We start from the raw sequence: 51,618 nt of genomic DNA on the forward strand, positions 1-51,618 counted from the left end.
AATTTTGACCTTTGACCACAATTACCTTGATCTCAGTGATTGATCTTTGGTAAATTGTATCCCGTCTGTGAAATTGTAGAACCTACCTACATATGTGTGCCAAGTTTGGTGGACATCAGAGTGAAAAAAAATCAAACCATATTTTGACCTTTGACTACAATTATCTGGACCTTTTCTCAAATAAACCCTTTAAGGGCAGTTGTGTGGTTGACCGTCATCCAGACCAGATATCAGTTTTGGTGGAAATTGGCCAGAGTATGGGAACAGAAAGACAAATGTTTCCTAAATTATAGTACAATATGATATGGTTAAGTTGAAGTGGTTTGAGGACTTTCTACTGACCCAAATCTGCTTTTAAAAGCTGATTTTATCCTCATTAAATAATCACAAAATGCCATATTTGAGTCAAATTGGTGCTGATTGCTGGGATAGGCTCGACCCCCCTACGACCCAACCCCCCGACCTCTAATGCAATAAGCAGGATATTAATGAATGGATGAACAGTCTGGATGACAAGTTTCATGCAAAACATATTAAAGGGGTCATGTTACCCTTTCGATTAGTGCTGGGTGATAGATAATATGATTATGATAATGTACCACAATAAAATTCCTATCAATAGTGATGTGCTTTGGATATTTATATTAAATATGGGCCGACAGCAATTATACAGCACAAATAAACATGAGAACAATGCAGGTTTTAGTTTGCACATCAAAGTGCACGATCATTTCCCAGTGCAGTGTGTTGTTTGATGTAGAAAGCGCTGGAAATGGCAGAAACAAAAGACACAGCTGACCTGGGTAGAGGCATGAAACATGACTGTGAATGTGAACTCACGTCATCCTCTGAAGCTGAGGAAATTGTTGATAAAAAGTTTTAAGACATGTATGGTCCCTTGTGTGAAGAAAGACTGGCACAAATTTCCAAACTGAAGTTGCTGTCAAATTGCACGCAATGAGAAAGAAATATACCGCTCATCCTGATCTTTCACAATAAAAGCCAGAGACAGGCACTACTGCGACAACAACAGTAATAAGAATAAAACAACAACAACAATTTATTTGGGTAGCACTTCTAAACCTTATACACAAAGTGATTCTGAAAATAAAATGCAAAAAAGATAAATGTTTAACAATTGAATCCTCTAGTTTCTTCAGCTTTCAGTCATGGGACACTTTTCAAAGTGGCAACATTATTAGATTATATAGTTTGATTGTGATTTTTTTTTTTTGCTGTATCTTATCTTAATCTTTTTAAAAACAATCACAAATATACAAGGTCATTAAAAAATACTCTTTCTGTGCACACCCCCTTTCTGATCAAGGGGAGTGAGATTAATGTAGGGAGCAAAGAGGAATAGACTTTTGTGTCATATGTCACAGAAGCGTAGAACAAGGCGTTTCACACATATGGCAGAGTAGTTTCAGGGTAGTTTCTACATGCACATACACAGAATTGTAAATTTTAGTTTATTTCATATGAAAACCCAAACATGTTTATTTATACTTGCATCGTATCTGTGTGATATTTGTTCAGGTAAATTTAATATTTGTTACATTATCAATTGTTGTAATCATACAGTGCACTGAATGAGATGTCTCTTTTGGTATTAGAACACCCTAAGATTCGCCTGCCTCGTGAACTGAGAACAAAGTACATCAGAAGAGTGGGAGACAAGATCAACCTGACTATCCCATTCCAGGTTTGAAAGAAACTTCAACAAAAGCTTGACTGTTTTCCCCTACATTGATAAAACAGATTTTGTAACAAAATTCCATCCAGCTATTAATCCCCCGCCACACACACACACACACACACACACACACCAATATAAAATATATTTATCAATAATTATGCAATTCTCAAACTGAAAATAGCGAGCTGGGAGTTGACCACTGTAATCATGTTAACAGTAGCTGAAGCAAAGCCAAATTAATCATATATCATTGCATTTAGTCATTGTGTTAAAAAAATTAATTAAAAAAAACATTACTGTATTTATCAACTTTTTACTACCACTCATTTAAAGAAAATTACTGTAAAATCAACTGCAAGTCAACTCAGTGTATTTAAGTTGGGTTGTTAAGAAAAAATAAGTAACTGGAAATGGTGATTTATTTATTGATTGATTAACTCATTAGTGTGACTGTAACTAAGTAGATTTTCTCCTGTAGTGTATCTATGTACCTTACAAATTAGATGTAGCTTACTTGAGCTTCACTTGATTATTTTTCCTCTTCTTCTTTTCAAGCCACTTTCTACACAGGAGTGATGTGTGGCAGAAGGGTATCTTTAAGAGTGAAAGGGAAAGTTTACAAGATGGCAGTGAGACTAGTTATGTTGTATGGTATAGGGGTGATGGTGTTAGCAAAAAGACAGGAGCCAGAGCTGGAGGTGGCAGCGCTGAAGATGCTGTGATTTTCTTTGTTAGTGATGATGATGGACAGGATTAGCAATGAACATGTCAGAGGGACCGTGCGAGTTGGGTGTCTTGGACTGGTGAGACTGAGATGGTTTGGACGTATGCAGAGCTGAGATCCAGGGTATACAGAGGACAGGATGGAAACAGATGATCTGCTGTGGCAACCCCTAAGAGGAGCAGCTAAAAGTAGAAGGAACAGACATTGATCTGACAACTTTAGTTACAAGTTACTTCACAAATTTAGTTTTACAACAAGTCTACAGACTAGGTAGACGTATACTACAATCTTCTCCTGTATGAATATTTAGGTTTTAGGAGCTAACTCATATAATATTATGTAGTAACTATATTTCTTGTATATGTTGTTTACCACCCTGATTGTGTAAATGTCACTTATATACATACTGTCTATATTCTTGAGCTGCTTAGGTGGGTAGGGAGAGTTCCCATGGAATAAAAAGGCTTTTCAACCTTTCATCCCTGGTTCTCAAGACCAGGCACCTAAGTGGCTCTGCTCTTCTTTTTTTAGATATTTAGATATACTTTAGTATACACTATTAGAGTTCTATCTTAGAATGGTAATGTATAATAGAAGATATACCTTACTGAATTTTCATGTGCATCCATTTGGTGAACTAAGCTACTACGTTGCATTATTTTCGAACACTTAAAAATGGGGGTGGGGGGGTACTTTTGTCACGTTAATCATTTTGGAGCTTTACATCTAACATTCTATAAGATCTTTACCCCATCTCTGGCACTCTGAGTAACAGATCTGGTTTTTATCTTACAAAGGGTAAACCGCGTCCTGTTGCCACCTGGTACAAAGATGGTCAGCCCATTGACCCCAAAGTGGTCAACGTCCGTAACTCCAATGTGGACAGCATCTTGTTCATCCGCTCCGCAGAGAGAGAGCACTCTGGAAAATATGAGCTGGTTCTACAGATTGAGAACATGGAGGACAGGGCTACCATCGAAATAAGGATTGTTGGTAATGTTTTCAGTACCTTGTCAAGTCAATACCGATTGTCTCATATGTTGTAGTTGTTGGCTTTGTTTTCCCATTGTATTATTTATATCATATATGTATATTATATAATGGCTGAGTGGATCCTTGTCATTTGATTGGTGTTGTATGTCATATGACATGGATTAGTCGTCCATTTACCGTGAAAATTTGTTTCCATATGTTTTGTACCATTCCACGCTGCAAACCCCACTCATGCACTACTAGGGGGGCAGCGTTTAGCTAAACATAGCAGTGTTTTTTTGTTTTTGCTGACGGGCAACGATTGAACGAGTTAATTGACGATGCTAATTCTTCTAACACACACACACATACACAAAAAAATCCACTACACCATAAGCTGTCTGGAGGCATGAAGAGGTTGAAAACCTGGTCAAATTTCTGACGCGATTTTTCGCTGGACTGAAGAAGTACACGTAATCCTTTTTTTTTTTTTTTGAAGTATCACGGACTACATCGTCATAATTATTTTTGAACTGTTTTTCCAAGTTGACCGAGAACAATTCTTGACTCCTATTTAAAGTTTGTGTTGGACTGTTGATGTCAAAGCATCAGTGATGCATCAAAATGTAAGTCCCTTTTCTGATGTTTATAAATTAATATAATATTAAATGACAAGGCTCGATTTTAGCCTTTAAATAAAACAAATAATAAATGTTTTTTTTAATTCAGTGAAAGATGGAATGTTCCATCTTTCACCTCATAAAATATTGATACCATTGAACTCATAAACATTCATTATTTGTATTTTATATATATATATATATATATATTATATATATATATATATATATATATAATGAGTTCATTATTTGTATTATATATAATATATTATATATATATATATAATGAGTTCATTATTTGTATTTTATATATATATATATATATATATATATATATATATGTACACGTGGTGTGTCCATAAAGTAATGGTCCTTTTTATTTTTTTTTAAACTATATGGATTTCATTCATATGTTTTACGTCAGACATGCTTGAACCCTTGTGCGCATGCGTGAGTTTTCCACGCCTGTCGGTGATGTCATTCGCCTGTGAGCACGCCTTGTGGAAGGAGTGGTCCCGCCCTCGTCGGATTTTCATTGTCTGGAAATGGCGGAATGAAAAGGACTTTTTTTCCATCAGAATTTTTTCAGAAGCTGTTAGAGACTGGCACCTGGAAACCATTCGAAAAAGTTATCTGGCTTTTGGTGAAAATTTTACGGGCTTTACAGAGAATAAGGACTTTAACTACAGCTTTAAGGACCCTTTAAGGACAGTCGGTGCGCCGCGCTCCGAGCTGCGACGTCGCGGCACAAACCACTGGATCATTTCTAAGCTGATGGCTCTGTGGATACGAGACCGTCGTGTGCTCTTTCTCTGGTTATCACAAGAGCTGGACATCAGCCATTTTCCGGCAGATTTCACTTTTAACAAGAGATTTTGTCATGGAAAGCTGCGCGGAGGCTTCGCGCGTCACGACCGATTCGCTGATGAAGCGAGACAAAGGAACACCTCCGTTTCGGAGTGTTAGAGGACAAGTTTGGACATGTCCAGCTCTCCACAAGTTCTTATACTCACCTCGACTGGTAAGCACTGAAAGCCGAGATAGACAGCCGCGGGACGCAGCCGCCGTGATGCTCCGCCACAGGAAAAACACCTCTGTTGAAAGCCTTAAGGACAAGTTGGAACATGTCCTGCCTGTTAAACAATTTCTCATATACTCACTCCACTGAAAGCCATCAAAAGCCGCCTGGATTTTACAAATGGTTATCAACACGGAGGTGTTTTTCCTGTGCCATTAAAAAAATCTCCTTTAACAGTGGAATATCCGGATAAAATGCTGAAACCGACTTCTTCTGAAACTTCTCTGTTCTCTCACGACGTCCTGGATCAATAGAGCCTGAAATGTGGAGGTTTTCAGCTTGAACAGGCTGATGACGCCGCCTGAGAGCGCTGCACGACGTCTCGCACCGTGAAAAGTCCTTAAAGCGACAGAATCACCTCAAAATCTCTCATCAGCCGTTAAAATTTTCACTGAAAACCAGCTTAATTTTTCGAACCGTGTCCACTTCGATGTGTCTCACAGGTTTAGAAAAAATTTTAATCAAACAACGCGCCAGTCTCTCAGCAACTTCTCAAAGGAATTCCGACGAGGGGCTGGATGACTCCTCCCACAAGGAGTGCTCACAGGCGAATGACGTCACCGACAGGCGTGGAAAAACTCACGCATGCGCACGAGGGTTCAAGCATGTCTGATGTAAAAACATATGAATGAAATCCATATAGTTTTTGAAAAAATAAAAAGGACCGTTACTTTATTGACAGCCCTCGTATATATTGTTGACAGAAACCTGTTTAATACTATTGAAAAAAAATGTGCACAAAGTGTCACCATAATTACAGTTCAGTCCTGAAGCATTGGCAGAGAATGTTATGGCTTTCATAACTAAAAAATTAGATGCTTTGTTCAGCAGTTTTTAACAAATAAAAACCTCTGAAGTAAAAACTACTACTATGTAGTAACAGCCAAACAGTAACATGAACATATAATAATGTTAATGTTATATCTTTCGTTCATTTCGTAAATTCAGAGAAGCCTGGGCCCCCTGTGAACATGAGGGTGGTCGATGTCTGGGGCTTCAATGCCGCACTGGAGTGGGAGTCCCCTAGAGATGATGGAAACTGCGAAATTACTGGTTACACCATCCAGAAGGCCGACATGAAGACCAAGGTAAGAATGGTTTTCATCATACCCTCTACTCCGCTAAAACATCCGGTGCAGCCTCGTTGCTCTTGAGACTGAACGTATTACGTGTCTGTTATTCTCCAGGAATGGTTCACGGTTTACGAGCACAACAGACGTACACACTGCACAGCCACAGACCTGATCATGGGCAACGAATACATGTTCCGCGTGTACAGTGAGAACTTCTGTGGGCTGAGCGAGGAGCCACGCATGTGCAAGAATACAGCTGTCATCGCTAAGACAGGTGTGAGCGTATATACACAGGTGTAGGTCTGGAAGGGTTTTACTGTGTGTGGTTATTGTCTGGGACTCTTTTCCAACAGCAGTGCGCAACCACTGGCCATCTACTGTAGTGGAGACGTCAACTGAAATGATGCTTACCTGAAATTTGACTAAGTCCTCTTCCGCCTCCCTAGGTCTGGTTCAAAAACAACACTCCTACAGGGAGAAGGAAATAACCTGTGTGCCCAAGTTTACCCAACCACTTGTAGACAGATCCGTAGTGGCCGGTTACAGCACCGCCATCAGCTGTGCCGTCAGAGGATTTCCCAAGGTACACGTGCATGTTCAAATGCTGATGGACACTAGCAGCACAGTCCTTTGTAACATTGCCAACCATGTTTAATTACTGTTGTTCGCTTTCCACATCTCTTCATCTCAGCCTAAGATCACGTGGATGAAGAACAGGATGATCATTGGAGAGGATCCCAAGTATTTGATGCAGAACAACCAAGGAGTGCTGACCCTTAACATTCGCAAGCCCAGCACCTTTGATGGGGGGAAGTACTCCTGCATGGCTGTCAATGAGTTGGGGAAGGATGAAGTGGAGTGCACTCTGAATGTCCGCAGTAAGTACGGAATGGTGTACACCAAAGCATGTTGGGAGACTGTGAAAAGTGGGGTGGATCATGGATTAGATTAGAGATTAAATTTGATTAGCTCAAACTTTATTAATTCCTTGGGAAGACTCCCTCTGGGAAACTGAGGTTCCAAGAGCATTCACACATAGGGCGAATTTGGTCGATTTGCGCATAAAGTGCACATGAAGCAGGAATCATATGCAAAACGTGTAAAATTGTAGCTGCTTCTAACGCATCATGCACTGTTGCTGTTGCTACAACTATTTGTGCACACCAGCAGCTGAAAGACAGAGTGTGCGCTGTGCGAGCCCATTGATCCCTCTCGCGGCAGGGTCGGCCAAATTCCAGGTGACACACACGAACATCTAACACCGCTCGCATGGCACTTAGAAAATGTGTAGTCATTCGTACTATTAACAGGACAAGAGTCAGTAGACAGTCACTGTCATGCTGGCAGTGAAATTTGTCTAAGTGCCCCACGAGTGTGGCTTTGGTCTGTGCGCTGAACTGACAGGAGGTGTGGCCGCCGACAGAAGTGGCCGTGGAGATCTGTCGATCTGGACATCCCAGCTGGACAACACATACTGTGTTTGGACTTACATGAACTAACAGCTGCCCACTGTGATGCGTGTGTGTCTGCTTGCTGTCATCACATGGACATAAATGAAAACATATATCACTGTGGCGATGGGCTGCAGCGAGCGAGTGTGCACACGCTGCAGCCCACTGACAGGCTACCCCCAGGTTGAAATTGACCGTCACATCATAACGCAGTGGGCGATCTGAATGTCACATGACCCACGTGAGCTCTGTCCCACATGACGCTGTGTAAGTCCTGCGGCGCGCCCTCCACAAGACATGCCTGTTGAGCAGGACACGCTCGCGGGGGGCTGGGCTCTGTCTCATTCATGTCATTTTATGACTGTACGTCAGAGACCATGGGTCATCTACAGAGGAACAGATGGATCATATTTGTATTGCCTGCTTAATAAATGTGGTATTTTTATATGAGTTGTGGTTTTATTATTTTTTTAATACGTCCATGTCCTTTCTGATATCAGGCAGTTTCCCGCAGTTTACACAGGACAGTGACGGTAGCTCATGTGGTAAAGGTTCTGACTAGAAAGCAGAGCTTTTGGAAGGCACAACTTGATTCCCGTGGGTGGCATGTAATTTTTATTTTAATTTTTTTTTTCACAGCAGCTGCTGTGAAAAGCTGCTGTATTCCTGTGTGCCTGCAACCATCGCAGCATGTGTTTTTTTTTATTTTTTCTTCACAGCAGCTGTGCGACAGCTGCTGGCACTGTGTTCCCACGTGCAAGAACCTTTGCACCAGCATCATGCATGCCGGCGCAATGTTTCATGGTTCGCTCATATGAGCTCTACCGCCGGTGAATTGCCCTGGAGTTATGTATTCACAATATGTGTGAAGGGGCCCTAAATATGGTTGGGTTGAAATACAATCTGTGATTTTCTGTTTTGTTTGTTTTATGCTTTTGCTTTCTTTTTTGATCACTTGAAGGACAAGTGCACTTCTTGATGGTAACTGCTCTTGAAATTACAAAGCATTTGACAGCCTCCTAGACTGTTCACAGCTGACCATATAATTTAAGGGAGTTCTCATAAATGTAATCAACTGTTCTGGGGTGGCCCACTTTTTATTTGGGGCCCTAGACAATTGCCTAGTTTGCCAAACCTGTTGGACCACCCCTGCCCAGGGTAGATCCATTGTCTGGTGGATGCAGTGACATGTGGTATTGGTGCCTGCTCCCAGACCCAACCCGAACTGTGACTGTGAACAGGATAGCTTTCTTTTACGTTATTCTTATGTTAAAACCTCTTTCGTTCTCTCTTCTGTCATCCCACAGTTCCCACAGCCCCGAGCAAAGAGTAAAACAAGTGAGAAGCCAAGCAGCAGACTGTGTGAAATGATATGAACCAAATCCTAATGAACAGTGAATGTATCGCCAACCTTGTCAGCAAGGAATGAAATAAAGCTTTGTGACACCTGCTATCAAAAATCCTTTATTCTGGATATTTTATATCTCTGTTTAAACTGTTCGCATATCCAGGTCCATATAGCGTTTGAGTATTCATATATTTGTAAAAAATGTAAAAATAAAAAAAAAAATACATGGCACTTATTAAACACAAGAGGCACATTTAATTACTGGTGCATTTGCAGGTCTACACCTCCCTGGAGTAGTGTGCTTTCCTACTACGGATTACTACTCCTATATTAACCAACAGCGCCACTGCAGGAGACCCACAGCCACTGCAAGAGCTGTTACGACACCTGAGGAGAAAATAACAGAATGAAAATATTCCAGCCTGACACAATTAGAGGAAAAACGCAAACACTGTAAGAGTTGTACATTTTCTCTACCTGTACTTGACCACTTTGTTCTGAGCCCACACTCGGCCTCCCAGTCGTCCACCATCAATCCCGCAGCAGCTCAGTGAACACGGACAAAGGGCATGGGTTCAGCCCTTTGCATCCCGGCACCGGGTTGGGGAACGGGTCACGCCAGGAGTCGTTCCGATAGTACATTTCCAGTGAATAGGATCTGGGGAATTATTAGGGTGAACACAATGAGATGACACACATTTTGTAGTAAGTGTTACATAAACCACATTTGTCTCATCATGTGCTTATCTCAACATTTCATTGTGGATTGCAGCCAGATTTTTGTTTTACCGTGAAAAGGATTTAACTGGCTCAGTGTGGCTTTACAGCGCCGGGGACGCAATTACTCAAAATGTGGTGTATTTTGTCCATCTGACCTACATACAGGCAATTATGCAAAGAGAGAGGGAAAGAAAAAAAAGAATATTAAATAACGCCGGAGGCGTTACCCGTCATACTCTTGGTAGAACTCAAAGAGTTGGCAGGCAGCGTAAGGAGGAAGAAAGCCGTTGTAGACATCCAGAGCTGCCTGCAGGGTGATCAGAGTGGAGTCGTGCTAGAACAAGAACACACTTTTTTAGATACAAATTACACATGCATACTTGCATCCACACACTCAAAAACAGATGCAATGGATGAACTCAATTCAATTATGTGCAGGATTCCATCTAATAATATATGTAGTCTGAGTAGTACACTCAAAAAACTGACTCATTGGATTTGATTCCATCTAATAAATATATGTAGTCCCAACTAAACTAAATTATCTTGAATGGATGTGTTTATTTGAGTGGGTCTACATATATTTATTAGATGGAAATCCTGCACATAACTGAATTGAGTTCATCTAAGGACCCATTTGTTTGAGTGATACACTCAAAAAATGACTCACTGGATTTGATTCCATCTAATAAATATATGTAGTCCCAACTCAAATAAAACCCCATCCATACAAGAAATGTAATTTAATTAAGTGGGACTACATATATTTATGAGATGGAAATCCTGCACATAACTGAATTGAGTTATCCAGTGAGTTATTTGTTGAGTGATACACTCAAAAAACTGACTCATTGGATTTGATTCCATCTAATAAATATATGTAGTCCCAACTAAATTAAATTACATTCTTGCATGGATGTGTTTATTTGAGTTGGGTCTTCATATATTTATTATATGTAAATCCTGCACATAATTGAATTAAGTTCATCCAAAGAGCCATTTGTTTGAATGATACACTCAAAAAACTGACTCACTGGATTTGATTCCATCTAATAAATATATGTAATCCTAACTAAACTAAATTATCTTGCATGGATGGTTTTATTTGAGTTGGGTCTACATATATTTATTAGATGGAAATCCTGCACATAATTGAATTGAGTTCATCCAATGAGTCATTTGTTTGGTGATAAACGCAAAAAAATGACTCATTGGATTTGATTCCATCTAAAAATATATATAGTCCCAACTAAATTAAATTACATTATCTTGCATGGCTGTCTTTTATTTGAGTTGGGTCTACATATATTTATTAGATGGAAATCCTGCACATAATTGAGTTCATCCAGTGAGTTATTTGTTTGAGTGATACACTCAAAAAACTGACTCATTGGATTTGATTCCATCTAATAATATATGTAGTCCCAACTAAATTAAATTACATTTCTTGCATGGATGTGTTTATTTGAGTTGGGTCTTCATATATTTATTATATGTAAATCCTGCACATAATTGAATTGAGTTCATCCAAAGAGCCATTTGTTTGAATGATACACTCAAAAAACCGACTCACTGGATTTGATTCCATCTAATAAATATATGTAATCCTAACTAAACTAAATTATCTTGCATTCAATGAGTCATTTGTTTGAGTGATAAACGCAAAAAATTTGACTCATTGGATTTGATTCCATCTAAAAATATATATAGTCCCAACTAAATTAAATTACATTATCTTGCATGGCTGTCTTTTATTTGAGTTGGGTCTACATATATTTATTATATGTAAATCCTGCACATAATTGAATTGAGTTCATCCAAAGAGCCATTTGTTTGAATGATACACTCAAAAAACTGACTCACTGGATTTGATTCCATCTAATAAATATATGTAATCTCAACTAAACTAAATTATCTTGCATGGATGTGTTTTATTTGAGTTGGGTCTACATATATTTATTAGATGGAAATCCTGCACATAATTGAATTCAGTTCATCCAATGAGTCATTTGTTGAGTTATACATGCAAAAAGTTGACTCATTGGATTTGATTCCATCTAAAAATATATATAGTCCCAACTAAATTAAATTACATTATCTTGCATGGATGTCTTTTATTTGAGTTGGGTCTACATATATTGATTAGATGGAAATCCTGCACATAATTGAATTGAGTTCATCCAAAGATCCATTTATGAGTGCATTGTCAAACATTACAAAAAAACTAAAAACATACAGCCGAGTACATGATGAACTTGAGTGTGCTGCCTTGCTCCACAGCCTTGGAGAAATTCTTCACGATGGCATTCAGTAGCACCCCTGGCAAATTAGCATAGTGTCAACGATGCAAATGAAATTTACTCAGACATCACCACAATCCCCTTGACCTTATTGAACATCTCGTCTTAGCCCTGTAATTATCGTTGTCCTATTAGTTAATATGTGCTAATATGCTTTTGTGAGGCCTGACCCAGCACTTTACACCGGCTCAGTCGAGGTAAAGTGCAGCGGCAACATTAGATATTCACAGACCTTTTATTCTCATAACATTTTTCAAACAACAGCGACTGAAATGAATTGCTCCTAATGTGAATCCTCACCTCCCGAGAGTCTGGCCTTCTCCTTCCGCTTGTGACTCAGGATGCTGTACGTAACCTCGAAGGATGCAATTTTCTTCAGAGTGTCCAGAACGCGTTGGGTAGCCCAGTGCGGGAGAGTCAAGTTATGGATCCTCTACACCAGGAAAACAACATTCATTATCGGCCCCCCGCGCTAATACTCATATTACACAACGCGCGAAGCACAACGAATGGGTTTAAATATCTGTATTTCATCATTTGTATTGCACGGGGTATTTTTAGTGGCGCTCTGAAGATAACAGATGCTCAATTTGTAAGTGTGAATGAGTGTATTCAACTTAGCCCAGAATCCACCCATCTCATAATGCTTTAATTATCATTTCAATATGTGGTTGTATTCATGTGATACTGTTGGTATAATATTATACTCCAGTGTTTCTACCCCTTCTAGTTTTCCGCAGATATGTTGAGGAAAGCAGGTCTGTGTCTTCCCTCTTTGTTTGACTCTTTATGTTGAGCACACAGCGTCCTGAAGCATTTATAAACTACACAATGCAGATAGTACAAAGGCGCCGCTTATTCAGCCGCTGGAAGGCGCTGGCTCAGCAACGTTATTTAGCTGTCGGGCGCAATTATTGGTTGATTATCTTCAGAGTCCCATTAAGTCGCTGTTGTAAAACTCCAGCTCGTTTTGAACCGCTGCAAACCTCTTTCATTGGACTTTCCTATTGGTTGATTTCAAATTCCAAAGGGAAAATGAGAGTTCACAGGGGTTGTACTAAGGCAGCCATCCCCAAGCTTAAAGCTACAGCGTGTACGAATTAGGGTTAGTTATTTCTAGAAATGGAATATAGCATTCATAGGTATTTGTTAATTAGTGTATAATTTACCTGCAACAATGAATCAGTGGGTTTTCATAAGCTTAGAATGAGCCCTTCATAGCTACATAGGAGGGGGCCTGCTCATGGATGCCATGTTGCACCGCCATGTTTATACAGTAGCCCAAAATGGACATATTGATGCCGTCTATCATAATTTTAAAGTGGGTCGGAAAGACTGAAGAAAATAAGAGGAATCAATGGTTGCTCCCCGATAAACTGACTATTGGTTGCTAGGCTAGTGACATGGGCACAATTTGGTGGGGGATAGGGGGACATGCCCCCCCACACCTTTTCAACCGGGGGAGACAGAACCTGCTATGTCTCCCCCCACCTTCTGACATATAATGTGTGTACTTGAAACATGCTATGCCACGTCTTATGGCAAACCATGTCAGTCTTATGTGCAAAACCATGTCAGAATAGTATCTTGTTTCTGCAGTTTGTATTTTTAGCAGCATTGACTTGTTACAACACCTGTTTCTTGTTTGTCACATTTGGAATTTCTGGGACTGCATTTGCCCACATTTGAAGCCAAAAATAGTTGCCTCTAGGGACTAGTGTCTACACATAAGTATCAGTGGACCATATGCTAATGTACCTAAATTCATGGAAAGTTAGAAAAGGAAATCAGAAAAGCTATCTGGGGCCTCAGAAAACCCATCTGCAATTATTGCTTGATCTCCAAAATCAGTCTATGCAAACGAAATTATGTTCAGTATGAGTGTTGTCATTAGTGCCACTTCGAAATTAAATTCATGATAAGTAATTTATCCTAATGTATGAGCTGTTGTTTTTTCAAACTTATGCAAAAACAAATCTTGAGAAAAAAAATACAGTATGCAATAGTTAATAATTATTAAGAGCCTGTTCTTTCATATTTATGAATACATTTTACCACATTGCAGTTGTTTTTTTTTAAAGAAAACTCAACCTATCATTCTTTTTGAGTTCTACACATGTGGTGATACCTTATTTACACCAGGATGTTAATAAAATCAATGCTGGCTATTCTCACAATAACGTACGTACTTATATCCACAGTTTCAAATAGTATAAGTCAATGGTGTTCCACTTTATGGTCTTATGAAAACCTTAAAATTACTGTTCTGGATGGTCAGATGCATTCTGAGCTTATCTAGAAACCGTTGGCCTCGCACTTTGTCCCTCCCCAATTTCTAGTTCTAAATTGCGCCCTTGGCTAGTGAGCATATTTGGGAACTCTCATTTTTACCTGAGGCCATAAAATATAGCCATCGGGTACTGCGAAGAACTTAAGCGTCCGTCCGCCTATCCGTCTGTCTGTGCTCAGCATAACCTCCTGTCCTATTACTGCCACAGTCTTCAAATTCACAAGGAACATTTTTTTGGGACACAACCTTGGACAAGTTCAAAGATGGCTAACCTGGATGTATTTTAAGAAGTTAAAAAGTCGCATTCTGTTCCTGTTTTTATAGTATGATCTCATGGATGTTAGTGTGGTGACATCACGTCCTGGTGTTGCTAGCTGCTAACTTCGCTTCATTTTTGGACTAAATGTAACACCTTTATCATATATATGTAAAAGCTACTGATAAATAAACACTTGTAAAACTGGAGATGCTGTTTTTGTAACCTGGTAACACCTGTGGAGTGATTTACAAGACATTTAGCAGATGTTAGCGTGATAACATCCCTTCCTGGTCTAGCTACCTGCTAACTACTTCATTTGTGTTTAAATATCACCTTTTTGTCAAATATATGTAAAGCTAGCAAAAAATAAACACTTATAAAACTGGAAACTCTGTTTTTGTAACCTGATAACACCTCTGGAGTGTTTTAGAAGACATTTTACAGACGTTAGCATGGATGCTAACTTCCACTAACTCAAAGCGAACTTCCACTCTTGTTTAAAGCTCATAAATGTAAATATTATAGCGATAAATATTCACTTTCAATCAGAAGAACACAGTTATTTAAACCACTTCTCAAATGTAAAGTTATTAAAAGAGAAAGGTAGTGGATTCCACATACAATAATCAATTTTCATCCAAAAACTGAATGTTGACACAAAAATTGCTGTAGTTTCTTTTACAAGATTGCAGATAATACATAATACTAATAATAATAATATAATAATAATAATAATAATAATAATAATAATAATAATAATAATAATAATAATAGCTTAAATTTCTAAAGTACTTTTCGGGGAACCCTCGTATTGTAAACCACAAGCTTGCTGTCTCTTGTAGTCTTTTTACCATCTCTTTGAAGTCAACATCTCACTTTATCTAGCTAGAACTGACGTTTACCTGACATTAGTTGACCAATGTTGTCATTGTATAATTTGCATTCTGGGCTTAATAAATAGTTTGCAATATATTTAATATTTTTGTTTTTTCAAATTTTGTAAGCACTGTTGCATTAAAAGTGGACCATACCTGACATGTAAAGTATCGTAGACCTCCATATTTTTTTTCCCAACCAGTTTGGAAGGGGCGTAGCCGGTGTGTGGTTAGAAACTTCCTCCACCAAACTGCTGCATGGTGAAGAAATAATGAAAGTGATGTCAGCAAACAACGGAATTTGAATGAATCCAAATGTTTTTTTTTATCCCACAATGTTATGACTAAAATTAAAAATAGGACCCTTTAGCTCCAGTATAATGTGTGCTGATTAGATTTTTGTGCACTGACGTTTTAAACCTAGGTCACAAGAAATTTAGTATAAAAGATGATGTAATGGCACCGTCCTATCCTGATTTAAATTTGCAGGTTCTTTGCTTCCAGCAGAGGGTGATAAAAATTCAGTCCAGGAGGCCCTTTTTCTGCTGGTGTACACCGCTTTAAGAGGCAGCACATGGGACTCGGTTTAATTAAAACCTTTTCATTGTAATTCTTAATCTAATTCCACTGAAACCGTTAATTAGTGTCTCTGAGAATGTGTGAGAAATTGCGCTGTGCAGCTTTTGTGCCAGAGTCACCGTGCCTGAGAAAATCACTGAGGACATGATGTCTATGGCATAAGTGACACATCCGTGAGGTGACGATAACGTCGGCACCGACAGCTGTGGAGTGTATGAGTTCACCGCTTTATACATATGTACGGTTCTCAAAGTTAACTCGGTTACAAATCACTGCAGTGATAAATAGAAGAAAAAAGACAGAAAGTTGAGGGCAAAGCTGATTTTGCGTCATAAACGTTTAGGAAAATGTTTTCAGTGTTAACCGGGGCATGAGTCACGTTAAAGTGATGGTATGACTTTAACACAACTGGACTGTGAACGCATCATTGAACAGATGCTGAGGATGAGTAAGAGGACAGTAATTAATAATATAGGACACTGTGTCGCTGCACCTGCCACACTACGGACAACCACCTAAGTAGACCACTGGTCCATCCAGGCCATTTATCTGCAGCAGCCAGGTGAAACATGGGTGTCCCCTTGGCTTTCTTCAGCCAATGGGGTCCTCAACACTGAGATACGTGTGCTGGATCCTTCCCAGAGAATGTGCCACATGGCCAAAATGTCAGGCAGCACATGAGAGCACAGTGACTTAGTGGTTAGCACTGTCACAGGTTCGAGTCCCACCTGTGGCCTTTCTGTGTGGAGTTTGCATGTTGTCCACCATGTTTACGTGGGTTTCCTCCGGGTGCTCCGGTTTCCTCCCACATTTAAAGACATGCAGGTTAGGTGGATTGGAAGCTTTACAATTGTCCAGGTCTCCTTGCAAAAGAGATCTCAATTTCAACACGACTAACCTGGGTAAATAAAGATTTGATTAAATTGCAACCCTACAGTAAGAGAGGAAGCGCAAGGACCTGAAAGACCTGGACCTTTATTCTCCTGCAAAGACATTAGAAATGTCCACAAATGACTCTATCCAGTGACATCATGAGGCCTTCCCAGATATCTCCTAATCTCAAAGGCAGAGGACCCAGAAACATGAAAACAGTCAAGTCCAGGAAGTCCTCGACAGGCTGGATGTTAGAAGCCTGCGGGAAGATCTATTTTTGATCTCCAGATCTTTAGAAGATGTCTTACAGAGGTATGCCTGCATCCAGGGCTGTTATATCATAATTTTAATCATACCTGCAGTAATAAAATCCATTATTTTATTCTATGAAACACACCATGGTTGGGGGGGGAGGGGGGTAGTCCAAAAGTGGGAATGTCATGCCTTCACAATTTGCGTTCAAACCAAGAAGTGTGAAGAAGATTAGGAAATCATCTGGGGCTCAACCTATCTGTTGTGTCAAAGCGTCACCCATCTCAGGTTCAGTCGGAGTAAGTGAGGTATTATTATGCACATTTTTGGGGTGTCCAGAAACAATCTGATAACAGATTAATTCACACAGATATGCAGTCGTTTTACAGTTAATGATTTAATCAACAATTCGCCCAATGATTTGTGTTGCCAGTCGTTCAGCATATATCTTACCTTGTGAGCCTTGAGGTAAGTCTGGTAGGGTGCACTCTCAAAGGTCTCGGTCATCAGTGCTTTCAATCTTGGGCAATCTTTCCCAGGAGACTTCAACAGCTGCAGAAATCCAAAGCAACAGAACAATATTTGTTGCATTAATTTACAAATCTAGTGGGTGTAGATGCATTTCTGAGGCTTAAAAAGTGTGGGGAATATCTGCAGTGTGACATGAGGAGAAAAGAACCATATGGAGCTCAGAGAAAGAACTTAACTTCAAGAAGGTTCTGTTTGGTGTGGCATGGAGAGGAAATACTCATGTGGCTCAGTAGCCCACCTTGTCCTGAGACCTGGGGATGGTGTGCACGGGAATAGGCCGCCACAGTAACTGGGGCGCAATTGGAGGTGGTCGTCTGGATGGCAGAAACATCCCAGCGAGGCAGGCCTGGGCGCTCATCAGAGTGCGGTCGTAGTCTGTGCTCCGCACATATATCTGTTGGAAACATGGAGGGTGTGAATTCAGCCATTCATTCATTCATTTGGCGCCTATCCAGTGAGCATTAGGTGAGAGGCAGGGTATACCCTGAACAGGTTGCCGGTCCATTGTAGGGAGGGTGCTTGTCAATTTATTTCAATTTACTTTCATTTATATAGCGCCATATCACAACAAGGTTGCCTCAAGGTGCTTCATACAAGTAAGGGCTAACCTTACCAACCCCCAGAGCAACAGTGGTAAGAAAAACTCCCTCTGAGAAAGAAACCTCAAGCAGACCAGACTCAAGGGGTGACCCTCTGCTTGGGCCATTGACAGACATAAATTACAAAATAATTCACAAAACAAACAAACAAAAAAAGCAGAATTAAGCATCAGAAAGACAACAAATACAGTGTAATTTGCAGAGGTGAGACTAAGTCACCAGCAAGTCACTCTCAAGTCAAGTCCCAAGTCATAATGACCACCAATTGGTGCAAGCTGACTTGAGACTTCAGTTGAGACTTTTGACTTGGGACTTGAGACTTGCCTATTCACGACTTGACGTTGACTTTGTCCCACCTCTGGTAATTTGTCAGCATTAAGCAACAAGAAAACCAGAAGAAATACTAAGGTGATCGCCGGCCACTAGCCCTAAGCTTCACTAAAAGACCCAGAATTTTGATAAAGTTGAGGCCGCAGCATGCTCTGTTTACTAATAAAATGAATTAAAAGAGTAAAAAGCATAAAAACATACTGTACCAGTATGCTAGCCATACAAAAGGGAAAATACAGTAAGTGCGTCTTAAGTCTGGACATTAAAGTCTCTACAGAATCTGTTTTATGACGTAGGGAGATCATTCCACAGAACAGGGGGACAGTAAGAGAAAGCTCTGTGACCCGCAGACTTTTTATTCACCCTAGAGACACAAAGTAGTCCTGCACCTTGAGAACGCAAAGCCGGGCTGGTACATAGGGTTTAATAAGGTCAGCTAAGTAGGGAGGTGCCAGTCCGTGAACAATTTTATAGGCTAGTAGCAGAAACTTAAGGCTTGTCTTTGCCTCGTGGTTATCTTTTCATCCTGTCATTGTGAACACTGGACTCTATCTGGTTTTTAGGTGTAACATTTCTATCATTGCAATTTCTGGCAATCTTGTGCTCTGCTTTTTGTTTGGTCTTGTTGAAATGGCCATAGCAGATGGCAACTCCACTGAGTCTGGTCTCTTAAAGGTTTCTTCCTATATATATAGATAGCTTTTCCTTCGCACGTTTGTCATTTTGTTTGCTCACAGAGTGGCTAAAGTGTAGTCAGTCAGTAGTAGTGTACTTACTTACAGCATTTTGAAATGCCACATTATAGCTTGGCGCTGTATAAACTGAATGTGGCCCAGGAAAGGGAAGTTTGTTTGGAGTCCCCTGCTGGAGATGTTCACCCACAATCCAATCCTGGGTAAGTGGTTGAAGATGAGTGAGTGATGAGTGAATTCAATTCAATTCAATTGAACCGGCATGTCTTTGAAAAAGATACACAACTCTGAATTGCTGCTGGTTCCGTCCACACTGGTGCTGGTTCCAAGCCCGGAACAACAGGGGTGGGTTAACCGTGGGTATCCAGCTGGAACACCTTCTCCACAAGAGTAAAGCACATCAACCCAACAAAGTGTGAAAAATGCAGGAGAAAATAAAGAAAAGCCCATTCAAAGCAATTATTTAAGAAGTACAACAGACAACTAGATGTTCAGAATGTTAGAATCACATGAATAATATTAGTCCGTTGCACACATAATGACCTCCACTTGTCACTCTGTTGGAATGTTCTGAATGTTTTCTGTACAACGTGGAAAAAAAGTCTTATAAATCATAAACTACTGAAATTGCATCAAAGCTAAATTTTCACATTTCTATGTAGAAGGAAAATAGTGAAAATTTTGATATCAAAATCAGGACTTGGAGTGGAGAAGGGTTTGTTACACAACAGGTTCTATGGTGTAGGAAACCTTTTCCTGCTGATTCCCTTTTTAAATGCAATATTTAAAAAAAAAATGCGATCAAAATCATGTGAGGTATTCCCTCAGTGTGATTACGAGGAGAGTCAGAAGATATTCAAACGGACGTTGGGGGGCATAGCGTGATTTCTTCTGACATCAGCCTTCGCTCATCTGTATCTCTCTGTCAGACTGCGTCAGGTTTTTGCACACAGTGATGAGGTGGATGTTCCTGTGATGCCAAGAATTATTCTTTTTTCCCCCGGTTTTGTCAAATTTAAGCAAACATGACAGGGCAGGGAGAAGCACGGCACAACTTGAGTGAGACTTGGGCACCAAATCGTAGACGAGGGGTACTGAGAAGAGTCGTCACATTTGTGGCAGAAGTGGGATGAAGTCACTGTCAAGTTATTCTCAAGTCATCAATCTGCAAGTCTCAAGTCAGCTTGCAAACAATTGGTGGTCATTATGGCTTGAGACTTAACATGGAACTTGCTGATTGGTAACTTGAGAGTGACTTGATGGTGACTTCGTCCCAGCTCTGGTTTGTGGTAATTGCATGTTTTGTTTTGTTTTTTCAGGATGAGGCAAGGATGCTGAAAGCGCTAGTTCAGTAAAAGAAAATAAACAGAAAAGGAAGGCGGCAAATGTGGAATAATGCAGTATGAATCATATCCTGTATGGGGGTGATGCAAAGAGAGGCCACACTGAAGAAAAACAGGAGCTCTGGAGTGACATCAGTACACAGATTGCAGCACATTACGGCTGCTTCATCGCCGTGGCACATTGCTCATTAAGTCACTGTACGCGCTTACAGCCATTACAGACAGTGGCTGACCTCATGCCGACGTGGTCTGTCTGAGTGGGGACATGCACACACAGCTGCACCTGGGATTTCACCCAGCCACAATCTAAAAACAAATTAAACATGCACCTCTTTGTTGTCATAGTCATCATTGAGGAAGTTTCCGTAGCGCCTCCTGAGAAACTGGCCGAGGTCAAACTGCTGCTTCATGCCCAGCTGAAAGGAAGATGGTTGATACTGTTAACGAACAACAGCGCACAGTGATCCGGTGAACAACAAAATCACACCACATTAATAAATGTCATTCTAAATCAACACAGGCTGTGTGTGCTGCTGCAACACATATAAAGTGGACAAAAATAGAAATGCAATGCTTTTGTTTTCATTCCCATTTTTATGCATTGATATTATAAACGTAAGAGTTCCTTTGTGCGCAAAACAAGATTATTAAGATAAGATCAACTTTATTGATCCCACAGCGGAGAAAATCACTTGTTGCAGCAGCAAAAGTCATACAGTAGTAAAGAAAAAGAAAAATATTTGCATTAAAGAAAGGTGACTAATGTATATTGCAATGTTTGCTTGTGGTTGCATAAATACTGATGTGAACAGATTAAGTGAAAAACAGAATATAGTGAGTATAAGTATAAATATGTATATATATATGGTAAAGTTATTGCACAGGATAAATTGCACAGCTGTGCATGTAATAAAGTACAAAAGGTGGCGGTGGGTGTAGCTGATTGTGCAAAATCACCAGGTGATTATGGTGCTAGAAACATTTTGAGGTATTATGCTGTATACAGTCTGACTGCAGTTGGAATAAATGACCTACGAAGGTGTTCTGTTTTGCACTAGCAGTCTGTTACTGAAGGAGCTGATTAAGGCTCCCACAGTCTCATGCAAGGGGTGAGAGGGGCTGTCCATTATTGATGTTAGCTTAGATAACATCCTCCTCTCACCCACCATCTCTATGGGGTTATTTCTCTCAAATGTTCTCAAAAATATATGTTAGTGAACACATTTTGGAGTGACCAGTTTAAGTCATGTCTGTGCAATAATCATGCTGCTTAATTGGCATCTTGATCTGCCAGAGCTGATGGGTGGAGGGATAAGGTGGTGTGCTCACTGACATGGATTTTAACACCCTAGGCCAGTGGTGTCCAAACTATTCCAGAAAGGGCCGAGAGGGTGCAGGTTTTCTTTGCAGCCACTGACTTCAGCAGGTGATTTCATTGATGAACTCATCCCACCTGCTCAAAGTGATGTTAATCAGTGGCTGCAAAGAAAACCTGCACCCTCTCGGCCCTTTCTGGAATAGTTTGGACACCACTGCCCTAGGCAATACTGCATGAGGAATCAGCCCAGTCATATTTTTGTGACGTGGCCATGTTTATTTTAATATTTTTAACCCTACCCCTAACTCTAGCCTAAACCTAACCTTAACCACCATCCTAACCATAACCCCATGCCTCCTCTGCATCACTCCAAATTTTGTGATACCATCTCAAATTAATGTCTTCATACTTCGCGACATTATCACAAACTAATAGATTAAAACACTTTTCGTGATACCATCACAAACTGGCATGAGACTGGGTTGCAGTCATAAAGACTGTGCTATAAGAATATAGCTTTTGAAATTCACCCAAATGTTTGACCTCTGGTTGGCCTTGCCAGGGCAAATTTGGAATCTACCTGTGGACCACATCTGGTCCAAACTGGGTTGAAAATCTAATTCTTTGATGCTAACCTTTGACAAAATGAATTCTTTAAGGGTAATTTTGGGGTCAACCTTCACTGACATACCAAGTTTTGTTGGTATTAATCAGCAAAAGAACCTGGGAAGAGTAAACCAACAAATAGAACTTTGGGAAATTTGACCTCTAATGTGCAACTGGAGAACCCACATCCATATGCATGCCAAGTTTGGTGCAAATTTGACTGAAAAACCCTATGTTTTGACTTGTGAGCCCAAAGTCTTTGATCCCAAGGATTGATCTTTGGCAAATTTGATCTCGCATGGGCAATTCCAGAACCCACCTACATATGTGTGTCATTTGGTGGTGATTGGAGTGACGAAAAAAAATTAAAGTTTTGACTTTACACCCTGATAACCTTGACCTTTGCGACAACAACTCCTTTCAGGTAATTCACCCGTCTTCCATACACCATGCTTGATGGAAATTGGCCGAGGGACAGTGGAGAAGTCATGGAAAATACAAACATCTCTGATTTCTGAACAAACGTGTAGGAAAAAGAACATTTACCTCAGCTTTTGAAAAATAAGAACAAAACCAAAAGTGTTGCACTGCTATTTTGCGTTGAGTATATTTACGTATGTATTGTCTTTGGTGACAGCCAGACTCTGCAGACTGCACACAATACCTCAGTCAGTTGTCCAAAGCCCTGAGCCCACACGTCTTCTCCATGAGGATCTCTGGGATACGACTCAATAGGCGAACGATCGCCATGTCGAAACACCTGAAAAGTCATCCAGCTGAGGTCACATAAGCTTCAGACATGATCCCACCAGCTCAGTGTGGATTTGAGACAAAGGGTCTACTTTAATGTCATCATACGCACACAAAGCCTTCAGTCTTTGGTGCGATAATGACACGGAGGACTGACTGCTTATTCTTGAGCAGTGACATAACACTCAAGATGACTAAACTGATTATTCAAACATCTGATTCACTCCTGTTTGCACCACACTAGGTGTAAAACCTCAAACACAAACACTTGACACAACCATGGCAACAAACTCAAGGCTGTCAGAGAAAATCACCTGTTTTCAAAGTGACATGACGCAAAACATCTTGTCCAGACTGGGATGCGGATTCAAACGAAGCTATTAAGACCTTTACGTGTACTTGCATTCTTTTCTGTGTTGTAGGGCCGGGTTTACTTAAGGCGCAAGCAACAATGTCCTAAATAACAGAGGCTTTTGAGTCAGAGTCAAGTCCATAAATATTTGGACAGTGACACAATTGTGATTTGTCTCTGCACACAAACGATGAAAAAATGTGCTTGTGGTTCAGATTTTTAGCTTTAATTCAAAGGGTTTATCAAAAATATTGCATTAACTATTCAGCAATTGGGCAGCGCAGTGTCAATTGAGGACAGGTGCTAAAGTGGTAAAATATTACGCATATGACGTAATTTCTCTACTAATTTTCTCTACTTCCAGGGAAAAAAATACGGGATTTTCTCTGAGTTTTTGGGCAAATTACATGTAAACAAAGTGAAAATGCAATGAAAAAGTGACGACGCTATAATAAAGTGGACATGTGTTGCACAGGAGCACAAACATGCCGAGGCGGTTTTGCTGGCGAGAGAACGTAGCTACTCTGGTTAGCTGTGTAGGCTAACACCGACACGACGTCTCCCATGTGCCGCGTCTTCCCTTCTCCACTGGGAACCAAAAAAAAAAAAAAAAACACTTTTCACGACTGCGTTGGTGACTGCAGCCAAAAACAAAACAGGACACCATTTTTCCGTGTGAAGTAAATGAAGTAGCCGAGGTTCCCATAAGTGCACAAATCCCACGCAGGTTTCAAACGAGACTGCTGTGCTATATTATGGCCGCTTTGGTTATTGTTCATAAAAATCACCACTTTTACAGCCAGTTTTCTTTAAACAAGTCAAAGAATGGACACATGAACCCGTCCAAATCACTCCGATGGTGAGGACACCAATGACGACTCTGAAGAAGTGACAGGTTTCTTGTGTGTTGCAACACCAGTGATTGAATGCAAGACTGAAGCTTAGATGTAATGTTTTTCATTTTTTCTTCTTCTTCTTTTATGAAACATGGCTGTAAAAATAATCATTTATATGTAAGACAACACCAACTGCACTTCTTCCACATGTATAGCTGCACAATATCTTAGCTAGCTAGCTGCCATGAACTTACTACAATATACTCCATTCTAGTTTATCATATTAAATAGTCATGTCTACTTTTCTCAATTTGACTCCACCGAAGTGTAAAAATAGATAAATGATTTGTATCACAAGAAAGCAATTGTACAAATACACTTTTTTCCAGTGGCGGGATGTACTCACTTGCTAGTAAGCTTAGCCCAGTTGCTAGAATGCCGCTCCATGCTAGCTTACCTATATATTATAAAGATGTCTCAAAAATATGCTTATTAAATGTAGTTGTGTAACAACAGATTAAGATTAATTATTTTATCAAACAGTTTAAGTTTACAGTTGCAATGTTACATATTTGTGTTCTACCCAAGTGCCAGTTATTTAAATATGTTCCAGTTATTTCTTAGATGACTATAGGCTATTCTTTTGAATCAAACTATGAGCCAGTACTCAGTAAACCTTTTTACATAAGTTAGATAAGTCAGTTAAATGGTCAATGTGCAAGGACAAATCCAAAGTAGAAAAAAGTTGGGAAGGTTTTGAAAATGCAAAAAACAAACCAACAACAAAAACAAACACATAAATAACAAATAAATAAAATCAAACAAACACAGTGTTTCTTACATTCACTTTGACTTGCTTTTCATTGTAGACAATATGAACCCAAAATATTTCATGTTTTGTGTAGTTAGCTTGTTGTTAATCCTTTGCCCATGTGGTTATATCAGCTATTGATGAACGATGGGTCTTGGTGTAGTGCTGTTTGAGAGATCGGAAATCAGAGTTATTCATTTTAGCCTTAGATTAGATTAGACAGAACTTTATTAATCCCTTGGGAAGACTCCCTCAGGGAATGTGAGGTTGCAGCAGCACTGGACAGTAGCACGCAGGGTAAGAGCACACGTAGTATCAAAAGAAGAAGTAGGAAACAATTTGCAAAAAGTAAATACAAATATAAATACAACAACACATCTTGTGCTTTTGTGACTTTGGCATGAAATTCTTCCAGATTCCTTGATTCATTTAATGATATTGTGCACAGAAGAAGGAGAAATATGCAAATCCCTTCCAGTCTTTCTTTGAGGAACTTTTAAACATTTCTATAGTTTCTTACAAATTTATTGACAAATGGGAGATCCTCTGCAAATCTTCGCTCCTCAAACTTTCTTTTGTGGATACTGCTTTTGTAACAATCACCTGTTGACATTGGTCATTTGAAATAACATGATTATTTGTTTGTTTGTTTGTTTGTTTATTAGCTTAATTACTATAGTGGGCACATGCTGTCTGCAATGAAATAGAAGTCAAAGCAAATGTAAGAATTTCTGCAGGGTTGTTTATTTGTTTGTTTGTTTGTTTGTTTGTTTGTTTGTTTGTTTGTTTGTTTGTTTTATTTGCATGTTCCATACCATAACCATTTTTTTCTGATTTGGGGTTGCATACTGACTGAAGAGCAACAGATAGAGTTGTGATTCTCTAATATCAATATATAAGTAAGTAATAAAAAGTGGGAAACAGCGATATAACAGACATATTGTGTAAAACGGATAACAAAAATCAGCTTTGTCATATCATGAGAAAAGCATGATTTTCACTTAAACCCATCAGTCTTATTTCTCACTGTACTGTACTCCACTGGGGAGATATGCAAAGAGGTTTACGAACAAAGCTGTGCTGTCTCCGAGAGATATGTATGACACTGCTGGAGTCAAGGCTCAAGCTAATCCTTTGTCAATATTTGTAAATTTTCTAATGCTATCCGAGCAAGAAATAGAGTGTAATCATTAATAAAGCAACAATATGCAGAAACGTGACACTCTGCTCTCCACAATCTGATCTCCAACATAGGAATAATGCTGCCGTGTATTATGTAATCATCTTATATTATGCGTAAATCCTTTGACATGAAAATATCACATACAGTAGTGTTGAGAATAATAGTAGTGCTATGTGGCTAAAAGATTAATCCAGGTTTTGAGTATATTTCTTATTGTTACATGGGATACAAGGTACCAGTAGATTCAGTAGATTCTCACAAATCCAACAAGACCAAGCATTCATGATATGCACACTCTTAAGGCTATGAAATTGGGCTATTAGTAAAAAAAAAAAGTAGAAAAGGGGGTGTTCACAATAATAGTAGTGTGGCATTCAGTCAGTGAGTTCGTCAATTTTGTAGAACAAACAGGTGTGAATCAGGTGTCCCCTATTTAAGGATGAAGCCAGCACCTGTTGAACATGCTTTTCCCTTTGAAAGCCTGAGGAAAATGGGACGTTCAAGACATTGTTCAGAAGAACAGCGTAGTTTGATTAAAAAGTTGATTGGAGAGGGGAAAACTTATACACAGGTGCAAAAAATTATAGGCTGTTCATCTACAATGATCTCCAATGCTTTAAAATGGACAAAAAAAAAAAAAAAAACAGACATGTGGAAGAAAATGGAAAACAACCATCAAAATGGATAGAAGAATAACCAGAATGGCAAAGGCTCACCCATTGATCAGCTCCAGGATGATCAAGGACAGTCTGGAGTTACCTGTAAGTGCTGTGACAGTTAGAAGACGCCTGTGTGAAGCTAATTTATTTGCAAGAATCCCCTGCAAAGTCCCTCTGTTAAATAAGAGACACGTGCAGAAGAGGTTACAATTTGCCAAAGAACACATCAACTGGTCTAAAGAGAAACGGAGGAATATTTTGTGGACTGATGAGAGTAAAATTGTTCTTTATGTGCCCAAGGGCCACGGACAGTTTGTGAAACTGAATTCAAGCCACAGTTCACAGTGAAGACAGTGAAGCATGGTGGTGCAAGCATCATGATATGGGCATGTTTCTCCTACTATGGTGTTGGGCCTATATATCGCATACCACGTATCATGGATCAGTTTGGATATGTCAAAATACTTGAAGAGGTCATGTTGCCTTATGCTGAAGAGGACATGCCCTTGAAATGGGTGTTTCAACAAGACAATGACCCCAAGCACACTAGTAAACGAGCAAAATCCTGGTTCCAAACCAACAAAATGAATGCCTCGCAGATGTGAAGAAATCATGAAAAACTGTGGTTATACAATTAAATACTAGTTTAGTGATTCACAGGATTGCTAAAAAAAAAGCAGTTTGAACATAATAGTTTTGAGTTTGTAGCGTCAACAGCAGATGCTACTATTATTGTGAACACCCCCTTTTCTACTTTTTTTTACTAATAGCCCAATTTCATAGCCTTAAGAGTGTGCATATCATGAATGCTTGGTCTTGTTGGATTTGTGAGAATCTACTGAATCTACTGGTACCTTGTTTCCCATGTAACAATAAGAAATATACTCAAAACCTGGATTAATCTTTTTAGTCACATAGTACTACTATTATTCTCAACACTACTGTATGTCTGTGTGGAACTGAAAGTTTTTATTATACTTACGGCTACGACAAACTTCAGCATCCTGCATTCAGTCGAGTAGATACAAGAAAAAACAAATAGACAGCACAAATTCGTCCGGAATGTCCACATCTTTTTTGACTTGTTGATTATATCCTCCTATATACAAAATGTCCCTGGTGATATAACAGAAATAACAAGACACACACACAAAAACACACGCACACTGCAATAAGAGAGGAGTGTAAATGGTGAAAAATATGGTTCCAAGCATCAATCTTCATTTAGACTTGTAGCCTTTGGGCAAAAAATATAATAATAAGTAGAAGAAGAAGAAATTATATTGCATATTATTATCATCAACAACAACAACAACAACAATATCTACATGGCTAATCTTAAATTACATAATTGTAAAATGAATAGATTTTGTAAATGTTTCTGATTTAAAATTTAATTCTATGAAGATTTTTTTGTCTTCTATTTTCTTAATCAATTTAAATCAAAATTTGAACCACTGATTCTATGTTGCTCCATTGCAATGTTCACATTGTTGGCTAAATATACAGGGTGAACACAAAAACACTCCTTGGTTTCAAATATTTATAATATCAAAAGTCAGATGAGTAATTTTACAATTTTGAAGAAGAAAAACCTGCAAAAGAGAAAAAAATTTGGTGAGTTTCTGCAACTGTTGATACCGACATTGTAAAATGTGACTTTTGATATTATAAATATTTGAAACCAAGGACTGTTTTTGTGTTCACCTTGTATGAATTAATTTAAGGGGTTTTTCCTTGTTTGTTTTTGGTTTGTTTTTACCTCCGCCAAGGAGGTTATGTTTTCGGTCGTGTCCGTTTGGTTGTTGGTTGGTTGGTTTGTTAGCAGGATTACTCAAAAAATCCTCAACGGATTTCAATTAAATTTTTACCATGGGTGTATCGTGGCCTAACTTAGAAGTCATTAAATTTTGGTAATGATCCAGAACACGATCCGAATCCAGTAAATTTTTTTAAGGATTATTTATCATTGCAGGATTGGGCCAATTTTAACATTTTTGCGTCTAACTTCATGAAGACAGATCACAAAGTGTGAACAAAAATTAAGTTACAACATAACAAATTATTAAATTATTATAAACAAATTATTTTCTGCTTTACTTTTTCCTTTCTTATTTCTGATTGTAAACCTTTATTACACTTATACAACACAACCATAGCATATATATTTTGAAAGTACAGGTTTTCCTGAAAAAAAAAGAGACATAAAACTTAATTGTGGGATGCAGGGAGAGCTGTTAACAGCAATAATAAAACATTTATGTCAGGCGAGTGAACTGTCCAAAAAATGCCCTTGGACCACAAAGGGTTAACCACTAAATCTGAAACATGATGGTAGATGCATGAAACGACGTGGAATAAGTCTCTTTGCCAAAGGGTATTATTCCATGTGATGTCAGTGATCCTATGGCCTTGGCAGAGGTTTGTGCTCTTTGAGTGCTTCTAGTTTTAACATGTTATGATCAATGTGAACACAGTAAGTGTGATTTTTTTTATTTTTTTTTTTTTTTTTTTATTTTAATTCCGTATCAGATTCGGGCCACTTGTGTACTGAAAAATAAATAAATAATTAAAACTCAGCTCTGACATTTTCTGAATTATGCAAACACAGCAGGTCTGTTTTGTTTGTTTCATATCTGCTTGTGATCCTACAGTTAGATGAGATACAGATTTAGGTAACACTTTACTTGAAGGTATCGTTATAACTGTTACATGACACTTTCATGAACGTGTCATAAACATTATGTCAATGTCATAAACGTTTACGATTGCTGTCATTAAGTGTCATTCAGTTTTTGTAATGACAAGTTGACAAGCTGGTATACAACCGAAGACCAAAAAGTCCAAAGACAACTTTGATTAAAGTCAAGCTGTTATAACCAAGACAACCCAAAAAATGTCAAATGTCAATTTGTCATCATAAAAACCAAATGACACTTAATACAGCAGTCATAAACATTTATGACATTGACATAATGTTTATGACACCTTCATGACTGTCATGTAACAGTTATGACAGTGTCATGTCACTATTATGATGATACCTTCAAGTAAAGTGTTACCCAGATTTACTCTAATTTGCATCTGATCTTCAACTGAGAACCCGTGTTAAGGTACATAGCATTTGATTTAATTCAATTCAATTCAGTTTATTGCATTTATATAGCACCAAATCACAACAAAGCTGCCTCAAGGTGCGTCACACAAGTAAGGTCTAACCTTACCAACCCCTAGAGCAAGCACACAGGCGACAGTGGTAAGGAAAAACACCCTTTGATGATAATGAGGAAGAAACCTCAAGCAGACCAGACTCAAATGGGTGACCCACTGCTTAGGCCATTCTAACAGTTACAAGGTTTTTACAAAGATTTACAGAGGTGAAAAAAAAAAAAACAGAAAACAGGAATTCAAAACATTTTCTGCATCAGCTTCAGCCATGGCATCTTGCATTAATTTAAAAAATTTAAGTTTAAATAAGTTAATTTAAATAATAAAAAAAACAAGTGTGAACTATCTTGACTGATAGAAATTCTGATCTTGCAAATAATCTCTTTCAGGTTACTTCAGCTAGCAATGTGAACATCGCCTATGCTTCATTTAAAAACCGTCCGAATGGAGCAGATCATATCATCAAACGTATCCACTCACCTCAGCAGGCTGCACCACACATATTCACCAATACCTGACTGCGGTGCATCTCGTATCGTCATACCCAGTGAGTAAAGGAGGCGATGTTTTTAAGGCCTTCTCACCTGACCACACGCCTCTCCTCTTCACATTTCTAGATGTTGACCTGCATCCGAGTAACTGTACCAGTACCACCAATGACAGGACAGCCCTCTGTGACACACTCATGTCAGATTTGGATGTGAAGGAAACACATTTGGTCTCTCAGTCACTTTGATCGCCGTTTGCATTGAGCATACATGTTTTATAATGGGCATGCAGAACAACCACCTGGTTTCTTAAACTGTACAGCTGTGTGCATAAAGGCGCGCTTACACACATGACACAATGGCCTAGGGTCATAAACACTCATTATAACTTACTATGTCATCCGCCATGGGTTTGTCCACAAAATTACAGGGCCTGCAATGTTTTCCCTTACTCTGCACACATGTAAGTATGTGTTAGTATCAAAGCAGCTTTACGGGATGCAACAGGATTAGCAAGTGCAAAGAGTGTAAAATTATACAGCACTGACATCATATGTTGAAGGTGGCCAATGGTGAAATCATCTGATTCTGCAGCAGATACATGATAAGTTTTTTGTTTGTTTGTTTGTTTGTTTGTTTGTTTTAAGTTTTAAGTGGAACTTCATCTGTGAGGAGGTTTAATTTCCTGATGCAGCAGTGTATCACATTGCTGGCACAGACTTCCATGATTTGGCCTAACATCCTCATTAGCTACACAAATAAATGGCTCGTTTGGGGCGGGCCAACGGCGGCGGGTAAACTGAGAGTGCTGAATGTTTGATGAAAGTGGGTGTAGGGAGGTGCATCATAATCAAGACATTAAGAGGGCGACTTCTGCCATAGATGTGGAGGAGCACGATCACAACGTGCAATATACAAGATTCATAGCCGCCATTGTAACAACTACATGCTAATCTAGCATGGCATGTATATTCATCTGACTGCCATCATAATCATTTCTGCATGGACAGTATTATGCAAATCTTTTAGGCACTCTATAGTTTTCATTTTACAATCTGCAGGGCTCTATCTTGCACCCGGCAGACAACACAAGTGCGCTACAACACAAGTGTCTGTTAATGAAGTGATCGCCACAAACTTGTGCTCCTTTGTCAGTAGTTAGTTCCCAGAGTTTTCTGATGACTTTGGTCCCTGCTGTTGATTGCTCCCAACTTCTGGCTCAACTCTTTGTTCACCACGATGGTCCAGTACAACGTCCGCAAATCATCAGATGCACCCCAATCTGTCTATTGATCTCATGCTCCAACTTACTCCCGCTCGTGAACAAGACTCTGAGATACTTAAAACTCCCCCAGGAGCAGTGGGTGGGGCAAATGCCAACACTATCTGTTCTGGAATATATACAATGCAATATTCACGTACACCTTACATAACTGGATTTTGTGTTGAAGTTCACCTGTTAATTCATCAGAAAGCTTCTTACTTTGGTGCCCATTTACAATAACAGCACCTAAGGTTGATGCTGCACTGTGCTTGCTAAAGAGATGGCATGTGACACTCTGATTGGTTGGTTTCAAGTCCAAAACACACCCACTAACTCAACAAATCCAATGTTATTTTGTGATTGCATTACTTTCCCTTTGAGCAGCAAAGTGAGGTTGCACACTCCCTAAATGCTTTTGTGTTATGCACTGTAGACAATGCATCACAGATTTGCAAGATAGGGCCCATTGTGTTTGCTGTTTTAAATTAATGGGTAGTACTGTTGCCTTTCAGTGAGAAAGTCCCCAGGTTCCAATCAGACCTGGTCCTTTCTATACAGAGTTTCTTTTGAATTTCTTTCATATTTGAAGGTATTATGTAGGATGGTATCCTTTATTGACTGACAAAGTTTGATCAGGATCTGATCCAGATTACAGATTTTGTGACCATTTAACATTGAAAACCCCATTTAATGTATATTTTTACTTTATATCTTAATCAAACGTACCCCATTCACTCTCATATTTGAACGTGAGGTGCAGACTGGCACTCACTATCACCTGACAAATCTGGATCTGATCTGGATTGTGGATTTTGTGGACATTTGAATTTCACCTTGGAAACCTGCTGCGGATATGGGTACAGCCTGGCACGAGATTTACACCCTCTCCCCCGGATTTTCAAGTGCCAGCGAGAGCTCACCGGACGCCGCCGGAACCGTAACGCTTTCCAGGGCACGGACCCCTCTCTCGGGGCGAACCCATTCCAGGGCGCCCTGCCCTTCACAAAGAAAAGAAAACTTTCCCCGGGGCTCCCGCCAGCTTCTCCGGGATCGCTTGCGTCGCCGCACTGGACGCCTCGCGGCGCCCCTCTCCACCACTCCAGATTCGGGGATCTGAACCCGACTCCCTTTCGATCGGCCAGGGGCGACATAGGCCATCGCCCCGTTCCAACATGCCAGAGGCTGAATTTAATATTGAAAAGCCCATTTGGTGTACATTTTGCATTATATCTTAATCAAAAGTGCCTCAATCACTCTCATTTTTTTGTTGTGGATTTAACTACACCAACAAAATTGAGGTCCTAATGTTATGCCTGTTTGTCTGTCTTCCAGTTATCAGTCAGAAACCAAGTGTCATAAAAACTCACCTGATAACGTGACCTGTTTTTCTTATCAACTGCAGATCACCTAAAAAAATAAAAGTACTTTCGCATCTAATTTTGTTTTGCTGTTAAAATTTATTGATAATGAAAGACATCAGAGGGCTGATGCACCCTGCGTGCGCGACAGACCACGACATACGGGCACAAGTCAGTATACATGTAATGGTGTTTTTGACTATGTATGACTTTATCACATGACTTCTGTGCGACGTCATTATGAGATCATTCATACCAATCAATCACCAATATTTTTGATGATGAATATCTGCTTCAGATCAGCCATCTACACTTCTTGGTTGATGAGATATTGAAACAATGTTTACCTTGACCTTCACCTTTGACCTTTGGCCAACTTCAAAATCAAATCACCTCTCGATATCTATGCAAGTAATATCCCCTGCATTTTTGGATCCATCTGGATGTCTTGGTTGTTGGGATATACAAAATAAAGATGTTTTTGGGCTATGTCTTCTTTGACCTTTGACCTTTGAACAAACTACTCCAAAATCTAATCACCTCTGGATATTCAATACTACTTGTATGCAAGAAGTATTCCCACCAAGTCTGAAGGAAACCTGTTTTGAGTTATGGTGCCCCATCACAGACACACACACACACACACCGGTGAAAACAATAACCTGCTCTTGCATCTTCGCTAACACACAAAATAAATATAATAATATTTGCACAATGTGCTGAACACGTGTCTCTGTGAATCTATAATTATCAAAGGAAAAGTGTCACTGTGCTTTAATGAGATGAGAAAAATCTCACATTTGAATTTTGATGGGATGTTTATATATTTCAAGTTATATTTTTTGGCATGCCAATTTTAAAAAACAATCAAACATGACATTTTTATGTCTAAAACTTTTGCACAGTGCTGTATGTATTCATGTAATGCTCCCAACACCACATTTTTCTACCTAATTTAAAAAAAAACAACTTGCACAACCCAAGGTGATAAGATCTGGCTTTTTTTTTTTTACATGCATCTCTACAGAAACACATTTAATTAACACACTGTAAAACCTAATGAGTTAGTTGAGGAAACCGATTGCCTTCAACCATTTGAATTTAAATGAAATAATTTTCAAAATGTAATTGTTGAAAATTGTAATTGTTAACATTTTAGTAGCTTAACTATTTATAGTTAATTAAACTTATGTAAATCTAGTTTATGTTTTTCAATTAAAAAGTGACAGTTTCTGCCTAAAAAAATTTGCATTACATTTTGGATTAAATTTTTGGATGCATTCTTTGGTTTACTTGTTAACAGTAATCTGCTTTCTAAAAAAATAAAATAAAAAAGGACTGCAACAGAATGAAAAATGCTAAATCGCAGCCCATTAACTTTTTTGAACAGTTTTTTATAATGGTATAAAGTGAATTAAAATGAGTGAATGGAATGCACTGGAAATACATCACCACCACTTAAATCCCCCAATATTTTAAATGCACTTAAAGGAACTGAGTTGTTATAGCAACAATTCATTTTTGATTTAATTAATGGAGATGAGTGACTATAACTTTTTTCAAAGTTTGAGTTACATTAACTTAATTATTGTATTAAAATGGAATGTTCGGACATTGGCACATTATACACAATTGTGGATTCTTTTTTTGCTAATTGATTAATAAATTAATTTAAAAAAAGAAAACAAACTTTGCACTGTTTCTGCAGAAGTCTTTCCCTGCAGGCCTCCTTCAGCTGTGTGCAGTAAACTCACTTCAAAGAGTGGCACACCTGTACAAATGGGTCAGCGAGTCCACTTGCATCAATCTGACAGTCTGCATACAGTGCGTGCACACAGCATCACATGAGGACTAAAGGACACGTGTGCACAACTGCTGCAGAAAACGCCACAGTTCACTGAAGGGTCACTCAGCATGCATGTACAGTACGTAGTCGCAGCTCCTCCTCTCTGTTCTTCCCCTCCCCTCTTCCCCAAGTGGCTCGAGTGTTTTTGTCTTTGCTGAAATAATTGCAGCGATTTTCAAGACCGTCGCCATAGCAACGCGGAGATTGATGCATGTTTACAGAATCGGTCGCAGGGCGACCGATAGACTGAAAATGGGAGATAAGGGGCGGGGAGGAGAAGGTGTGTGTGTGTGTGTGTGTGTGTGTGTGTGTGTGTGTGTGTGTGTGTGTGTGTGTGTGTGTGTGTGTGTGTGTGTGTGTGTGTGTGTGCACGTGCGCGTGAGAGTGAGAGTGAGTGATGGAGAGAGAGAGAAGTGGGTGTGGTTTTACATATGTTTCAGTCCGTATAACGAATGGCGATTAGCGGTATCAAGGAACGAACAGTTATGAGTATGTTGTGAGGAGAAAAGAGAGAGAGAGAGAGAGAGAGAGAGAGAGAGAGGAAGAAAAGCAGAGTGCTATTTTAGGCCGGCCGTTGTCATGGAAACAGTAGCCTCACTACAAATGGAGACATCCAGAACACATGGATTGTCAAACAAATGGCGTACGTAAGGAAGGGCCTGAAGTTACGCCACGGCTGCGCTGCACAGTGGCAGAACAACGCCCCCTACTGGTAGCCACTTTTAAAGCGTGACATCTGTAGCGTGTGTATCAGGTGTGTGGGGGCGAGTGTGAGATGCCAAACGGTTGGAGTGAGAAGTGGCGGGATGTGATGTCCACTCAGCCACACCCCTTCTGTCTTTTGATTATTTTCCACGCTTCCTTCCCTTGTCTCCTTCCCTCAACCATCTCAATCTCCGTCTGTCTCCCTGAGCTCTGAAGGACGGAGGTATTCCCACATTTCTCTGTCGCTATAGCAACACCGCAGCGAGAACAGGAAAGAGAGGACGCAGGCAGAGGGTAGAGGAGGACGAGGAGGAGGAGGAAGGGGTTGGAGGGTTGGGTGGGGGGAGGGGTGTGGAAGCGACCTAAGATGAGAGGATGTGTGAACAATGCTAATGTTAACGGCAGCAGTGGCGGAGGAGCCGCGCGTCGGTGAATTCCCCTCCTGTCTCACGCTGGGTGCCCACTTACATGTTGCGTCCGCATTAGCCCGGCAGCTAAGCGGGTCGCATCGTATGTCGCTATCGTCACTGATGTCGTCCGCATAACGTCCCACGAGCCTCTCAGCCATGTGGCTTCTTTTATTCTCCGTGACAGCGATCAGCTCTTCAGAACCCACGTCGACATCTTGCACACCGTGGAGAAGATAAGGTGGAAACAGCAGGGATTTGACCCACTGAATGACACTTTAGGCATGAAAATGCGGAACATACATCAAAGCCGCGGGAAGGCCGGCGTTATTTCATATTGATGTCATCATCCCTTGAATTCAGAGCGGGATGCAATCTCATTATCTGTACATATAATGTAAAGCGTTAGAACAAAGTAGTGATGTATCACTTGAAACATGAGGGAGACTTGATCCCACGTCATCCTCTTTAGATTGACATGCCTACAAAACTTCCAAATCTTCAAGGAATCCAAACATTCCCTGAAACATACCATATACACGTCTAATTTCTTATGCATTTGGCGCTTGCTGCGGTCTAATGCGTGTCAAACGTCTCATTGTCCTCCTTTTTCAATCAATAACTCATCTCTTGATGTCAATATTGCAGTTCCCCTTGGGACAGAAATGTCCTTCTTTAAGACAAAAGAAAAATCAGAAAAATGCAAGGTAGAGCACTAAATAGTCATTTCTTGGGTGCCTGTTAAAGTCCAATTTCATCCATTTTCTTATGCAGAGCCGTGTTGTGTCAGCAGGTTCAGGTTTCAGGGCATTTCCTTTCTCAGCCACTTCCTTCAGGTTCTTCCTTCAAGTTCAAGAGGACTCTTGGTTCCCACTAAATGGTGCTGGGTACACTTACCTAGCACCATGGTGAGTCCCTTTTACCTTCAAATAAATGGACTGCATTTGTACGTATAGCACTTTTCCATCTGCATCACACGCTCAAAGCACTTTCACATTCACCTTGATGCGAGGGTGCTGCCATACAAGGTGCTCACTACACACCAGGAGCAATAGGGGATTAAAGACCTTGCCCAAGGGCCCTTAGTGATTTTCCAGTCAGGCTGGGATTTGAACCAAGGATCTTCTGGTCTCAAGCCCAACTAGACCATCACCTCCCCTAAACTTCAAGACTGCCATAACTGCTTTAAAGCTTTGTGGCATAGATTGACCAAGGTCCTGGGACCATTACGACCATATTGGCATCATAGTAGGGAGGAGTGTTATTTCAAAAAATTTGGAAATCTATAAATGCTTCCATGGAATATGGAAATATACACGGAATAAACCATAGCAGGATCAATTTTGGGTCATTTGGTTCCAAAAACCCATATGGACGGAGCCAGTGAAGATATCGGGTTCAAAAATCGCCAAAAATATCGACGAAAATGTCATATCTTGAGAACCGCTGCACCTAGAGACTTGAAATTTGGCTCCAAAAGTTGCTTGACCCCAAGTTTATATTCAACTTCTATAGTAACAATAAGCCTATCTGGTGTTTTTTTTTAAGTAATTGACAAAAAACCTAATTTCAGTACATATGTTCCGATCAATTGTAACAAACAAAATCTATGTAGTTTTTATTTCAGGAACATCAGTTGAGTATAATCATCACATGTAAAGAATGACATGGCCACAATGAACTAATTATAAGCAACAGAGTGGTTTTCTACGTCAACAGCACATATACGACACACGCGTTACTTGAAATTTTCAAACGCTCCGTCCATATGGGTTTTTGGAACCAAATGACCCAAAATTTATCCTGCTATGGTTTATTCCATGTATATTTCCATATTCCATGCAAACATTTATAGATTTCCAAATTTTTTGAACTAACACCCCTCCCTAATCATAGCATCACATATAGTGCAGCAGATAACTGAAACAATCGTGCAAATGGTGATACAAGCACCAAAGTTGGCACAAATACTCCTTAGATATTACTCTTTTGAACAAACCGACTGGCCACTTGAATTTTCAATAGGCGGCCAGGTAGGGGTCAATAGAAGAATTACATCCATCCATCCATCCATTTTCTTCCGCTTTATCCGGAGTCGGGTCGCGGGGGCAGCAGCTCAAGCAAAGCCGCCCAGACCTCCCGATCCACACACACCTCCTCCAGCTACTCCGGGGGAACCCCAAGGCGTTCCCAAGCCAGCCGAGAGATGTAGTCCCTCCAGCGTGTCCTGGGTCTTCCCCGGGGCCTCCTCCCAGTGGGACGTGTCCGGAACACCTCTCCAGCGAGGCATCCAGGGGGCATCTGAAAAAGATGCCCGAGCCACCTCAGCTGACTCCTTTCGAAGAATTACACAGGGGTCAAAATTAAAAATGCTCAAATCATTTTGAAAACTACACCATATTATTTGTCTGATCGTAAAGATTCCAAAAAGGTATAGTTTGGACCATCTATGACTGAAATATCAGGAGTTATGGGGTAAAAATTGCAAAAATGGTGACAAAGGTCAGTTTCAGTTTGTACAGGAGTCAAAAAAAGTTAAAGTTAACTTAAAGTTGCTCAAATTTTGGTAAAAAGTGACGCCAATTATTAGTGGACCTAATAGGATTAAAAGGAAAAATGGAATAGTTTTGATTGTGTTGAATGTTTGGTCTCCAAAGTAAAGGTCAAACAAGGTCAACGTCCATTGGATTCTATAACATTTGACGTATGTTACCCTGTAACATGATAACTAAGCATGATACATGGTGCAAACTATTCCTTTTTAAAACCCTGTTAACTCAACTAATAATTTGCATCATGTTTTACCAAAATTGGAGCAACTTTAACTTTTGACCCCTGTACAAACTGAAACTGACCTTTGTCACCATTTTTGCTGTTTTACCCCATAACTCCTGATCATTCAGTCATAGATGGTCCAAACTATACCTTTTTGGAATCTTTACGATCAGACAAATAATGTGGTGTAGTTTTCAAAATGATTTGAGCATTTTTAATTTTGACCCCTGTGTAATTCTTCAATTGACCCCTACCTGGCCGCCTATTTAAAATTCAAGTGGCCTGTCAATTTGTTCAAAAGAGTAATGTCTAAGGAGTATTTGTGCCAACTTTGGTGCTTGTAACACTATTTGCACGATTTTGGTCTAAATATGCTCTTAGCTGCTGCACTAATAGTTACCACACCATTATCCTATCACGACTGACCTAAACTATTGATAGAAGGCAGGATGGATCCATGCTTATAATATTGTTTCTGACAATATCATCCCAGTGTCACAGCAAAAATCAAGACTCATCAGACCAGGCAAAGTTTTTCCAGTCTTCTATTGTTCAACTGTGTTGAGCCGATAGCCACTGTAGCTTCCTGTTCTTGGTTGGCAGTAGTGGTAGCCATTGTGGTCTTCTTCTGTTGCACATCTGATTTGATGTTTTGTAGATTCAGAAATGCATCCCTATGTCTCTCTATTGCAACAGGTACCTCTTTGGGTTCCTGTCTGTCAAGTCAACCTACTCTGGCCAGTCTTCTCTGATATCAACCAAGCATTTTTTGCCCATAGACCCACCACTCACTGGGTGTTTTTTCCAGTTTGGAGCATTTTCTGGAGACCCATCAAATGGCTGTGTGAACATTTCAGCAAATCAGCATTTTCTGGAAAACTTCAACCAACTTGTCTGGCATCAGTTATCTTGCAATGAATGAAGTCAGATATACCTTCTTTTACCTCCACTCTGAAGCAGGTAGATCAGTGGGACAAGGAGTTGTGCTGCCAGTATGTTGACCTGAGTTTGATTTCCATTCACTCTGCCTGTCTGTATCCTTGGAAAAAACACTGGATTGTATCATCCCTGCCATGTTCTAGGTCTAAACTAAGGTTTCATCACAGTCATACTTGTCTTGTCCAGGTCGTATCCCATAGGATACCTGAAAAGCAAGAGCTGTGGAAGGTTGTACAACCCTGTGAAGGAAACATTATGGCTGCTTTTATCAATGATGACATTCTTTTGGTTGCTACCCAAAGCTCAGTAGTTGAGGGGAGATATTTAATTTGGCTGTCCCAGTTCCCCCTGTCAGGTTCATCCTTCATTTTATCCTCAGTTGTAAACCAGACACAATGATACTTGAACTTTTTCAGTTGGAGCTGCAACAAACTCCCAGTCCTCAAGGAAGAACTATTTCAATACTTGCAGTCATTTTATACTCAATCACCCCAACGTGCACGGGAAGTTAAATCTAAATCAGACCAAGTTATAGCAACACATCATCTGCAAAGAAGAGCAATACTGAGGCAATGGTAACAGGCACTCTCCAAATGTCATCTATGTCTTAAAATTCTGCACATTAAAATGAAAACAAGATTTGGAAAAACAAAACAACTACATGAATATGTTTTTTTCTGAGGGTATTGTAATCCCTAAACACAAAATACACACAAAATAACTCGGAAATGGGTCAGCAGAGATTCACCGAACTTGGTGGGAATATTCCATCTGTGAATATCTCCAAAAATTAAAAAAAAATTAATATGGTGCCAGATTCTGGATCAGGATTTTACTTTGCAGACTTTAAGGGTTACATCAAAACTGGAAAAATGGAAAAAAAAAAAAAAATGGAAGACTCCAATGAATTTTGGAGGCGATCCAGATCTGGATTCAGATCAAGATTTCATTTTATACAGGATTTGAAGGATTACATCAAAACTACTTCATAGAGTCTCAATACATTTTTACAAAAGTTTCACCACAGATAGATATTAGGCCATGGAAGACTTCACTGAATTTTGGAGGTGATTCAGATTTGGATCCAGATCCGGATTCTGGATCAAGATTTTACTTTATACAAGATTTGAAGGATTACATCAAAACTACTTCACAGAGTTTCAATAAACTTTTTACAAAGTTTTCACCACAGATAGATATTAGGCCATGGAAGACTTCACTGAATTTTGGAGGTGATCCGGATCCAGATTCCAGATCAAGATTTCACTTTATATAGGATTTGAAGTATTACGTCAAAAATACTTCACAGAGTCTCAATAAATTTGCACGACAGATAGATATTAGGTCAAGGAAGACTCCACTGAATTTTGGAGGTGATCTGGATCCGGATTGGTGGATGTCAGAAATCTTTGCTTTCTCCACAATATTTTGGAGACAAATAGAGAAGTATGTGGGACCCCTGGAACTTTAGGGCCCCTGGGCTTCAACCCAGAATGAAGCAAGGAATGAAGCCGCCCCTGTGCCCCTGTGCTTTGGTCACCCTCACACGTGCGCGCTGGCCAGGACACTGACAGTTTGACAAGATAACTATTGACCAGCTCCATGTGGCAGCAGGAGATTAGGAGCCTTGGCTTGTTGTTTGTTGCAAGTTGTGCTTTTTCATTTTCAAGCAACACCAAGGATTCAGAGGATCACTTTGGCGGTACTAAAGCCTGTTGCATGGGAAGTCTTCTGAAATATTAAGGACGCTTCCTCTTAGGTGGAGTTTGACAGTAATTTGGGGGAAAAGTCTGTTTCAGTGTGAAAATGTACAAAAATGCATTGTTCAAATTCAGTTCAAGCCCCTCATAAAGCAACATTTTAATTACAGGAAATGTATCATATGAGGTGATGAAAGGAACAGGAAATCATTTTTCTTTTGGGTTTTCAAGCGGATTTGGATCCTTTGAATCCAGTTCTGAGCTCTGATCCTCGACTCGCTCACATAACAGGTCAATATCACTTTATTCTTGCATTATCGGATTATTTTAAGGCCCCAGTCGTTCTGATGTATAATTGAAGCATTTAGAAGGTGTTATTCAACATGATACAACTATTACATAACTACGGGAAGCAGCAATGTCGAGTGGCATAAAAGCAACGTAAAGCGTTTCTTCTCTCACCGGTTATGTTAAATCAATACTCAAGTAAGTGTACAAATCTAAAAAATAACAACATCATCACATCTGCCACACTCCACCGAATGATTTTCCCCGTAGTTTCCTACTTTATTTACATGGACAGCGGCTGTTCATACAGTTAGGTCCACAATTATTTGGACGCAATTTTAGGAATTTTCCCATTTCTGCCTGCAGTGCAGATCACTTTAACTCAAGGTGTTTAATAAAAATACTACATCTATGAATTATGGCTATTTTTTATACACAGTCCGTCCATTTTCAGAGGCAATAAGTTATTAGACAAACTAAATATGAGCATTATTGTTAATATACAGTACTGTGCAAATGTTTTAGGCACATTTAATGCATCATAAAAGCATTAAAACCCAATAAATATTCATAAAAAAATTAAATGCATGAATGACTTTCGACTTTATTGACAATCAATATGAAAATAGGACTCGATTTACGTGTGATTTTTCTGTATATAAATTGCACCAGAGTACAAGTCGCAGGAGTTCAAAAATTTTTTTTAGAACACCACGCCTTAAAGTATGAATAATTCACACTCACTCATCATCAACCGCAAGACAAGCCACTAAATATGTCTTGGACTAGTGAGGGAAGCCACCAAGTCAGCCAGACAACTCTGAAGGAGTTAGAGGTTTCTGTGGCTGGAATTTACAAAACTGCACATTGTGCAACTTTTGTCTGTTGCACCAACCAGTTTTGCAGCTTCAAGCTGGATTGCTGATAGTACTTCAGTTGTTTTTGAGATTGTTGCAGTGCATCTGGGTTGTTGGCAGGTTTGTGGGAATTTGCGGTGCACACATTATCAAATTAATTGTTGCGGATGCTATAGGCTGTATTTGGTTGTTTTGATGCAGTTCCCTGTTTTTGAAGTGATGCGGGGGGGTGTTGTGTCCTCTCATGGCCACCATATTTTTGCATGGCAAAGTTAACCTTCCCACACACATGCACAATTTTTTGTAATGGGCTTGTTTTTTTGTTTGTTTGTTTGTTTGTTTTTTGTCTTTCAGGCAACATATCCTGTTAGTCCATGGGCCAAGCAGGTTTTCGGTACCACTTAAGGGGACAAAATGACACTTAGAATCCAGCCTCAGTGTGTCATGGCCTCCACAAAAATGTATGATAGCCATCCCAGGATGGTAGTTGCAGCCAGGTAGGGGTCAATGAAGAATTACACAGAGGTCAAACTTTAAAAATACTCTAATCATGTTGAAAACTATATTACATTACTTGTCTGATCATAATGATTTCAAAAAGGTATAGTTTGGACTATCTATGATGGAATGTTGTGGAGTTATGGGGTCAAAACAGCAAAAACTGCGAGAAAGGTCAATTTCAGTTTGTACAGGGGTCAAAATTGAAAGGTGCTCCAGTTTCAGTAAAAATTATGCAAATTATTGTTTGGGTTAATAGGGTTCTAAAAAGGAATAGTTTGCACCATCTGTCATGCTTAGTTATCATGTTACAGGAATTCTATGTCACATGTCATAGAATTCAATGGATGTCGACCTTGTTTGAGCTTTACTTTGGAGACAAAGCATTCAACACAGTCAAAACTATTCCATTTATTGATCCTTTTATTTCAACCAATAATTTGCATCACTTTTTGCTGAAATTGGAGCAAGTTTAACTTTTAACCCCTGTACAAACTGAAATTGACCTTTGTCACCATTTTTGCTGTTTTGACCCCATAATTCCAGAACATTCAGTCATAGATAGTCCAAAGTATACCTTTTTGGAATTGTTATGATCAGACAAATAATGTGATGTAGTTTTCAACATTATTGGAGCATTTTTAAAGTTTGACTTCTGTGTAATTCTTCATTGACCCCTACCTGGCTACAGCTACCATCCTGGGATGGCTATCATACATTTTTGTGTAGGCCATGACACACTGAGGTTGGATTCTAAGTGTCACTTCTTCCCCTTAAGTGGTACCGATTAGGTCATAATCCATGACTGGCTCATGGATTATGTCAGTCATGTTGAGTTATCCACATAAAAGATAAAGAAATGACAAGAGAATTTGCTTGTTAATTAAAGAGCGGTTAATATGTTTTAGGATTTTTGCTTGAACAAGGAAACAATCTTCCCAAATCAGAGGATCTGCTGCTTGGCTCATAATGATCCTGGGGACAAAGAATGAATCTAAATATAGAATGAAACAAAAGCAAACACTTTCTGTGCCGAGTGAGTGAATCCTCTGAGAGAAGCAGTCGTAAGCTCCAAATTCACCAACATCATTTTGAGTAATCTCTATCAAAAGCAACAGACTTTTCTTGAACAAAAGCCTTCTTGTTTTCTTTTATTCATATTGAAAAATATAGAACTGGGTCACTGTTGCTTCTCCTGTCATGATTCTGCAGCCTGCATGCTCACATCAACAAAGACTAAACGGGCCGCAGCATCTACTTATGCTACACCGTTACAGCCGAAAGCGTGACTTGCACAACAGGTCTGGTCTGTGCACCTCCCAGAGTGCCAACAAATGAAACGTTTCTGCGGCTCCTGCAGCAGCAGACATGCAGCCCACAGTGTGTGACACCTCTGCCTCACAGTGCAGTTTATGTTGCATCGGGTTCCCCACACACTCTGCAGTTTGTCTGCGGGCCGAGCCGAGCCGGGGGGATTCCCGGGGGAACACGCAGCCGAGAGGTTATTGAATCTGAAGGAAAAAGACACCGCAGGGAAAAAGAACAGCATCCTTCCCACAAAATGACTTCACCATAACCAAGAAGAAGAATGTTGTCCGGCAGCACAAGCTGCTCGAAATGAATTTGCAGTGAACTGTTTGCCTTTCATTTTTCAATGCATATTAGTGACATTTCAAATTTTATATATATATATATATATATATATATATATATATATATATATATATATATATATATATATATATATATATATATATATATATATAGTTTTACACTTACAGGGGTCACCAAGCTAACAAATATCACCAGGTGTCTTAAACATTAAATGAAATGATGCATACCCTGTGCACTCTGCACATTGTAATATAAGCTTATATTATGATGTATGAATATTTGGTGTCAGCAACACCTGCAGTGCACTTTGAGGGACCACACATACACTGAAAAAAGAGAATGTTTGAACCAACTTAAAAAAAGTGTTACAATTTGTAAAAACCTGAATGAATTAAGTTGTTTGAACTTAAGTTTGTAAGTTAGAGTTGATTTAACTTTCAAACTTAAGTTCAAACAACTTAATTCATTCAGGTTTTTACAAATTATAACACTTTTTTAAGTTGGTTCAAACATGCTCTTTTTTCAGTGCAGTTGAGTAAGGCCTTCTTCATTGGGGATTTGTTGTTTGTTTAACTATATATGACTTCATATTATGACTTCTTTGTGACTTCATAATGAAGTTACTTGTGACAGTCAATCACAAATATTTTACTGGTTAATATCAGCTTTTGATCAAATCTCTAGCCACATTGTTAGAAGAAATATTATGGCAAACATGTTTTGTACCCTGCGTGTTGGTGAAGCAGTGCGGCAGGGTACTGTTTTCAATGGTGTGTGTGTGTGTGTGTGTGTGTGTGTGTGTGTGTGTGTGTGTGTGTGTGTGTGTGTGTGTGTGTGTGTGTGTGTGTGTGTGTGTGTGTGTGTGTGTGTGTGTGTGTGTGTGTGTGTGTGTGTGTGTGTGTGTGTACAAGATAACTCAAAAACAATTGGATACATTGCCTTAAAACTTGGTGGGAACGTTACTTGGATAGATATCTCAACATGATTGGATTTTGGAGTAGTTTGGTCAAAGGTCAAGGAAAACATGGTTAAAAACACCCTTTTTCTTCTGTTATTCTTGTTGCTTAATGCTGACAAATTACACTGTATTTGTCTTTCTGATGCTTGATTCTGCTTGTACTGTATATTTAATTGTACTTTTATATTGTGCAGGATATGCATCAGACCTCTGATCCCTTTCATTAAGCCTTGGCTTGCTTGACCTTGACTACCAGTCCACCCACACACACACATACACAAGACAGCCACAGACCGAGTGGGTGTGTCACAAGGAGTGCTGACATGTTAGTGGGCGTGTCTCTCAGAGAAAGCATTGCGGTTTCTATGGCATACGTTGCGGAAGTCCATAACAGAACCATTTAAGGTCTGAGTTTTGCTAACAGCTGTTTCAACACCCACAGATGATTATCGTCCTTTAAGGAAAAAAAATCCCAAAACAATTTTAACTGTAAGATGTAGACCAAAAACATTATTTTGCAGAACCAAATATAAACAGTGCATCCAGAAAGTATTCACAGTGCTTCACTTTTTCTTTCATGTTCACTTTTTCTTTTATGTTACAGCTTTATTGTAAAATAGATTAAATTATTTTCCACACAATACCCCATAATGACAATGTGATTTTTTTTTTTTTTTTTTGCAAATTTATTTAAAAAAATTTAAAACAAAGTTGATTTCTTAGTTTTTTAAGGCTGTAACATAACAAAATGTGGGGGAAAAGTGAAGCACATGCGCTGTTTATTGTATAAAAAAGTTTATGTACATACTCCATGTGCATGTTTTTGATTAATGCAGTGGTTCTCAAATTATTTTAACTCCACCACTATATATGACAATATAAGAACATTTAGTATTCTGGAAGCACAGTGGTGCATGTGGCTAGTTTGCTTTTTTTCACACACACAAGGCCTCAAATTCAAGGCCAACTGTGCCCCATTCTCTATGTATACATGCAGTTGTATCAGAAATGGTATCCAGTGTTTAAAAAGTGCCAAAATCAACATACAGATCCAGATCTGCTGTCGTAGTTTTTTTTTCCTAAGGTACAAAATTCTCTGTTTACACTTTATGTGTAATTTACACCTGTACACGTTAGTGTATACAGGAGTACTGGTGTTTTTGTTCATACTTTAACAAAATAACTTGAAGAGTTAAGGGCCAATTTGGATCAAACTTGTTGGAATGATTGAGGGTCAGCAGTGGATAAAATGGTCTGAGTTACAGTCAAATTAATTCAAAGTGGGGGTCACAGGTCAGTAAGCCATGCTTGTATCTGCAATAGAATGACTATTTCCAGGAATTTATAGATGCAACAATGGTAACAAGATACATTCATATGAAGTGAGATATCATCTTTCTATGGGTCAGATGACCTATGACCTTGGGTAACCTTGAAAGATCAAACTCACTGAGAATGGCTGTTTTGAGCAATAGGTTACAGGTACACCTGTGGTTATTAAACACTAATATGAAGCCATATTTCTATTGGTCAGATGAGCTTTGAGGTTTTAACCTTTCAAACACCCAACCAGTTTAAACGGGTTGGAGCCAAACACGGTGGTAAAGCAGCATATTAGTTGTGGATAAAGTAGTAACATTTTGGGCAGAATGAATCAAATGTCACGGCCACACAGACGCCTATATTACAGTATCACTGAATCACCAAGAACTTATATGACTCAGTGTCAGACTCAGACATGTGGTGTGCTCTCTGAGTGTGCCATCTTGTTCTGGAATTACTTTGCTCTTTTGAGATTTAATAAGCTATGAATACTCGTTTAGAATTTTTTTCTTTTCATTTTGCCCACATAAATCAGTTACATTTGAATTCAGCTACATTTTGTAGTTTTTTTCCCCCCTCTCCCAGGTCATTGACTCAGCCCCACGGGTTGAGAACCACGACACACACACACACATACACACACACACACACACGAGAAATTGAAGCTGTTCAAGCTGTTAAAGATCAAATTTTTCAGATACACTGCAGCTGTCACATCTGTTATTACATCACTTTGCAGGTTCTTTAGCATCAAGGTGACTCCAGAGGAAAACAAGTGCATGTAAAGTCCAAAAGCATTCATAAATACAAGAAAAGCTTCACATGAAGCGTATCATAACACATTATTCAAATTTGCTGTTTCTGCATGAACCCCTTCAGGTTACTGTTTGGTGATTTCTGTGACATTCTTTGCAATTTCTCCTCCTCACAGGCTTATATATATATATATATATATATATATATATATATATATATATATATATATATATATATATATATATATATATATATATATATATATATATGTCAAGAAATATTAAATCAACAAAGCAAACAAAGCTAGGCAAGGGAATCGACCTTGATTTTGTAAAAAGGAGTTCAGACGTTCAGTTCAGCTGAAAACTGATTTTTGCACTTTTGCAGATTTTCCCCATAATTAAGAAATTTCATTTTACACTCTGATAATAAGCAATGCAAGTACAGGTTAATGTGCATTCATGTAACATGATGTGCTGTTTATTGGTAAAATATAGTGATTGTAGCTTTTAGTGATGTATTGACTTTGTTATACTCTTGCAGCATTCTGCAGGTTTCCTTCTTTATCTTTACATTCAGCCTCCTCAGCGGCAAACATTGAACAACAACTCATTTAATTATGTAAATAAATTGCTTTCCATGATTCCTAATACATTTAAAGGTGTAGGAAATAGACACTTGAATGTGAATTTGCAATTTCAGCAAATGAACTCACCAACTGAACTGCAGGAGCGTTTAATGCACAATTCCGCTGGAGCATTTGTAGCGACAGCACTGTGAAAAAATCTGAACAGCCCTACTGCTTTTGTATTGATTAGGATTTTGATGTTTTTGTTTCATCAGTATATCAAAAAAAAAAAACAAATTTGAAACTTCCAAATGCTGATTAAAAAAAAAAACTTTTAAAAAAGTTTAAATAATTCCGATTATTAACAAAAACTGGTTACTTTGAAGGTTTAGGCATAAAAACAGCAAACAGCTGGTAATAACAAGAAGAACTGATCAATATGATGTTCTTATAAAACTCTATGACCGTTCACTGTGTATAATTATAAATCCTTAATGCTTTTACAGCCTTTATAGTGAATTATTTCATACTTTTCATTAACTCTGCAAACAAAGTTGATCGGAGGTTATGTTTTCACCTCTTTGTTTGTTTGTGAAGAGCCTGTAACCCAATTTTTCATATATCTTTACAAAATTTTTACAGAGGATATCCTGATCGGCAAGAACTGTTAAATTTTCAAGGTCATAGGTCAAAGGTTAAATTCAGGAGGAATCTTGGAAAAATCCCTATATTTAACAGTGAACAAATTTTCAAAAATTCATAACTGTCAAAAAGATCAAATGTCCTTCGTATTTCATATTTTCATATTTCTTTCATATCCTTTATTAACTGACAAAGTTTGATCCGGATCTGATCTGGATTGTGGCTTTTTTGGACATTTGAATTTAATATAGAAAACCCCATATAATGTATATTTTGCATCGTATCTTCATCAAACATGCCCCATTCATTCTCATATTTGAAAGAGAGGTGTAGACTGGCACTCATTATCATCTGACAAAGTTTGATCCGGATCTAATTGGGATTACAGATTTTGTGGCCATTTAAATTTAACATTGAAAACCTCATTTAATGTATATTTTACATCATATCTTCATAAAACATGCCCCATTCACTCTCAAACTTGAAAGTGTGGTGCAGACTGGCACTCACTATCACCTGACAAAGTTTGATCCAGATCTGATGCGGATTGTGGATTTTGTGAACATTTGAATTTAATATTGAAAAGTCTATTTGGTGTACATTTTGCTTTTCATCTCAATGAAAAGTGCCTCAATCACTCTCATTTGTAACAATGAGGTGCAAACTGGAACTCTCAATAAATAGACTAAGTTTGATTTGCATCTGATCCATATTGCGCATTTAGCGGAAATTTGATTTTAACATTGAAAAGTCCTTTTGATCTATATTTTGTATTATATTTTAGTTTAAGAGAAGTCAATTCCAACAGGACTTTTTTTCCAAGGTAAAAAATTTGTGGAATTGGAAACTAGTTTGCGCTCTACAAGTTTTTTTGTTTTGTTTTATTTTTGTATCAGTCTCTTTTTTCACATGACCAACATTTGTGCACAGTACTGTATGTCATAAGCCACAAGCTATTACAATGTACAATACACAGCAAACGTTTTAGGCATTCCTGAATTATAATAAACATAGTTTTTTTTAATAGCATGTCAACACAAAATCAGCTCCAACAAAAGTGAATATGTGAGCTAAACTTCTTCATTCCCTAATAACAATAATAATAATTATTATTATTATTCTAACTTCTTTGTAAGTGTACTGGCCAGTGGAATACCACACAAACAGTTGCAAATGATCATGCAATATTAAAATAATTGTAAAACACAATTGCTCATACTTTAAGTCACATTTTTATTAAAATAGTTTTTGAGGTCCTGTGACTTATACTCTGCTGCAACTTATATACTGAAAAAAATTGCACGTAAAAAGAACCCAGTTTTCATATTGATTATCAATAAAGTTGCAATTCATCACACATTTAATTTCATCTCATTTCATCTTCAACCGCTTATCTGGGATCGGGTCGCAGGGGCAACAGCTCCAGCAGGGGACCTCAGACTTCCCTTTCCAGTGCCACATTGATCACCTCTGACTGGGGGATCCCGAGGCGTTCTCAGGCCAGTGTGGCGATATAATCTCTCCACCTAGTCCTGGGTCTTCCCCTGTGTCTCCTCCCAGGGCACTTGTACCTGCGATCTTGTTCTTTCGGTCATGACCCAACCCTCATGACCATAGGTGAGAGTAGGAACGAAGACTGACCAGTAGATCGAGAGCTTTGCCTTTTAGCTCAGCTGCCTTTTCGTTACAACAGTATGGTAGAGCGAATGCAACACCGATCCTGAGAACCATGACCTCAGATTTAGAGGTGCTTATCTTCATCCCAGCCGCTTCACACTCGGCTGCAAATCGATCCAGCGAGTGTTGGAGGTCACCGGCCGATGAAGCCAACAGGACCACATCATCTGCAAAAAGCAGTGATGAGACCCCGAGCCCACCAAACTGGAACCCCTCATCCCCCCGACTACAGTACACCTCAATATCCTGTCCATAAATATCACGATTGGTGACAAGGCGCAGCCCTGGCGGAGGCCAACCCCCAACGGAAACAAGTCCGACTTACTGCCGGGCACCCGAACAAAGCTCTCGCTTTGCGAGTACAGAGATTGGATGGCCCTGAGAAGGGACCTCCTCACTCCATACTCCTGCAGCACCTCCCACAATATCTCCTGGGGTACCCGATCATACGCCTTCTCCAAGTCCACAAAACACATGCAGACTGGGTGGACATACTCCCAGACACCCTTCAGGATCCTTGTGAGAGTAAAGAGCTGGTCTGTTGTTCCACAACCAGGATGGAACCCGCATTGTTCCTCTTCAATCAGAGGTTCAACTATCGACCGAACCCTCCTTTCCAGCACCCTGGTTTAAACTTTACCAGGGAGGCTGAGTGTTGTGATGC

At 39.2% G+C, this 51,618-nt stretch overlaps 2 protein-coding genes across 2 annotated transcripts; one reads left to right on the forward strand and one right to left on the reverse strand.

Moving 5' to 3' along the window:
* The first annotated feature begins 1,597 nt into the window (after positions 1-1,597).
* LOC117530602 (myosin-binding protein C, fast-type-like) lies at positions 1,598-8,965 on the forward strand. The gene is made up of 7 exons (XM_034193489.1): positions 1,598-1,705; positions 3,221-3,416; positions 6,042-6,181; positions 6,281-6,440; positions 6,613-6,749; positions 6,858-7,044; positions 8,925-8,965. The coding sequence occupies exons 1-7, from the start codon at positions 1,598-1,600 to the stop codon at positions 8,948-8,950; spliced, it is 954 nt and encodes a 317-aa protein (XP_034049380.1). The 3' UTR covers positions 8,951-8,965.
* Positions 8,966-9,496: 531 nt separating this feature from the next.
* LOC117530603 (testicular acid phosphatase homolog) lies at positions 9,497-37,266 on the reverse strand. Its single transcript, XM_034193490.1, has 12 exons — positions 37,257-37,266; positions 36,421-36,576; positions 36,077-36,314; positions 28,106-28,127; positions 23,197-23,292; positions 20,938-21,024; positions 17,883-18,038; positions 17,567-17,665; positions 12,286-12,418; positions 11,922-12,004; positions 9,913-10,019; positions 9,497-9,623 (listed from the first exon to the last, which is right to left on the reverse strand). Exons 1-12 carry the CDS (start codon positions 37,264-37,266, stop codon positions 9,497-9,499), a joined length of 1,314 nt encoding a protein of 437 aa, XP_034049381.1.
* Between the last annotated feature and the right edge of the window lie 14,352 nt (positions 37,267-51,618).

Source organism: Thalassophryne amazonica, chromosome 18 (genome assembly GCF_902500255.1).
Source record: "Thalassophryne amazonica chromosome 18, fThaAma1.1, whole genome shotgun sequence".
Taxonomy (NCBI): Eukaryota; Metazoa; Chordata; class Actinopteri; order Batrachoidiformes; family Batrachoididae; genus Thalassophryne; species Thalassophryne amazonica.

Bases quoted from the DNA above. Each gene is read 5' to 3' on its own strand.
- LOC117530602 (XM_034193489.1), top strand. From the start codon at position 1,598: ATGTCTCTTTTGGTATTAGAACACCCTAAGATTCGCCTGCCTCGTGAA. The intron at 3,417-6,041 runs GTAATGTTTTCA...TCGTAAATTCAG, and splicing joins CATCGAAATAAGGATTGTTG to AGAAGCCTGGGCCCCCTGTG. The intron at 6,441-6,612 runs GTGTGAGCGTAT...CCGCCTCCCTAG, and splicing joins AGCTGTCATCGCTAAGACAG to GTCTGGTTCAAAAACAACAC.
- LOC117530603 (XM_034193490.1), bottom strand. The intron at 21,025-23,196 runs GTATTGTGTGCA...TCTTCCTTTCAG, and splicing joins GCTTTGGACAACTGACTGAG to CTGGGCATGAAGCAGCAGTT. The intron at 12,419-17,566 runs GTAAGATATATG...TTCCTGGTGTAG, and splicing joins CTTACCTCAAGGCTCACAAG to AGGATCCATAACTTGACTCT.